Here is a 67,335-nt window from a genome sequence, read left to right on the forward strand (position 1 = left end):
GACGTGACGTGCTGGTCTCTGTGGTTGATGTGCTGGTGTCTGTGGTTGATGTGCTGGTGTCTGTTGTCGGTGTGCTGGTTGGTGAGCTGTTCTCTGTGGTTGGTGTGCTGGTCTCTGTGGTTGATGTGCTGGTCTCTGTGGTTGACGTGCTGGTCTCTGTGGTTGGTGAGCTGGTCTCTGTGGTTGATGTGCTGGTCTCTGTGGTTGGTGTGCTGGTCTCTGTGGTTGGTGTGCTGCTCTCTGTGGTTGACGTGCTGGTCTCTGTGGTTGACGTGCTGGTCTCTGTGGTTGGTGAGCTGGTCTCTGTGGTTGATGTGCTGGTCTCTGTGGTTGGTGTGCTGGTCTCTGTGGTTGACGTGCTGGTCTCTGTGGTTGATGTGCTGGTCTCTGTGGTTGGTGAGCTGGTCTCTGTGGTCAGTGTGCTGGTCTCTGTGGTTGATGTGTTGGTCTCTGTGGTTGATGTGCTGGTCTCTGTGGTCAGTGTGCTGGTCTCTGTGGTTGACGTGCTGGACTCTGTGGTCGTTGTGCTGGTCTCTGTGCTTGTTATGCTGGGCTCTGCAGTTGATGTGCTGGATGGTGTGGTTGGTGTGCTGGACTCTGTGATCATTTTGCTGGACTCTGCAGTCGTTGTGCTGGACTCTGCGGTCAATGTGCTGGTATATGTTGTCGATGTGCTGGTTGCTGAGCTGGTCTCTGTGGTTGATGAGCTGGACTCTGTGGTTGGTGAGCTGGTCTCTGTTGTCGATGTGCTGGTTTTTGTGGTTGGTCAGCTGGTCTCTGTGGTTGACGTGCTGGTCTCTGTGGTTGATGTGCTGGTGTCTGTTGTCGGTGTGCTGGGTGGTGAGCTGGTCTCAGTGGTTGATGAGCTGGTCTCTGTGGTTGACGTGCTGGTCTCTGTGGTTGACGTGCTGGTCTCTGTGGTTGATGTGCTGGTCTCTGTGGTTGATGTGCTGGTGACTGTTGTCGATGTGCTGGTTGGTGAGCTGGTCTCTGTGGTTGATGTGCTGGTCTCTGTGGTTGATGTGCTGGTCTCTGTGGTCAGTGTGCTGGTCTCTGTGGTTGATGTGCTGGTCTCTGTGGTTGATGTGCTGGTCTCTGTGGTCAGTGTGCTGGTCTCTGTGGTTGACGTGCTGGTCTCTGTGTTTGATGTGCTGGTGTCTGTTGTCGATGTGCTGGTTGGTGAGCTGGTCTCTGTGGTTGATGTGCTGGTGTCTGTTGTCGGTGTGCTGGTTGGTGAGCTGGTCTCTGTGGTTGATTTGCTGGTCTCTGTGGTTGACGTGCTGGTCTCTGTGGTTGGTGTGCTGGACTCTGTGGTCATTGTGCTGAATTCTGCAGTCGTTGTGCTGGACTCTGCGGTCAATGTGCTGGTATCTATTGTCGGTGTGCTGGTTGGTGAGCTGGACTCTGTGGTTGATGTGCTGGTCTCTGTGGTTGACGTGCTGGTCTCTGTGGTTGATGTGCTGGTGTCTGTTGTCGATGTGCTGGTTGGTGAGCTGGACTCTGTGGTTGGTGAGCTGGACTCTGTGGTCAGTGTGCTGGTCTCTGTGGTTGACGTGCTGGTCTCTGTGGTTGATGTGCTGGTCTCTGTGGTTGGTGTGCTGGTCTCTGTGGTTGACGTGCTGGTCTCTGTGGTTGGTGAGCTGGTCTCTGTGGTTGACGTGCTGGTCTCTGTGGTTGATGTGCTGGTCTCTGTGGTTGGTGAGCTGGTCTCTGTGGTTGGTGTGCTGCTCTCTGTGGTTGGTGAGCTGGTCTCTGTGGTTGATGTGCTGGTCTCTGTGGTTGGTGAGCTGGTCTCTGTGGTTGATGTGCTGGTCTCTGTGGTTGGTGTGCTGGTCTCTGTGGTTGATGTGCTGGTCTCTGTGGTTGACGTGCTGGACTCTGTGGTCATTGTGCTGGTCTCTGTGGTTGATGTGCTGGACTGTGCGGTTGGTGTGCTGGACTCTGTGGTCAGTGTGTTGGTCTCTGTTGTCAGTGTGCTGGTCTCTGTGGTTGACGTGCTGGTCTCTGTGGTTGATGTGCTGGTCTCTGTGGTTGGTGGGCTGGTCTCTGTGTTTGATGTGCTGGTCTCTGTGGTTGATGTGCTGGTCTCTGTTGTTGATGTGCTGGACTCTGTGGTCGTTGTGCTGGTCTCTGTGGTTGATGTGCTGGACTGTGCGGTTGGTGTGCTGGACTCTGTGGTCAGTGTGTTGGTCTCTGTTGTCAGTGTGCTGGTCTCTGTGGTTGACGTGCTGGTCTCTGTGGTTGATGTGCTGGTCTCTGTGGTTGACGTGCTGGTCTCTGTGGTTGGTGTGCTGGTCTCTGTTGTCGATGTGCTGGTGTCTGTTGTCGATGTGCTGGTTGGTGAGCTGTTCTCTGTGGTTGGTGTGCTGGTCTCTGTGGTTGATGTGCTGGTCTCTGTGGTTGACGTGCTGGTGTCTGTTGTCGGTGTGCTGGTTGGTGAGCTGGTCTCTGTGGTTGGTGTGCTGGTCTCTGTGGTTGATGTGCTGGTCTCTGTGGTTGACGTGCTGGTGTCTGTTGTCGGTGTGCTGGTTGGTGAGCTGGTCTCTGTGGTTGGTGTGCTGGTCTCTGTGGTTGATGTGCTGGTCTCTGTGGTTGACGTGCTGGTCTCTGTGGTTGATGTGCTGGTGTCTGTGGTTGATGTGCTGGTGTCTGTTGTCGGTGTGCTGGTTGGTGAGCTGTTCTCTGTGGTTGGTGTGCTGGTCTCTGTGGTTGATGTGCTGGTCTCTGTGGTTGACGTGCTGGTCTCTGTGGTTGGTGAGCTGGTCTCTGTGGTTGATGTGCTGGTCTCTGTGGTTGGTGTGCTGGTCTCTGTGGTTGGTGTGCTGCTCTCTGTGGTTGACGTGCTGGTCTCTGTGGTTGACGTGCTGGTCTCTGTGGTTGGTGAGCTGGTCTCTGTGGTTGATGTGCTGGTCTCTGTGGTTGGTGTGCTGGTCTCTGTGGTTGACGTGCTGGTCTCTGTGGTTGATGTGCTGGTCTCTGTGGTTGGTGAGCTGGTCTCTGTGGTCAGTGTGCTGGTCTCTGTGGTTGATGTGCTGGTCTCTGTGGTTGATGTGCTGGTCTCTGTGGTCAGTGTGCTGGTCTCTGTGGTTGACGTGCTGGACTCTGTGGTCGTTGTGCTGGTCTCTGTGCTTGTTATGCTGGACTCTGCAGTTGATGTGCTGGATGGTGTGGTTGGTGTGCTGGACTCTGTGATCATTTTGCTGGACTCTGCAGTCGTTGTGCTGGACTCTGCGGTCAATGTGCTGGTATATGTTGTCGATGTGCTGGTTGCTGAGCTGGTCTCTGTGGTTGATGAGCTGGACTCTGTGGTTGGTGAGCTGGTCTCTGTTGTCGATGTGCTGGTTTTTGTGGTTGGTCAGCTGGTCTCTGTGGTTGACGTGCTGGTCTCTGTGGTTGATGTGCTGGTGTCTGTTGTCGGTGTGCTGGGTGGTGAGCTGGTCTCACTGGTTGATGAGCTGGTCTCTGTGGTTGACGTGCTGGTCTCTGTGGTTGACGTGCTGGTCTCTGTGGTTGATGTGCTGGTCTCTGTGGTTGATGTGCTGGTGACTGTTGTCGATGTGCTGGTTGGTGAGCTGGTCTCTGTGGTTGATGTGCTGGTCTCTGTGGTTGATGTGCTGGTCTCTGTGGTCAGTGTGCTGGTCTCTGTGGTTGATGTGCTGGTCTCTGTGGTTGATGTGCTGGTCTCTGTGGTCAGTGTGCTGGTCTCTGTGGTTGACGTGCTGGTCTCTGTGTTTGATGTGCTGGTGTCTGTTGTCGATGTGCTGGTTGGTGAGCTGGTCTCTGTGGTTGATGTGCTGGTGTCTGTTGTCGGTGTGCTGGTTGGTGAGCTGGTCTCTGTGGTTGATTTGCTGGTCTCTGTGGTTGACGTGCTGGTCTCTGTGGTTGGTGTGCTGGACTCTGTGGTCATTGTGCTGAATTCTGCAGTCGTTGTGCTGGACTCTGCGGTCAATGTGCTGGTATCTATTGTCGGTGTGCTGGTTGGTGAGCTGGACTCTGTGGTTGATGTGCTGGTCTCTGTGGTTGACGTGCTGGTCTCTGTGGTTGATGTGCTGGTGTCTGTTGTCGATGTGCTGGTTGGTGAGCTGGACTCTGTGGTTGGTGAGCTGGACTCTGTGGTCAGTGTGCTGGTCTCTGTGGTTGATGTGCTGGTCTCTGTGGTTGGTGAGCTGGTCTCTGTGGTTGGTGTGCTGCTCTCTGTGGTTGGTGAGCTGGTCTCTGTGGTTGATGTGCTGGTCTCTGTGGTTGGTGTGCTGGTCTCTGTGGTTGACGTGCTGGTCTCTGTGGTTGATGTGCTGGTCTCTGTGGTTGATGTGCTGGTCTCTGTGGTTGACGTGCTGGTGTCTGTTGTCGGTGTGCTGGTTGGTGAGCTGGTCTCTGTGGTTGGTGTGCTGGTCTCTGTGGTTGATGTGCTGGTCTCTGTGGTTGACGTGCTGGTGTCTGTTGTCGGTGTGCTGGTTGGTGAGCTGGTCTCTGTGGTTGGTGTGCTGGTCTCTGTGGTTGATGTGCTGGTCTCTGTGGTTGACGTGCTGGTCTCTGTGGTTGATGTGCTGGTGTCTGTGGTTGATGTGCTGGTGTCTGTTGTCGGTGTGCTGGTTGGTGAGCTGTTCTCTGTGGTTGGTGTGCTGGTCTCTGTGGTTGATGTGCTGGTCTCTGTGGTTGACGTGCTGGTCTCTGTGGTTGGTGAGCTGGTCTCTGTGGTTGATGTGCTGGTCTCTGTGGTTGGTGTGCTGGTCTCTGTGGTTGGTGTGCTGCTCTCTGTGGTTGACGTGCTGGTCTCTGTGGTTGACGTGCTGGTCTCTGTGGTTGGTGAGCTGGTCTCTGTGGTTGATGTGCTGGTCTCTGTGGTTGGTGTGCTGGTCTCTGTGGTTGACGTGCTGGTCTCTGTGGTTGATGTGCTGGTCTCTGTGGTTGGTGAGCTGGTCTCTGTGGTCAGTGTGCTGGTCTCTGTGGTTGATGTGTTGGTCTCTGTGGTTGATGTGCTGGTCTCTGTGGTCAGTGTGCTGGTCTCTGTGGTTGACGTGCTGGACTCTGTGGTCGTTGTGCTGGTCTCTGTGCTTGTTATGCTGGGCTCTGCAGTTGATGTGCTGGATGGTGTGGTTGGTGTGCTGGACTCTGTGATCATTTTGCTGGACTCTGCAGTCGTTGTGCTGGACTCTGCGGTCAATGTGCTGGTATATGTTGTCGATGTGCTGGTTGCTGAGCTGGTCTCTGTGGTTGATGAGCTGGACTCTGTGGTTGGTGAGCTGGTCTCTGTTGTCGATGTGCTGGTTTTTGTGGTTGGTCAGCTGGTCTCTGTGGTTGACGTGCTGGTCTCTGTGGTTGATGTGCTGGTCTCTGTGGTTGATGTGCTGGTGACTGTTGTCGATGTGCTGGTTGGTGAGCTGGTCTCTGTGGTTGATGTGCTGGTCTCTGTGGTTGATGTGCTGGTGACTGTTGTCGATGTGCTGGTTGGTGAGCTGGTCTCTGTGGTTGATGTGCTGGTCTCTGTTGTCGATGTGCTGGTTGGTGAGCTGGTCTCAGTGGTTGATGAGCTGGTCTCTGTGGTTGACGTGCTGGTCTCTGTGGTTGACGTGCTGGTTTCTGTGGTTGATGTGCTGGTCTCTGTGGTTGATGTGCTGGTGACTGTTGTCGATGTGCTGGTTGATGTGCTGGTCTCTGTGGTTGATGTGCTGGTCTCTGTTGTCAGTGTGCTGGTCTCTGTGGTTGATGTGCTGGTCTCTGTGGTTGATGTGCTGGTCTCTGTGGTCAGTGTGCTGGTCTCTGTGGTTGACGTGCTGGTCTCTGTGTTTGATGTGCTGGTGTCTGTTGTCGATGTGCTGGTTGGTGAGCTGGTCTCTGTGGTTGATGTGCTGGTGTCTGTTGTCGGTGTGCTGGTTGGTGAGCTGGTCTCTGTGGTTGATTTGCTGGTCTCTGTGGTTCACGTGCTGGTCTCTGTGGTTGGTGTGCTGGACTCTGTGGTCATTGTGCTGAATTCTGAAGTCGTTGTGCTGGACTCTGCGGTCAATGTGCGGGTATCTATTGTCGGTGTGCTGGTTGGTGAGCTGGACTCTGTGGTTGATGTGCTGGTCTCTGTGGTTGACGTGCTGGTCTCTGTGGTTGATGTGCTGGTGTCTGTTGTCGATGTGCTGGTTGGTGAGCTGGACTCTGTGGTTGGTGAGCTGGACTCTGTGGTCGGTGTGCTGGTCTCTGTGGTTGATGTGCTGGTCTCTGTGGTTGATGTGCTGGTGTCAGTTGTCGGTGTGCTGGGTGGTGAGCTGGTCTCAGTGGTTGGTGAGCTGGACTCTGTGGTCAGTGTGCTGGTCTCTGTGGTTGATGTGCTGGTCTCTGTCGTTGATGTGCTGGTGTCTGTTGTCGGTGTGCTGGTTGGTGTGCTGGACTCTGTGGTTGATGTGCTGGTCTCTGTGGTTGGTGTGCTGGTCTCTGTGGTTGATGTGCTGGTCTCTGTGGTTGACGTGCTGGACTCTGTGGTCATTGTGCTGGTCTCTGTGGTTGATGTGCTGGACTGTGCGGTTGGTGTGCTGGACTCTGTGGTCAGTGTGTTGGTCTCTGTTGTCAGTGTGCTGGTCTCTGTGGTTGACGTGCTGGTCTCTGTGGTTGATGTGCTGGTCTCTGTGGTTGGTGGGCTGGTCTCTGTGTTTGATGTGCTGGTCTCTGTGGTTGATGTGCTGGTCTCTGTTGTTGATGTGCTGGACTCTGTGGTCTTTGTGCTGGTCTCTGTGGTTGATGTGCTGGACTGTGCGGTTGGTGTGCTGAACTCTGTGGTCAGTGTGTTGGTCTCTGTTGTCAGTGTGCTGGTCTCTGTGGTTGACGTGCTGGTCTCTGTGGTTGATGTGCTGGTCTCTGTGGTTGACGTGCTGGTCTCTGTGGTTGGTGTGCTGGTCTCTGTTGTCGATGTGCTGGTGTCTGTTGTCGATGTGCTGGTTGGTGAGCTGTTCTCTGTGGTTGGTGTGCTGGTCTCTGTGGTTGATGTGCTGGTCTCTGTGGTTGACGTGCTGGTGTATGTTGTCGGTGTGCTGGTTGGTGAGCTGGTCTCTGTGGTTGGTGTGCTGGTCTCTGTGGTTGATGTGCTGGTCTCTGTGGTTGACGTGCTGGTCTCTGTGGTTGATGTGCTGGTGTCTGTGGTTGATGTGCTGGTGTCTGTTGTCGGTGTGCTGGTTGGTGAGCTGTTCTCTGTGGTTGGTGAGCTGGTCTCTGTGGTTGATGTGCTGGTCTCTGTGGTTGGTGTGCTGGTCTCTGTGGTTGGTGTGCTGCTCTCTGTGGTTGACGTGCTGGTCTCTGTGGTTGACGTGCTGGTCTCTGTGGTTGGTGAGCTGGTCTCTGTGGTTGATGTGCTGGTCTCTGTGGTTGGTGTGCTGTTCTCTGTGGTTGACGTGCTGGTCTCTGTGGTTGATGTGCTGGTCTCTGTGGTTGGTGAGCTGGTCTCTGTGGTCAGTGTGCTGGTCTCTGTGGTTGATGTGCTGGTCTCTGTGGTTGATGTGCTGGTCTCTGTGGTCAGTGTGCTGGTCTCTGTGGTTGACGTGCTGGACTCTGTGGTCGTTGTGCTGGTCTCTGTGCTTGTTATGCTGGACTCTGCAGTTGATGTGCTGGATGGTGTGGTTGGTGTGCTGGACTCTGTGATCATTTTGCTGGACTCTGCAGTCGTTGTGCTGGACTCTGCGGTCAATGTGCTGGTATATGTTGTCGATGTGCTGGTTGCTGAGCTGGTCTCTGTGGTTGATGAGCTGGACTCTGTGGTTGGTGAGCTGGTCTCTGTTGTCGATGTGCTGGTTTTTGTGGTTGGTCAGCTGGTCTCTGTGGTTGACGTGCTGGTCTCTGTGGTTGATGTGCTGGTGTCTGTTGTCGGTGTGCTGGGTGGTGAGCTGGTCTCAGTGGTTGATGAGCTGGTCTCTGTGGTTGACGTGCTGGTCTCTGTGGTTGACGTGCTGGTCTCTGTGGTTGATGTGCTGGTCTCTGTGGTTGATGTGCTGGTGACTGTTGTCGATGTGCTGGTTGGTGAGCTGGTCTCTGTGGTTGATGTGCTGGTCTCTGTGGTTGATGTGCAGGTCTCTGTGGTCAGTGTGCTGGTCTCTGTGGTTGATGTGCTGGTCTCTGTGGTTGATGTGCTGGTCTCTGTGGTCAGTGTGCTGGTCTCTGTGGTTGACGTGCTGGTCTCTGTGTTTGATGTGCTGGTGTCTGTTGTCGATGTGCTGGTTGGTGAGCTGGTCTCTGTGGTTGATGTGCTGGTGTCTGTTGTCGGTGTGCTGGTTGGTGAGCTGGTCTCTGTGGTTGATTTGCTGGTCTCTGTGGTTGATGTGCTGGTCTCTGTGGTTGATGTGCTGGTCTCTGTGGTTGATGTGCTGGTCTCTGTGGTTGATGTGCTGGTCTCTGTTGTCGATGTGCTGGTTGGTGAGCTGGTCTCAGTGGTTGATGAGCTGGTCTATGTGGTTGACGTGCTGGTCTCTGTGGTTGACGTGCTGGTTTCTGTGGTTGATGTGCTGGTCTCTGTGGTTGATGTGCTGGTGACTGTTGTCGATGTGCTGGTTGATGTGCTGGTCTCTGTGGTTGATGTGCTGGTCTCTGTGGTCAGTGTGCTGGTCTCTGTGGTTGATGTGCTGGTCTCTGTGGTTGATGTGCTGGTCTCTGTGGTCAGTGTGCTGGTCTCTGTGGTTGACGTGCTGGTCTCTGTGTTTGATGTGCTGGTGTCTGTTGTCGATGTGCTGGTTGGTGAGCTGGTCTCTGTGGTTGATGTGCTGGTGTCTGTTGTCGGTGTGCTGGTTGGTGAGCTGGTCTCTGTGGTTGATTTGCTGGTCTCTGTGGTTCACGTGCTGGTCTCTGTGGTTGGTGTGCTGGACTCTGTGGTCATTGTGCTGAATTCTGAAGTCGTTGTGCTGGACTCTGCGGTCAATGTGCTGGTATCTATTGTCGGTGTGCTGGTTGGTGAGCTGGACTCTGTGGTTGATGTGCTGGTCTCTGTGGTTGACGTGCTGGTCTCTGTGGTTGATGTGCTGCTGTCTGCTGTCGATGTGCTGGTTGGTGAGCTGGACTCTGTGGTTGGTGAGCTGGACTCTGTGGTCAGTGTGCTGGTCTCTGTGGTTGATGTGCTGGTCTCTGTGGTTGATGTGCTGGTGTCTGTTGTCGGTGTGCTGGTTGGTGTGCTGGACTCTGTGGTTGATGTGCTGGTCTCTGTGGTTGGTGTGCTGGTCTCTGTGGTTGATGTGCTGGTCTCTGTGGTTGACGTGCTGGACTCTGTGGTCGTTGTGCTGGTCTCTGTGGTTGATGTGCTGGACTGTGCGGTCGGTGTGCTGGACTCTGTGGTCAGTGTGTTGGTCTCTGTTGTCAGTGTGCTGGTCTCTGTGGTTGACGTGCTGGTCTCTGTGGTTGATGTGCTGGTCTCTGTGGTTGACGTGCTGGTCTCTGTGGTTGGTGTGCTGGTCTCTGTTGTCGATGTGCTGGTGTCTGTTCTCGATGTGCTGGTTGGTGAGCTGTTCTCTGTGGTTGGTGTGCTGGTCTCTGTGGTTGATGTGCTGGTCTCTGTGGTTGACGTGCTGGTGTCTGTTGTCGGTGTGCTGGTTGGTGAGCTGGTCTCTGTGGTTGGTGTGCTGGTCTCTGTGGTTGATGTGCTGGTCTCTGTGGTTGACGTGCTGGTGTCTGTTGTCGGTGTGCTGGTTGGTGAGCTGGTCTCTGTGGTTGGTGTGCTGGTCTCTGTGGTTGATGTGCTGGTCTCTGTGGTTGACGTGCTGGTCTCTGTGGTTGATGTGCTGGTGTCTGTGGTTGATGTGCTGGTGTCTGTTGTCGGTGTGCTGGTTGATGAGCTGTTCTCTGTGGTTGGTGTGCTGGTCTCTGTGGTTGATGTGCTGGTCTCTGTGGTTGACGTGCTGGTGTCTGTTGTCGGTGTGCTGGTTGGTGAGCTGGTCTCTGTGGTTGGTGTGCGGGTCTCTGTTGTTGATGTGCTGGTCTCTGTGGTTGATATGCTGGTCTCTGTGGTTGACGTGCTGGTCTCTGTGGTTGACGTGCTGGTCTCTGTGGTTGGTGAGCTGGTCTCTGTGGTTGATGTGCTGGTCTCTGTGGTTGACGTGCTGGTCTCTGTGGTTGACGTGCTGGTCTCTGTGGTTGATGTGCTGGTCTCTGTGGTTGGTGAGCTGGTCTCTGTGGTTGATGTGCTGGTCTCTGTGGTTGGTGAGCTGGTCTCTGTGGTCAGTGTGCTGGTCTCTGTGGTTGATGTGCTGGTCTCTGTTGTCGGTGTGCTGGTTGTTGAGCTGGTCTCTGTGGTTGGTGTGCTGGTCTCTGTGGTTGACGTGCTGGTCCCTGTGGTTGATGTGCTGGTCTCTGTGGTTGATGTGCTGGACTCTGTGGTTGGTGTGCTGGTCTCTGTGGTTGATGTGCTGGTGTCTGTTGTCGGTGTGCTGGTTGATGTGCTGGTCTCTGTGGTTGATGTGCTGGTCTCTGTGGTTGATGTGCTGGTCTCTGTGGTTGATGTGCTGGTGTCTATTGTCGATGTGCTGGTTGGTGAGCTGGTCTCTGTGGTTGATGTGCTGGTCTCTGTGGTTGACGTGCTGGTCTCTGTGGTTGACGTGCTGGTCTCTGTGGTTGGTGAGCTGGTCTCTGTGGTTGGTGTGCTGGTCTCTGTGGTTGGTGTGCTGGTCTCTGTAGTTGATGTGCTGGTGTCTGTTGTCAATGTGCTGGTTGGTGAGCTGGACTCTGTGGTTGATGTGCTGGTCTCTGTGGTTGACGTGCTGGTCTCTGTGGTTGATGTGCTGGTCTCTGTGGTTGGTGAGCTGGTCTCTGTGGTTGATGTGCTGGTCTCTGTGGTTGGTGAGCTGGTCTCTGTGGTTGATGTGCTGGTCTCTGTGGTCAGTGTGCTGGACTCTGTGGTTGGTGTGCTGGTCTCTGTGGTTGATGTGCTGGTCTCTGTGGTTGGTGAGCTGGTCTCTGTGGTTGAAGTGCTGCACTCTGTGGTCGTTGTGCTGGTCTCTGTGCTTGTTATGCTGGACTCTGCAGTTGATGTGCTGGATGTTGTGGTTGGTGTGCTGGACTCTGTGATCATTGTGCTGGACTCTGCAGTCGTTGTGCTGGACTCTGCGGTCAATGTGCTGGTATATGTTGTCGATGTGCTGGTTGCTGAGCTGGTCTCTGTGGTTGATGAGCTGGTCTCTGTGGTTGGTGAGCTGGTCTCTGTTGTCGATGTGCTGGTTTTTGTGGTTGGTCAGCTGTTCTCTGTGGTTGACGTGCTGGTCTCTGTGGTTGATGTGCTGGTGTCTGTTGTCGGTGTGCTGGGTGGTGAGCTGGTCTCAGTATTTGATGAGCTGGTCTCTGTGGTTGACGTGCTGGTCTCTGTGGTTGACGTGCTGGTCTCTGTGGTTGATGTGCTGGTGACTGTTGTCGATGTGCTGGTTGGTGAGCTGGTCTCTGTGGTTGATGTGCTGGTCTCTGTGGTTGATGTGCTGGTCTCTGTGGTCAGTGTGCTGGTCTCTGTGGTTGATGTGCTGGTGTCTGTGGTTGATGTGCTGGTCTCTGTGGTCAGTGTGCTGGTCTCTGTGGATGACGTGCTGGTCTCTGTGTTTGATGTGCTGGTGTCTGTTGTCGAAGTGCTGGTTGGTGAGCTGGTCTCTGTGGTTGATGTGCTGGTGTTTGTTGTCGGTGTGCTGGTTGGTGAGCTGGTCTCTGTGGTTGATTTGCTGGTCTCTGTGGTTGACGTGCTGGTCTCTGTGGTTGGTGTGCTGGACTCTGTGGTCATTGTGCTGAATTCTGCAGTCGTTGTGCTGGACTCTGCGGTCAATGTGCTGGTATCTATTGTCGGTGTGCTGGTTGGTGAGCTGGACTCTGTGGTTGATGTGCTGGTCTCTGTGGTTGACGTGCTGGTCTCTGTGGTTGATGTGCTGGTGTCTGTTGTCGATGTGCTGGTTGGTGAGCTGGACTCTGTGGTTGGTGAGCTGGACTCTGTGGTCAGTGTGCTGGTCTCTGTGGTTGGTGTGCTGGTCTCTGTGATTGATGTGCTGGTCTCTGTGGTTGATGTGCTGGTCTCTGTTGTTGATGTGCTGGACTCTGTGGTCGTTGTGCTGGTCTCTGTGGTTGATGTGCTGGACTGTGCGGTTGGTGTGCTGGACTCTGTGGTCAGTGTGTTGGTCTCTGTTGTCAGTGTGCTGGTCTCTGTGGTTGACGTGCTGGTCTCTGTGGTTGATGTGCTGGTCTCTGTGGTTGACGTGCTGGTCTCTGTGGTTGGTGTGCTGGTCTCTGTTGTCGATGTGCTGGTGTCTGTTGTCGATGTGCTGGTTGGTGAGCTGTTCTCTGTGGTTGGTGTGCTGGTCTCTGTGGTTGATGTGCTGGTCTCTGTGGTTGACGTGCTGGTGTCTGTTGTCGGTGTGCTGGTTGGTGAGCTGCTCTCTGTGGTTGGTGTGCTGGTCTCTGTGGTTGATGTGCTGGTCTCTGTGGTTGACGTGCTGGTGTCTGTTGTCGGTGTGCTGGTTGGTGAGCTGGTCTCTGTGGTTGGTGTGCTGGTCTCTGTGGTTGATGTGCTGGTCTCTGTGGTTGACGTGCTGGTCTCTGTGGTTGATGTGCTGGTGTCTGTGGTTGATGTGCTGGTGTCTGTTGTCGGTGTGCTGGTTGGTGAGCTGTTCTCTGTGGTTGGTGTGCTGGTCTCTGTGGTTGATGTGCTGGTCTCTGTGGTTGACGTGCTGGTCTCTGTGGTTGGTGAGCTGGTCTCTGTGGTTGATGTGCTGGTCTCTGTGGTTGGTGTGCTGGTCTCTGTGGTTGACGTGCTGGTCTCTGTGGTTGATGTGCTGGTCTCTGTTGTTGGTGAGCTGGTCTCTCTGGTTGATGTGCTGGTCTCTGTGGTTGGTGAGCTGGTCTCTGTGGTCAGTGTGCTGGTCTCTGTGGTTGATGTGCTGGTCTCTGTGGTCGTTGTGCTGGTCTCTGTGCTTGTTATGCTGGGCTCTGCAGTTGATGTGCTGGATGGTGTGGTTGGTGTGCTGGACTGTGATCATTGTGCTGGACTCTGCAGTCGTTTTGCTGGACTCTGCGGTCAATGTGCTGGTATATGTTGTCGATGTGCTGGTTGCTGAGCTGGTCTCTGTAGTTGATGAGCTGGTCTCTGTGGTTGGTGAGCTGGTCTCTGTTGTCGATGTGCTGGTTTTTGTGGTTGGTCAGCTGGTCTCTGTGGTTGACGTGCTGGTCTCTGTGGTTGATGTGCTGGTGTCTGTTGTCGGTGTGCTGGGTGGTGAGCTGGTCTCAGTGGTTGATGAGCTGGTCTCTGTGGTTGACGTGCTGTTCTCTGTGGTTGACGTGCTGGTCTCTGTGGTTGATGTGCTGGTGACTGTTGTCGATGTGCTGGTTGGTGAGCTGGTCTCTGTGGTTGATGTGCTGGTCTCTGTGGTTGATGTGCTGGTCTCTGTGGTCAGTGTGCTGGTCTCTGTGGTTGATGTGCTGGTCTCTGTGGTTGATGTGCTGGTCTCTGTGGTCAGTGTGCTGGTCTCTGTGGTTGACGTGCTGGTCTCTGTGTTTGATGTGCTGGTGTCTGTTGTCGATGTGCTGGTTGGTGAGCTGGTCTCTGTGGTTGATGTGCTGGTGTTTGTTGTCGGTGTGCTGGTTGGTGAGCTGGTCTCTGTGGTTGATTTGCTGGTCTCTGTGGTTGACGTGCTGGTCTCTGTGGTTGGTGTGCTGGACTCTGTGGTCATTGTGCTGAATTCTGCAGTCGTTGTGCTGGACTCTGCGGTCAATGTGCTGGTATCTATTGTCGGTGTGCTGGTTGGTGAGCTGGACTCTGTGGTTGATGTGCTGGTCTCTGTGGTTGACGTGCTGGTCTCTGTGGTTGATGTGCTGGTGTCTGTTGTCGATGTGCTGGTTGGTGAGCTGGACTCTGTGGTTGGTGAGCTGGACTCTGTGGTCAGTGTGCTGGTCTCTGTGGTTGGTGTGCTGGTCTCTGTGGTTGATGTGCTGGTCTCTGTGGTTGATGTGCTGGTCTCTGTGGTTGACGTGCTGGTCTCTGTGGTTGATGTGCTGGTGTCTGTGGTTGATGTGCTGGTGTCTGTTGTCGGTGTGCTGGTTGGTGAGCTGTTCTCTGTGGTTGGTGTGCTGGTCTCTGTGGTTGATGTGCTGGTCTCTGTGGTTGACGTGCTGGTCTCTGTGGTTGATGTGCTGGTCTCTGTGGTTGGTGAGCTGGTCTCTGTGGTTGGTGTGCTGGTCTCTGTGGTTGATGTGCTGGTCTCTGTGGTTGACGTGCTGGTCTCTGTGGTTGATGTGCTGGTGTCTGTTGTCAATGTGCTGGTTGGTGAGCTGGACTCTGTGGTTGATGTGCTGGTCTCTGTGGTTGACGTGCTGGTCTCTGTGGTTGATGTGCTGGTCTCTGTGGTTGGTGAGCTGGTCTCTGTGGTTGATGTGCTGGTCTCTGTGGTTGGTGAGCTGGTCTCTGTGGTTGATGTGCTGGTCTCTGTGGTCAGTGTGCTGGACTCTGTGGTTGGTGTGCTGGTCTCTGTGGTTGATGTGCTGGTCTCTGTGGTTGGTGAGCTGGTCTCTGTGGTTGAAGTGCTGCACTCTGTGGTCGTTGTGCTGGTCTCTGTGCTTGTTATGCTGGACTCTGCAGTTGATGTGCTGGATGTTGTGGTTGGTGTGCTGGACTCTGTGATCATTGTGCTGGACTCTGCAGTCGTTGTGCTGGACTCTGCGGTCAATGTGCTGGTATATGTTGTCGATGTGCTGGTTGCTGAGCTGGTCTCTGTGGTTGATGAGCTGGTCTCTGTGGTTGGTGAGCTGGTCTCTGTTGTCGATGTGCTGGTTTTTGTGGTTGGTCAGCTGTTCTCTGTGGTTGACGTGCTGGTCTCTGTGGTTGATGTGCTGGTGTCTGTTGTCGGTGTGCTGGGTGGTGAGCTGGTCTCAGTATTTGATGAGCTGGTCTCTGTGGTTGACGTGCTGGTCTCTGTGGTTGACGTGCTGGTCTCTGTGGTTGATGTGCTGGTGACTGTTGTCGATGTGCTGGTTGGTGAGCTGGTCTCTGTGGTTGATGTGCTGGTCTCTGTGGTTGATGTGCTGGTCTCTGTGGTCAGTGTGCTGGTCTCTGTGGTTGATGTGCTGGTGTCTGTGGTTGATGTGCTGGTCTCTGTGGTCAGTGTGCTGGTCTCTGTGGATGACGTGCTGGTCTCTGTGTTTGATGTGCTGGTGTCTGTTGTCGAAGTGCTGGTTGGTGAGCTGGTCTCTGTGGTTGATGTGCTGGTGTTTGTTGTCGGTGTGCTGGTTGGTGAGCTGGTCTCTGTGGTTGATTTGCTGGTCTCTGTGGTTGACGTGCTGGTCTCTGTGGTTGGTGTGCTGGACTCTGTGGTCATTGTGCTGAATTCTGCAGTCGTTGTGCTGGACTCTGCGGTCAATGTGCTGGTATCTATTGTCGGTGTGCTGGTTGGTGAGCTGGACTCTGTGGTTGATGTGCTGGTCTCTGTGGTTGACGTGCTGGTCTCTGTGGTTGATGTGCTGGTGTCTGTTGTCGATGTGCTGGTTGGTGAGCTGGACTCTGTGGTTGGTGAGCTGGACTCTGTGGTCAGTGTGCTGGTCTCTGTGGTTGGTGTGCTGGTCTCTGTGATTGATGTGCTGGTCTCTGTGGTTGATGTGCTGGTCTCTGTTGTTGATGTGCTGGACTCTGTGGTCGTTGTGCTGGTCTCTGTGGTTGATGTGCTGGACTGTGCGGTTGGTGTGCTGGACTCTGTGGTCAGTGTGTTGGTCTCTGTTGTCAGTGTGCTGGTCTCTGTGGTTGACGTGCTGGTCTCTGTGGTTGATGTGCTGGTCTCTGTGGTTGACGTGCTGGTCTCTGTGGTTGGTGTGCTGGTCTCTGTTGTCGATGTGCTGGTGTCTGTTGTCGATGTGCTGGTTGGTGAGCTGTTCTCTGTGGTTGGTGTGCTGGTCTCTGTGGTTGATGTGCTGGTCTCTGTGGTTGACGTGCTGGTGTCTGTTGTCGGTGTGCTGGTTGGTGAGCTGCTCTCTGTGGTTGGTGTGCTGGTCTCTGTGGTTGATGTGCTGGTCTCTGTGGTTGACGTGCTGGTGTCTGTTGTCGGTGTGCTGGTTGGTGAGCTGGTCTCTGTGGTTGGTGTGCTGGTCTCTGTGGTTGATGTGCTGGTCTCTGTGGTTGACGTGCTGGTCTCTGTGGTTGATGTGCTGGTGTCTGTGGTTGATGTGCTGGTGTCTGTTGTCGGTGTGCTGGTTGGTGAGCTGTTCTCTGTGGTTGGTGTGCTGGTCTCTGTGGTTGATGTGCTGGTCTCTGTGGTTGACGTGCTGGTCTCTGTGGTTGGTGAGCTGGTCTCTGTGGTTGATGTGCTGGTCTCTGTGGTTGGTGTGCTGGTCTCTGTGGTTGACGTGCTGGTCTCTGTGGTTGATGTGCTGGTCTCTGTTGTTGGTGAGCTGGTCTCTCTGGTTGATGTGCTGGTCTCTGTGGTTGGTGAGCTGGTCTCTGTGGTCAGTGTGCTGGTCTCTGTGGTTGATGTGCTGGTCTCTGTGGTCGTTGTGCTGGTCTCTGTGCTTGTTATGCTGGGCTCTGCAGTTGATGTGCTGGATGGTGTGGTTGGTGTGCTGGACTGTGATCATTGTGCTGGACTCTGCAGTCGTTTTGCTGGACTCTGCGGTCAATGTGCTGGTATATGTTGTCGATGTGCTGGTTGCTGAGCTGGTCTCTGTAGTTGATGAGCTGGTCTCTGTGGTTGGTGAGCTGGTCTCTGTTGTCGATGTGCTGGTTTTTGTGGTTGGTCAGCTGGTCTCTGTGGTTGACGTGCTGGTCTCTGTGGTTGATGTGCTGGTGTCTGTTGTCGGTGTGCTGGGTGGTGAGCTGGTCTCAGTGGTTGATGAGCTGGTCTCTGTGGTTGACGTGCTGTTCTCTGTGGTTGACGTGCTGGTCTCTGTGGTTGATGTGCTGGTGACTGTTGTCGATGTGCTGGTTGGTGAGCTGGTCTCTGTGGTTGATGTGCTGGTCTCTGTGGTTGATGTGCTGGTCTCTGTGGTCAGTGTGCTGGTCTCTGTGGTTGATGTGCTGGTCTCTGTGGTTGATGTGCTGGTCTCTGTGGTCAGTGTGCTGGTCTCTGTGGTTGACGTGCTGGTCTCTGTGTTTGATGTGCTGGTGTCTGTTGTCGATGTGCTGGTTGGTGAGCTGGTCTCTGTGGTTGATGTGCTGGTGTTTGTTGTCGGTGTGCTGGTTGGTGAGCTGGTCTCTGTGGTTGATTTGCTGGTCTCTGTGGTTGACGTGCTGGTCTCTGTGGTTGGTGTGCTGGACTCTGTGGTCATTGTGCTGAATTCTGCAGTCGTTGTGCTGGACTCTGCGGTCAATGTGCTGGTATCTATTGTCGGTGTGCTGGTTGGTGAGCTGGACTCTGTGGTTGATGTGCTGGTCTCTGTGGTTGACGTGCTGGTCTCTGTGGTTGATGTGCTGGTGTCTGTTGTCGATGTGCTGGTTGGTGAGCTGGACTCTGTGGTTGGTGAGCTGGACTCTGTGGTCAGTGTGCTGGTCTCTGTGGTTGGTGTGCTGGTCTCTGTGGTTGATGTGCTGGTCTCTGTGGTTGATGTGCTGGTCTCTGTGGTTGACGTGCTGGTCTCTGTGGTTGATGTGCTGGTGTCTGTGGTTGATGTGCTGGTGTCTGTTGTCGGTGTGCTGGTTGGTGAGCTGTTCTCTGTGGTTGGTGTGCTGGTCTCTGTGGTTGATGTGCTGGTCTCTGTGGTTGACGTGCTGGTCTCTGTGGTTGGTGAGCTGGTCTCTGTGGTTGATGTGCTGGTCTCTGTGGTTGGTGTGCTGGTCTCTGTGGTTGACGTGCTGGTCTCTGTGGTTGATGTGCTGGTCTCTGTGGTTGGTGAGCTGGTCTCTGTGGTTGATGTGCTGGTCTCTGTGGTTGGTGAGCTGGTCTCTGTGGTCAGTGTGCTGGTCTCTGTGGTTGATGTGCTGGTCTCTGTGGTCGTTGTGCTGGTCTCTGTGCTTGTTATGCTGGACTCTGCAGTTGATGCGCTGGATGGTGTGGTTGGTGTGCTGGACTCTGTGATCATTGTGCTGGACTCTGCAGTCGTTGTGCTGGACTCTGCGGTCAATGTGCTGGTATATGTTGTCGATGTGCTGGTTGCTGAGCTGGTCTCTGTGGTTGATGAGCTGGTCTCTGTGGTTGGTGAGCTGGTCTCTGTTGTCGATGTGCTGGTTTTTGTGGTTGGTCAGCTGGTCTCTGTGGTTGACGTGCTGGTCTCTGTGGTTGATGTGCTGGTCTCTGTGGTTGATGTGCTGGTGTCTGTTGTCGGTGTGCTGGGTGGTGAGCTGGTCTCAGTGGTTGATGAGCTGGTCTCTGTGGCTGACGTGCTGGTCTCTGTGGTTGACGTGCTGGTCTCTGTGGTTGATGTGCTGGTCTCTGTGGTTGATGTGCTGGTGACTGTTGTCGATGTGCTGCTTGGTGAGCTGGTCTCTGTGGTTGATGTGCTGGTCTCTGTGGTTGATGTGCTGGTCTCTGTGGTCAGTGTGCTGGTCTCTGTGGTTGACGTGCTGGTCTCTGTGTTTGATGTGCTGGTGTCTGTTGTCGATGTGCTGGTTGGTGAGCTGGTCTCTGTGGTTGATTTGCTGGTCTCTGTGGTTGACGTGCTGGTCTCTGTGGTTGATGTGCTGGTGTCTGTTGTCGATGTGCTGGTTGGTGAGCTGGACTCTGTGGTTGGTGAGCTGGACTCTGTGGTCAGTGTGCTGGTCTCTGTGGTTGATGTGCTGGTCTCTGTGGTTGATGTGCTGGTGTCTGTTGTCGGTGTGCTGGTTGGTGTGCTGGACTCTGTGGTTGATGTGCTGGTCTCTGTGGTTGGTGTGCTGGTCTCTGTGGTTGACGTGCTGGTCTCTGTGGTTGATGTGCTGGTGTCTGTTGTCGATGTGCTGGTTGGTGAGCTGGTCTCTGTGGTTGATTTGCTGGTCTCTGTGGTTGACGTGCTGGTCTCTGTGGTTGATGTGCTGGTGTCTGTTGTCGATGTGCTGGTTGGTGAGCTGGACTCTGTGGTTGGTGAGCTGGACTCTGTGGTCAGTGTGCTGGTCTCTGTGGTTGATGTGCTGGTCTCTGTGGTTGATGTGCTGGTGTCTGTTGTCGGTGTGCTGGTTGGTGTGCTGGACTCTGTGGTTGATGTGCTGGTCTCTGTGGTTGGTGTGCTGGTCTCTGTGGTTGATGTGCTGGTCTCTGTGGTTGACGTGCTGGACTCTGTGGTCGTTGTGCTGGTCTCTGTGGTTGATGTGCTGCACTGTGCGGTCGGTGTGCTGGACTCTGTGGTCAGTGTGTTGGTCTCTGTTGTCAGTGTGCTGGTCTCTGTGGTTGACGTGCTGGTCTCTGTGGTTGATGTGCTGGTCTCTGTGGTTGGTGTGCTGGTCTCTGTGGTTGATGTGCTGGTCTCTGTGGTTGATGTGCTGGTCTCTGTTGTTGATGTGCTGGACTCTGTGGTCGTTGTGCTGGTCTCTGTGGTTGATGTGCTGCACTGTGCGGTTGGTGTGCTGGACTCTGTGGTCAGTGTGTTGGTCTCTGTTGTCAGTGTGCTGGTCTCTGTTGTTGACGTGCTGGTCTCTGTGGTTGATGTGCTGGTCTCTGTGGTTGGTGTGCTGGTCTCTGTGGTTGGTGTGCTGGTCTCTGTTGTCGATGTGCTGGTGTCTGTTGTCGATGTGCTGGTTGGTGCGCTGTTCTCTGTGGTTGGTGTGCTGGTCTCTGTGGTTGATGTGCTGGTCTCTGTGGTTGACGTGCTGGTGTCTGTTGTCGGTGTGCTGGTTGGTGAGCTGGTCTCTGTGGTTGGTGTGCTGGTCTCTGTGGTTGATGTGCTGGTCTCTGTGGTTGATATGCTGGTCTCTGTGGTTGACGTGCTGGTCTCTGTGGTTGACGTGCTGGTCTCTGTGGTTGGTGAGCTGGTCTCTGTGGTTGATGTGCTGGTCTCTGTGGTTGGTGTGCTGGTCTCTGTGGTTGACGTGCTGGTCTCTGTGGTTGATGTGCTGATCACTGTGGTCGGTGAGCTGGTCTCTGTGGTTGATGTGCTGTTCTCTGTGGTTGGTGAGCTGGTCTCTGTGGTCAGTGTGCTGGACTCTGTGGTTGATGTGCTGGTCTCTGTGGTTGGTGAACTGGTCTCTGTGGTCAGTGTGCTGGTCTCTGTGGTTGGTGAGCTGGTCTCTGTGGTTGATGTGCTGGTCTCTGTGGTCAGTGTGCTGGTCTCTGTGGTTGACGTGCTGGACTCTGTGGTCGTTGTGCTGGTCTCTGTGCTTGTTATGCTAGACTCTGCAGTTGATGTGCTGGATGGTGTGGTTGGTGTGCTGGACTCTGTGATCATTATGCTGGACTCTGCAGTCGTTGTGCTGGACTCTGTGGTTGATGTGCTGGTCTCTGTTGTCGATGTGCTGGTTTTTGTGGTTGGTCAGCTGGTCTCTGTGGTTGACGTGCTGGTCTCTGTGGTCGATGTGCTGGTGTCTGTTGTCGGTGTGCTGGGTGGTGAGCTGGTCTCAGTGGTTGATGAGCTGGTCTCTGTGGTTGACGTGCTGGTCTCTGTGGTTGACGTGCTGGTTTCTGTGGTTGATGTGCTGGTCTCTGTGGTTGATGTGCTGGTGACTGTTGTCGATGTGCTGGTTGGTGAGCTGGTCTCTGTGGTTGATGTGCTGGTCTCTGTGGTTGATGTGCTGGTCTCTGTGGTCAGTGTGCTGGTCTCTGTGGTTGATGTGCTGGTCTCTGTGGTTGATGTGCTGGTCTCTGTGGTCAGTGTGCTGGTCTCTGTGGTTGACGTGCTGGTCTCTGTGTTTGATGTGCTGGTGTCTGTTGTCGATGTGCTGGTTGGTGAGCTGGTCTCTGTGGTTGATTTGCTGGTCTCTGTGGTTGGTGTGCTGGTCTCTGTGGTTGATGTGCTGGTCTCTGTGGTCAGTGTGCTGGTCTCTGTGGTTGATGTGCTGGTCTCTGTGGTTGATGTGCTGGTCTCTGTGGTCAGTGTGCTGGTCTCTGTGGTTGACGTGCTGGTCTCTGTGTTTGATGTGCTGGTGTCTGTTGTCGATGTGCTGGTTGGTGAGCTGGTCTCTGTGGTTGATTTGCTGGTCTCTGTGGTTGACGTGCTGGTCTCTGTGGTTGGTGTGCTGGACTCTGTGGTCATTGTGCTGAATTCTGCAGTCGTTGTGCTGGACTCTGCGGTCAATGTGCTGGTATCTATTGTCGGTGTGCTGGTTGGTGAGCTGGACTCTGTGGTTGATGTGCTGGTCTCTGTGGTTGACGTGCTGGTCTCTGTGGTTGATGTGCTGGTGTCTGTTGTCGATGTGCTGGTTGGTGAGCTGGACTCTGTGGTTGGTGAGCTGGACTCTGTGGTCAGTGTGCTGGTCTCTGTGGTTGATGTGCTGGTCTCTGTGGTTGATGTGCTGGTGTCTGTTGTCGGTGTGCTGGTTGGTGTGCTGGACTCTGTGGTTGATGTGCTGGTCTCTGTGGTTGGTGTGCTGGTCTCTGTGGTTGATGTGCTGGTCTCTGTGGTTGACGTGCTGGACTCTGTGGTCGTTGTGCTGGTCTCTGTGGTTGATGTGCTGGACTGTGCGGTTGGTGTGCTGGACTCTGTGGTCAGTGTGTTGGTCTCTGTTGTCAGTGTGCTGGTCTCTGTGGTTGACGTGCTGGTCTCTGTGGTTGATGTGCTGGTCTCTGTGGTTGGTGTGCTGGTCTCTGTGGTTGATGTGCTGGTCTCTGTGGTTGATGTGCTGGTCTCTGTTGTTGATGTGCTGGACTCTGTGGTCGTTGTGCTGGTCTCTGTGGTTGATGTGCTGGACTGTGCGGTTGGTGTGCTGGACTCTGTGGTCAGTGTGTTGGTCTCTGTTGTCAGTGTGCTGGTCTCTGTTGTCGATGTGCTGGTTGGTGAGCTGTTCTCTGTGGTTGGTGTGCTGGTCTCTGTGGTTGATGTGCTGGTCTCTGTGGTTGACGTGCTGGTGTCTGTTGTCGGTGTGCTGGTTGGTGAGCTGGTCTCTGTGGTTGGTGTGCTGGTCTCTGTGGTTGATGTGCTGTTCTCTGTGGTTGACGTGCTGGTGTCTGTTGTCGGTGTGCTGGTTGGTGAGCTGGTCTCTGTGGTTGGTGTTCTGGTCTCTGTGGTTGATGTGCTGGTCTCTGTGGTTGACGTGCTGGTCTCTGTGGTTGATGTGCTGGTGTCTGTGGTTGATGTGCTGGTGTCTGTTGTCGGTGTGCTGGTTGGTGAGCTGTTCTCTGTGGTTGGTGTGCTGGTCTCTGTGGTTGATGTGCTGGTCTCTGTGGTTGACGTGCTGGTCTCTGTGGTTGGTGAGCTGGTCTCTGTGGTTGATGTGCTGGTCTCTGTGGTTGGTGTGCTGGTCTCTGTGGTTGGTGTGCTGGTCTCTGTTGTCGATGTGCTGGTGTCTGTTGTCGATGTGCTGGTTGGTGAGCTGTTTCCTGTGGTTGGTGTGCTGGTCTCTGTGGTTGATGTGCTGGTCTCTGTGGTTGACGTGCTGGTGTCTGTTGTCGGTGTGCTGGTTGGTGAGCTGGTCTCTGTGGTTGGTGTGCTGGTCTCTGTGGTTGATGTGCTGGTCTCTGTGGTTGACGTGCTGGTCTCTGTGGTTGATGTGCTGGTGTCTGTTGCCGGTGTGCTGGTTGGTGAGCTGGTCTCTGTGGTTGGTGTGCTGGTCTCTGTTGTCGATGTGCTGGTCTCTGTGGTCGGTGAGCTGGTCTCTGTGGTTGACGTGCTGGCCTCTGTGTTTGATGTGCTGGTGTCTGTTGTCGGTGTGCTGGTTGGTGTGCTGGTCTCTGTGGTTGATGTGCTGGTCTCTGTGGTTGACGTGCTGGTCTCTGTGGTTGATGTGCTGGTCTCTGTTGCCGGTGTGCTGGTTGGTGAGCTGGACTCTGCGGTCGATGTGCTGGTCTCTCTGGTTGATGTGCTGGTCTCTGTGGTTGATGTGCTGGTCTCTGTGGTCGGTGAGCTGGTCTCTGTGGTTGACGTGCTCGTCTCTGTGTTTGATGTGCTGGTGTCTGTTGTCGGTGTGCTGGTTGGCGTGCTGGTCTCTGTGGTTGATGTGCTGGTCTCTGTGGTTGACGTGCTGGTCTCTGTGGTTGATGTGCTGGTGTCTGTTGCCGGTGTGCTGGTTGGTGAGCTGGACTCTGCGGTCGATGTGCTGGTCTCTCTGGTTGATGTGCTGGTCTCTGTGGTTGATGTGCTGGTCTCTGTGGTTGGTGAGCTGGTCTCTGTGGTTGGTGAGCTGGTCTCTGTGGTTGATGTGCTGGTCTCTGTGGTTGACGTGCTGGTCTCTGTGGTTGGTGAGCTGGTCTCTGTGGTTGATGTGCTGGTCTCTGTGGTTGACGTGCTGGTCTCTGTGGTTGATGTGCTGGTCTCTGTGTTTGACGTGCTGGTGTCTGTTGTCGGTGTGCTGGTTGGTGAGCTGGACTCTGTGGTTGATGTGCTGGTCTCTGTGGTTGACGTGCTGGTCTCTGTGTTTGATGTGCTGGTGTTTTTTGTCGATGTGCTGGTTGGTGAGCTGGTCTCTGTGGTTGGTGAGCTGGTCTCTGTGGTTGGTGAGCTGGTCTCTGTGATTGACGTGCTGGTCTATGTGGTTGATGTGCTGGTCTCTGTGGTTGATGTGCTGGTGTCTGTTGTCGATGTGCTGGGTGGTGAGCTGGTCTCTGTGGTCGGTGTGGTTGTTTTTGTGCTGGACTCTGTCGTCGGTGTGCTAATTGGTGTGCTGGACTCCGTGGCTGACGTGCTGTACTCTGTGGTCATTGTACTCGACTCTGGGGTGGTTGTGCTGGACCCTACGGTCAATGTTCTGGTGTCTGTGGTTGGTGAGGTTGTTGTTGTGCTGGACTCTGTCATCGGTGAGCTGGACCCTGCGGTGGACCTGCTGGACTCATTTGTCGGTGTGCTGGACCCTATGGTTTGTGCACTGGACTCCGTGGTCGGTGTGCTGGACTCTGTGGTCAGTGTGCTGGACTCTGTGGTCAGTGTGCTGGACTCTGCAGTCGTTGTGCTGGACTCTGCGGTCAATATGCTGGTGTCTGTCGTCGGTGTGCTGGTTGGTGAACTGGACTCTGTGGTTGGTGAGCTGGTCTCTGCAGTTGATGTGCTGGTCTCTGTGGTTGATGTGCTGGTCTCTGTGGTTGATGTGCTGGTCTCTGTGGTTGATGTGCTGGTGTCTGTGGTTGATGTGCTGGTCTCTGTGGTTGATGTGCTGGTTTCTGTGGTTGGTGAGCTGGTCTCTGTGGTCATTGTGGTTCTTGTTGTGCGGGACTCTGTTGTTTCTGTGCTGGTTGGTGAGCTGGTCTCTGTGGTCGTTGTGCTGGTCTCTATTGTCTTTGTGCTGGATACTGTGGTCAGTGTGCTGGTGTCTGTGGTTGACGTGCTGGTGTCTGTTGTCGATGTGCTGGTTGCTGACCTGGTCTCTGTGGTTGGTGAGCTGGTCTCTGTGATTGTTATGCTGGACTCTGCAGTCATTGTGCTGGACTCTGCAGTTGGTGAGCTGGTCTCTGTGGTTGATGTGCTGGTCTCTGTGGTCGTTGTGCTGGGCTCTGTGAATGTTATGCTGGACTCTGCAGTCGTTGTGCCGGACTCTGCGGTCAATGTGCTGGTGTCTGTTGCCGGCGTGCTGGTTTGTGAGCTGGTCTCTGTGGTTGATGTGCTGATCTCTGTGGTTGATGTGCTGGTCTCTCTGGTTGATGTGCTGGACTCTGCGGTCAATGTGCTGGTGTCTGTTGTCGGTGTGCTGGTTGCTGAGCTGGACTCTGTGGTTGATGTGCTGGTCTCTGTGGTTGATGTGCTGGACTCTGTGGTTGGTGAGCTGGTCTCTGTGGTTGACGTACTGGACTGTGCGGTTGGTGGGCTGGACTCTGTGGTTGGTGAGCTGATCTCTGTGGTTGATGTGCTGGACTCTGTGGTCGGTGTGCTGGACTCTGTGGTTGATGTGCTGGACACTGTGGTTGATGTGCTGGTCTCTGTGGTTGACGTGCTGGACTCTGTGGTTGACGTGCTGGTCTCTGTGGTTGATGTGCTGGTCTCTGTGGTCAGAGTGCTGGACTCTGTGGTTGGTGAGCTGGACTCTGTGGTTGATGTGCTGGTCTCTGTGGTTGACGTGCTGGACTCTGTGGTTGACGTGCTGGTCTCTGTGGTTGACGTGCTGGTCTCTGTTGTCGGTGTGCTGGTTGGTGAGCTGGTCTCTGTGGTTGGTGTGCTGGTCTCTGTGGTTGATGTGCTAGTCTCTGTGGTTGGTGTGCTGGTCTCTGTGGTTGATGTGCTGGTGTCTATTGTCGATGTGCTGGTTGGTGAGCTGGTCTCTGTGGTTGATGTGCTGGTCTCTGTGGTTGACGTGCTGGTCTCTGTGGTTGACGTGCTGGTCTCTGTGGTTGGTGAGCTGGTCTCTGTGGTTGATGTGCTGGTCTCTGTGGTTGGTGAGCTGGTCTCTGTGGTTGACGTACTGGACTGTGCGGTTGGTGGGCTGGACTCTGTGGTTGGTGAGCTGGTCTCTGTGGTTGATGTTCTGGTGTCTCTTGTCTGTGTGCTGGTTGGTGTGCTGGTCTCTGTGGTTGACGTGCTGGTCTCTGTGGTTGACGTGCTGGACTCTGTGGTTGGTGAGCTGGACTCTGTGGTTGATGTGCTGGTCTCTGTGGTTGACGTGCTGGACTCTGTGGTTGACGTGCTGGTCTCTGTGGTTGACGTGCTGGTCTCTGTTGTCGGTGTGCTGGTTGGTGAGCTGGTCTCTGTGGTTGGTGTGCTGGTCTCTGTGGTTGACGTGCTGGTCTCTGTGGTTGTTGTGCTGGTCTCTGTGGTTGATGTGCTGGTGTCTATTGTCGATGTGCTGGTTGGTGAGCTGGTCTCTGTGGTTGATGTGCTGGTCTCTGTGGTTGACGTGCTGGTCTCTGTGGTTGATGTGCTGGTCTCTGTGGTTGGTGAGCTGGTCTCTGTGGTTGATGTGCTGGTCTCTGTGGTTGGTGAGCTGGTCTCTGTGGTTGATGTGCTGGTCTCTGTGGTCAGTGTGCTGGTCTCTGTGGTTGATGTGCTGGTCTCTGCGGTTGGTGAGCTGGTCTCTGTGGTCAGTGTGCTGGTCTCTGTGGTTGATGTGCTGGTCTCTGTGGTCGTTGTGCTGGTCTCTGTGCTTGTTATGCTGGACTCTGCAGTTGATGTGCTGGATGGTGTGGTTGGTGTGCTGGACTCTGTGATCATTGTGCTGGACTCTGCAGTCGTTGTGCTGGACTCTGCGGTCAATGTGCTGGTATATGTTGTCGATGTGCTGGTTGCTGAGCTGGTCTCTGTGGTTGATGAGCTGGTCTCTGTGGTTGGTGAGCTGGTCTCTGTTGTCGATGTGCTGGTTGCTGAGCTGGTCTCTGTGGTTGATGAGCTGGTCTCTGTGGTTGGTGAGCTGGTCTCTGTGGTTGATGAGCTGGTCTCTGTGGTTGGTGAGCTGGTCTCTGTTGTCGATGTGCTGGTTTTTGTGGTTGGTCAGCTGGTCTCTGTGGTTGACGTGCTGGTCTCTGTGGTTGATGTGCTGGTGTCTGTTGTCGGTGTGCTCGGTGGTGAGCTGGTCTCAGTGGTTGATGAGCTGGTCTCTGTGGTTGATGTGCTGGTCTCTGTGGTTGACGTGCTGGTCTCTGTGGTTGATGTGCTGGTCTCTGTGGTTGATGTGCTGGTCTCTGTGGTTGATGTGCTGGTCTCTGTGGTTGACGTGCTGGTCTCTGTGGTTGATGTGCTGGTGTCTGTTGTCGATGTGCTGGGTGGTGAGCTGGTCTCTGTGGTCAGTGTGGTTGTTGTTGTGCTGGATCCTGTCGTCGGTGTGCTGGTTGGTGAGCTGGTCTCTGTGGTTGATTTGCTGGTCTCTGTGGTTGACGTGCTGGTCTCTGTGGTTGGTGTGCTGGACTCTGTGGTCATTGTGCTGGATTCTGCAGTCGTTGTGCTGGACTCTGCGGTCAATGTGCTGGTATCTATTGTCGGTGTGCTGGTTGGTGAGCTGGACTCTGTGGTTGATGTGCTGGTCTCTGTGGTTGACGTGCTGGTCTCTGTGGTTGATGTGCTGGTGTCTGTTGTCGATGTGCTGGTTGGTGAGCTGGACTCTGTGGTTGGTGAGCTGGACTCTGTGGTCAGTGTGCTGGTCTCTGTGGTTGGTGAGCTGGTCTCTGTGGTTGATGTTCTGGTGTCTGTTGTCTGTGTGCTGGTTGGTGTGCTGGACTCTGTGGTTGATGTGCTGGTCTCTGTGGTCAGAGTGCTGGACTCTGTGGTTGGTGAGCTGGACTCTGTGGTTGACGTGCTGGTCTCTGTGGTTGGTGTGCTGGTCTCTGTGGTTGACGTGCTGGACTCTGTGGTTGACGTGCTGGTCTCTGTGGTTGACGTGCTGGTCTCTGTGGTTGATGTGCTGGTCTCTGTTGTCGGTGTGCTGGTTGGTGAGCTGGTCTCTGTGGTTGGTGTGCTGGTCTCTGTGGTTGACGTGCTGCTCTCTGTGGTTGATGTGCTGGTCTCTGTGGTTGATGTGCTGGTCTCTGTGGTTCGTGTGCTGGTCTCTGTGGTTGATGTGATGGTGTCTATTGTCGATGTGCTGGTTGGTGAGCTGGTCTCTGTGGTTGATGTGCTGGTCTCTGTGGTTGACGTGCTGGTCTCTGTGGTTGACGTGCTGGTCTCTGTGGTTGGTGAGCTGGTCTCTGTGGTTGATGTGCTGGTCTCTGTGGTTGGTGTGCTGGTCTCTGTGGTTGACGTGCTGGTCTCTGTGGTTGATGTGCTGGTCTCTGTGGTTGGTGAGCTGGTCTCTGTGGTTGATGTGCTGGTCTCTGTGGTTGGTGAGCTGGTCTCTGTGGTCAGTGTGCTGGTCTCTGTGGTTGACGTGCTGCACTCTGTGGTCGTTGTGCTGGTCTCTGTGGTTGGTGAGCTGGTCTCTGTGGTTGATGTGCTGGTCTCTGTGGTCAGTGTGCTGGTCTCTGTGGTTGACGTGCTGGACTCTGTGGTCGTTGTGCTGGTCTCTGTGCTTGTTATGCTGGACTCTGCAGTTGATGTGCTGGATGGTGTGGTTGGTGTGCTGGACTCTGTGATCATTGTGCTGGACTCTGCAGTCGTTGTGCTGGACTCTGTGGTCAATGTGCTGGTATATGTTGTCGATGTGCTGGTTGCTGAGCTGGTCTCTGTGGTTGATGAGCTGGTCTCTGTGGTTGGTGAGCTGGTCTCTGTTGTCGATGTGCTGGTTTTTGTGGTTGGTCAGCTGGTCTCTGTGGTTGACGTGCTGGTCTCTGTGGTTGATGTGCTGGTGTCTGTTGTCGGTGTGCTGGGTGGTGAGCTGGTCTCAGTGGTTGATGAGCTGGTCTCTGTGGTTGACGTGCTGGTCTCTGTGGTTGATGTGCTGGTCTCTGTGGTTGATGTGCTGGTGTCTGTTGTCGATGTGCTGGTTGGTGAGCTGGTCTCTGTGGTTGATGTGCTGGTCTCTGTGGTTGATGTGCTGGTCTCTGTGGTCAGTGTGCTGGTCTCTGTGGTTGATGTGCTGGTCTCTGTGGTTGATGTGCTGGTCTCTGTGGTCAGTGTGCTGGTCTCTGTGGTTGACGTGCTGGTCTCTGTGGTTGATGTGCTGGTGTCTGTTGTCGATGTGCTGGTTGGTGAGCTGGTCTCTGTGGTTGATTTGCTGGTGTCTGTGGTTGATTTGCTGGTCTCTGTGGTTGACGTGCTGGTCTCTGTGGTTGGTGTGCTGGACTCTGTGGTCATTGTGCTGGATTCTGCAGTCGTTGTGCTGGACTCTGCGGTCAATGTGCTGGTATCTATTGTCGGTGTGCTGGTTGGTGAGCTGGACTCTGTGGTTGATGTGCTGGTCTCTGTGGTCAGTGTGCTGGTCTCTGTGGTTGACGTGCTGGTCTCTGTGGTTGATGTGCTGGTGTCTGTTGTCGATGTGCTGGTTGGTGAGCTGGACTCTGTGGTTGGTGAGCTGGACTCTGTGGTCAGTGTGCTGGTCTCTGTGGTTGATGTGCTGGTCTCTGTGGTTGATGTGCTGGTGTCTGTTGTCGGTGTGCTGGTTGGTGTGCTGGACTCTGTGGTTGATGTGCTGGTCTCTGTGGTTGGTGTGCTGGTCTCTGTGGTTGATGTGCTGGTCTCTGTGGTTGAAGTGCTGGACTCTGTGGTCATTGTGCTGGTCTCTGTGGTTGATGTGCTGGACTGTGAGGTTGGTGTGCTGGACTCTGTGGTCAGTGTGTTGGTCTCTGTTGTCAGTGTGCTGGTCTCTGTGGTTGACGTGCTGGTCTCTGTGGTTGATGTGCTGGTCTCTGTGGTTGACGTGCTGGTCTCTGTGGTTGATGTGCTGGTCTCTGTGGTTGACGTGCTGGTCTCTGTGGTTGATGTGCTGCTCTCTGTGGTTGACGTGCTGGTCTCTGTGGTTGATGTGCTGGTGTCTGTTGCCGGTGTGCTGGTTGGTGAGCTGGTCTCTGTGGTTGGTGTGCTGGCCTCTGTGGTCGGTGTGGTTGTTGTTGTGCTGGACTCTGCAGTCGTTGTGCTGGTCTCTGTAGTTGATGTGCTGGACAGCGCAGTCGATGTGCTGGTGTCTGTCGTCGGTGTGCTAATTGGTGTGCTGGACTCCGTGGCTGACGTGCTGTACTCTGTGGTCGTTGTACTCGACTCCGGGGTGGTTGTGCTGGACCCTACGGTCAATGTGCTTGTGTCTGTGGTTGGTGAGGTTGTTGTTGTGCTGGACTCTGTCATCGGTGAGCTGGACCCTGCGGTGGACCTGCTGGACTCTTTTGTCGGTGTGCTGGACCCTATGGTTTGTGCACTGGACTCCGTGGTCGGTGTGCTGGATTCTGTGGTCAGTGTGCTGGACTCTGCAGTCGTTGTGCTGGACTCTGCGGTCAATATGCTGGTGTCTGTCGTCGGTGTGCTGGTTGGTGAACTGGACTCTGTGGTTGGTGAGCTGGACTCTGTGGTTGATGTGCTGGTCTCTGTGGTTGATATGCTGGTCTCTGTGGTTGGTGAGCTGGTCTCTGTGGTTGACGTGCTGGTCTCTGTGGTTGATGTGCTGGTCTCTGTGGTTGATGTGCTGGTCTCTGTGGTTGATGTGCTGGTTTCTGTGGTTGGTGAGCTGGTCTCTGTGGTCATTGTGGTTCTTGTTGTGCGGGACTCTGTTGTTTCTGTGCTGGTTGGTGACCTGGTCTCTGTGGTTGGTGTGCTGGACTCTGTGGTTGGTGTGCTGGTCTCTGTGGTTGATGTGCTGGTCTCTGTGGTTTATGTGCTGGTGTCTGTGGTTGTTGTGCTGGTCTCTATTGTCTTTGTGCTGGACACTGTGGTCAGTGTGCTGGTCTCTGTGGTTGACGTGCTGGTGTCTGTTGTCGATGTGCTGGTTGGTGAGCTGAACTCTGTGGTCGGTGTGCTGGTCTCTGTGGTTGATGAGCTGGTCTCTGTGGTTGACGTGCTGGTCTCTGTGGTTGATGTGCTGGTGTCTGTTGTCGATGTGCTGTGTGGTGAGCTGGTCTCTGTGGTCAGTGTGGTTGTTGTTGTGCTGGATTCTGTCGTCGGTGTGCTGGTTGGTGAGCTGGTCTCTGTGGTTGATTTGCTGGTCTCTGTGGTTGACGTGCTGGTCTCTGTGGTTGGTGAGCTGGTCTCTGTGGTTGATGTGCTGGACTCTGTGGTCATTGTGCTGGATTCTGCAGTCGTTGTGCTGGACTCTGCGGTCAATGTGCTGGTATCTATTGTCGGTGTGCTGGTTGGTGAGCTGGACTCTGTGGTTGATGTGCTGGTGTCTGTTGTCGATGTGCTGGTTGGTGTGCTGGTCTCTGTGGTTGGTGTGCTGGTCTCTGTGGTTGATGTGCTGGTCTCTGTGGTTGGTGAGCTGGTCTCTGTGGTTGATGTGCTGGTCTCTGTGGTTGATGTGCTGGACTCTGTGGTCAGTGTGCTGGTCTCTGTGGTTGATGTGCTGGTCTCCGTGGTTGACGTGCTGGTCTCTGTGGTTGATGTGCTGGTGTCTGTTGTCGGTGTGCTGATTGGTGTGCTGGACTCTGTGGTTGATGTGCTGGTCTCTGTGGTTGGTGTGCTGGTCTCTGTGGTTGATGTGCTGGTCTCTGTGGTTGATGTGCTGGTCTCTGTTGTTGATGTGCTGGACTCTGTGGTCGTTGTGCTGGTCTCTGTGGTTGATGTGCTGGACTGTGCGGTTGGTGTGCTGGACTCTGTGGTCAGAGTGTTGGTCTCTGTTGTCAGTGTGCTGGTCTCTGTGGTTGATGTGCTGGTCTCTGTGGTTGACGTGCTGGTCTCTGTGGTTGATGTGCTGGTCTCTGTGGTTGAGGTGCTGGTGTCTGTTGCCGGTGTGCTGGTTGGTGAGCTGTTCTCTGTGGTTGGTGCGCTGGTCTCTGTGGTCGGTGTGGTTGTTGTTGTGCTGGACTCTGCAGTCGTTGTGCTGGTCTCTGTAGTTGATGTGCTGGTGTCTGTCGTCGGTGTGCTGGTTGGTGTGCTAGTCTCTGTAGTTGATGTGCTGGTGTCTGTCGTCGGTGTGCTGGTTGGTGTGCTGGTCTCTGTGGTTGATGTGCTGGTGTCTGTTGCCGGTGTGCTGGTTGGTGAGCTGGTCTCTGTGGTTGATGTGCTGGTCTCTGTGGTTGATGTGCTGGTCTCTGTGGTTGACGTGCTGGTCTCTGTGGTCAGTGTGCTGGTCTCTGTGGTCAGTGTGCTGGACTCTGTGGTTGATGTGCTGGTCTCTGTGGTTGGTGTGCTGGTCTCTGTGGTTGATGTGCTGGTCTCTGTGGTTGATGTGCTGGACTCTGTGGTCGTTGTGCTGGTCTCTGTGGTTGATGTGCTGGACTGTGCGGTTGGTGTGCTGGACTCTGTGGTCAGTGTGTTGGTCTCTGTTGTCAGTGTGCTGGTCTCTGTGGTTGACGTGCTGGTCTCTGTGGTTGATGTGCTGGTCTCTGTGGTTGACGTGCTGGTCTCTGTGGTTGGTGAGCTGGTCTCTGTGGTTGATGTGCTGGTCTCTGTGGTTGGTGTGCTGGTCTCTGTGGTTGGTGTGCTGGTCTCTGTTGTCGATGTGCTGGTGTCTGTTGTCGATGTGCTGGTTGGTGAGCTGTTCTCTGTGGTTGGTGTGCTGGTCTCTGTGGTTGATGTGCTGGTCTCTGTGGTTGACGTGCTGGTGTCTGTTGTCGGTGTGCTGGTTGGTGAGCTGGTCTCTGTGGTTGGTGTGCTGGTCTCTGTGGTTGATGTGCTGGTCCCTGTGGTTGACGTGCTGGTGTCTGTTGCCGGTGTGCTGGTTGGTGAGCTGGTCTCTGTGGTTGGTGTGCTGGCCTCTGTGGTCGGTGTGGTTGTTGTTGTGCTGGACTCTGCAGTCGTTGTGCTGGTCTCTGTAGTTGATGTGCTGGACAGCGCAGTCAATGTGCTGGTGTCTCTGGTAGTTGTGCTGGTCTATATTGTCGTTGTGCTGGACACTGTGGTTAGTGTGCTGGTCTCTGTGGTCAGTGTGCTGGACTCTGCGGTTGATGTGCTGGACTCTGTGGTTGGTGAGCTGGTCTCTGTGGTTGATGTGCTGGTCTCTGTGGTTGATGTGCTGGTGTCTGTTGTCGGTGTGCTGGTTGGTGAGCTGGTCTCTGTGGTTGATGTGCTGGTCTCTGTGGGTTGATGTGCTGGCCTCTGTGGTTGATGTGCTGGTCTCTGTGGTTGAGGTGCTGGTCTCTGTGGTTGAGGTGCTGGTCTCTGTGGTTGATGTGCTGGTCTCTGTGGTTGACGTGCTGGTCTCCGTGGTTGATGTGCTGGTGTCTGTTGTCGGTGTTCTGGTTGGTGAGCTGGTCTCTGTGGTTGACGTGCTGGTCTCTGTGGTTGATGTGCTGGTCTCTGTGGTTGACGTGCTGGTGTCTGTCGTCGGTGTGCTGGTTGATGTGCTGGTCTCTGTGGTTGATGTGCTGGCCTCTGTGGTTGATGTGCTGGTGTCTGTCGTCGGTGTGCTGGTTGGTGAGCTGGTCTCTGTGGTTGATGTGCTGGTCTCTGTGGTTGAGGTGCTGGTCTCTGTGTTTGATGTGCTGGTCTCTGTGGTTGACGTGCTGGTGTCTGTCGTCGGTGTGCTGGTTGGTGTGCTGGTCTCTGTGGTTGATGTGCTGGTCTCTTTGGTTGATGTGCTGGTCTCTGTGGTTGAGGTGCTGGTCTCTGTGGTTGATGTGCTGGTCTCTGTGGTTGACGTGCTGGTCTCTGTGGTCAGTGTGCTGGTCTCTGTGGTTGATGTGCTGGTTTCTGTGGTTGGTGAGCTGGTCTCTGTGGTCATCGTGGTTCTTGTTGTGCGGGACTCTGTTGTTTCTGTGCTGGTTGGTGACCTGGTCTCTGTGGTTGGTGTGCTGGACTCTGTGGTTGGTGTGCTGGTCTCTGTGGTTGATGTGCTGGTCTCTGTGGTTTATGTGCTGGTGTCTGTGGTCGTTGTGCTGGTCTCTATTGTCTTTGTGCTGGACACTGTGGTCAGTGTGCTGGTCTCTGTGGTTGACGTGCTGGTGTCTGTTGTCGATGTGCTGGTTGGTGAGCTGAACTCTGTGGTCGGTGTGCTGGTCTCTGTGGTTGATGAGCTGGTCTCTGTGGTTGACGTGCTGGTCTCTGTGGTTGATGTGCTGGTGTCTGTTGTCGATGTGCTGGGTGGTGAGCTGGTCTCTGTGGTCAGTGTGGTTGTTGTTGTGCTGGATTCTGTCGTCGGTGTGCTGGTTGGTGAGCTGGTCTCTGTGGTTGATTTGCTGGTCTCTGTGGTTGACGTGCTGGTCTCTGTGGTTGGTGAGCTGGTCTCTGTGGTTGATGTGCTGGACTCTGTGGTCATTGTGCTGGATTCTGCAGTCGTTGTGCTGGACTCTGCGGTCAATGTGCTGGTATCTATTGTCGGTGTGCTGGTTGGTGAGCTGGACTCTGTGGTTGATGTGCTGGTGTCTGTTGTCGATGTGCTGGTTGGTGTGCTGGTCTCTGTGGTTGGTGTGCTGGTCTCTGTGGTTGATGTGCTGGTCTCTGTGGTTGGTGAGCTGGTCTCTGTGGTTGATGTGCTGGTCTCTGTGGTTGATGTGCTGGACTCTGTGGTCAGTGTGCTGGTCTCTGTGGTTGATGTGCTGGTCTCTGTGGTTGATGTGCTGGTCTCTGTGGTTGACGTGCTGGTCTCTGTGGTTGATGTGCTGGTGTCTGTTGTCGGTGTGCTGATTGGTGTGCTGGACTCTGTGGTTGATGTGCTGGTCTCTGTGGTTGGTGTGCTGGTCTCTGTGGTTGATGTGCTGGTCTCTGTGGTTGATGTGCTGGACTCTGTGGTCGTTGTGCTGGTCTCTGTGGTTGATGTGCTGGACTGTGCGGTTGGTGTGCTGGACTCTGTGGTCAGAGTGTTGGTCTCTGTTGTCAGTGTGCTGGTCTCTGTGGTTGATGTGCTGGTCTCTGTGGTTGACGTGCTGGTCTCTGTGGTTGATGTGCTGTTCTCTGTGGTTGAGGTGCTGGTGTCTGTTGCCGGTGTGCTGGTTGGTGAGCTGTTCTCTGTGGTTGGTGCGCTGGTCTCTGTGGTCGGTGTGGTTGTTGTTGTGCTGGACTCTGCAGTCGTTGTGCTGGTCTCTGTAGTTGATGTGCTGGTGTCTGTTGTCGATGTGCTGGTTGGTGAGCTGGACTCTGTGGTTGGTGAGCTGGACTCTGTGGTCGGTGTGGTTGTTGTTGTGCTGGACTCTGCAGTCGTTGTGCTGGTCTCTGTAGTTGATGTGCTGGTGTCTGTCGTCGGTGTGCTGGTTGGTGTGCTGGTCTCTGTGGTTGATGTGCTGGTGTCTGTTGCCGGTGTGCTGGTTGGTGAGCTGGTCTCTGTGGTTGATGTGCTGGTCTCTGTGGTTGACGTGCTGGTCTCTGTGGTCAGTGTGCTGGTCTCTGTGGTCAGTGTGCTGGACTCTGTGGTTGATGTGCTGGTCTCTGTGGTTGGTGTGCTGGTCTCTGTGGTTGATGTGCTGGTCTCTGTGGTTGATGTGCTGGACTCTGTGGTCGTTGTGCTGGTCTCTGTGGTTGATGTGCTGGACTGTGCGGTTGGTGTGCTGGACTCTGTGGTCAGTGTGTTGGTCTCTGTTGTCAGTGTGCTGGTCTCTGTGGTTGACGTGCTGGTCTCTGTGGTTGATGTGCTGGTCTCTGTGGTTGACGTGCTGGTCTCTGTGGTTGGTGAGCTGGTCTCTGTGGTTGATGTGCTGGTCTCTGTGGTTGGTGTGCTGGTCTCTGTGGTTGGTGTGCTGGTCTCTGTTGTCGATGTGCTGGTGTCTGTTGTCGATGAGCTGGTTGGTGAGCTGTTCTCTGTGGTTGGTGTGCTGGTCTCTGTGGTTGATGTGCTGGTCTCTGTGGTTGACGTGCTGGTGTCTGTTGTCGGTGTGCTGGTTGGTGAGCTGGTCTCTGTGGTTGGTGTGCTGGTCTCTGTGGTTGATGTGCTGGTCCCTGTGGTTGACGTGCTGGTGTCTGTTGCCGGTGTGCTGGTTGGTGAGCTGGTCTCTGTGGTTGGTGTGCTGGCCTCTGTGGTCGGTGTGGTTGTTGTTGTGCTGGACTCTGCAGTCGTTGTGCTGGTCTCTGTAGTTGATGTGCTGGACAGCGCAGTCAATGTGCTGGTGTCTCTGGTAGTTGTGCTGGTCTCTATTGTCGTTGTGCTGGACACTGTGGTTAGTGTGCTGGTCTCTGTGGTTAGTGTGCTGGACTCTGTGGTCAGTGTGCTGGACTCTGCGGTTGATGTGCTGGACTCTGTGGTTGGTGAGCTGGTCTCTGTGGTTGATGTGCTGGTCTCTGTGGTTGATGTGCTGGTGTCTGTTGTCGGTGTGCTGGTTGGTGAGCTGGTCTCTGTGGTTGATGTGCTGGTCTCTGTGGGTTGATGTGCTGGCCTCTGTGGTTGATGTGCTGGTCTCTGTGGTTGAGGTGCTGGTCTCTGTGGTTGAGGTGCTGGTCTCTGTGGTTGATGTGCTGGTCTCTGTGGCTGACGTGCTGGTCTCTGTGGTTGATGTGCTGGTGTCTGTTGTCGGTGTTCTGGTTGGTGAGCTGGTCTCTGTGGTTGACGTGCTGGTCTCTGTGGTTGATGTGCTGGTCTCTGTGGTTGACGTGCTGGTGTCTGTCGTCGGTGTGCTGGTTGATGTGCTGGTCTCTGTGGTTGATGTGCTGGCCTCTGTGGTTGATGTGCTGGTGTCTGTCGTCGGTGTGCTGGTTGGTGAGCTGGTCTCTGTGGTTGATGTGCTGGTCTCTGTGGTTGAGGTGCTGGTCTCTGTGTTTGATGTGCTGGTCTCTGTGGTTGACGTGCTGGTGTCTGTCGTCGGTGTGCTGGTTGGTGTGCTGGTCTCTGTGGTTGATGTGCTGGTCTCTGTGGTTGAGGTGCTGGTCTCTGTGGTTGACGTGCTGGTCTCTGTGGTTGAGGTGCTGGTCTCTGTGGTTGATGTGCTGGTGTCTGTTGTCGGTGTGCTGGTTGGTGAGCTGGTCTCTGTGGTTGACGTGCTGGTGTCTGTTGTCGGTGTGCTGGTTGGTGAGCTGGTCTCTGTGGTTGATGTGCTGGTCTCTGTGGTTGGTGTGCTGGTCTCTGTGGTTGAGGTGCTGGTCTCTGTGTTTGATGTGCTGGTGTCTGTTGTCGGTGTGCTGGTTGGTGTGCTGGTCTCTGTGGTTGATGTGCTGGTCTCTGTGGTTGAGGTGCTGGTCTCTGTGGTTGATGTGCTGGTCTCTGTGGTTGAGGTGCTGGTCTCTGTGGTTGATGTGCTGGTCTCTGTGGTTGACGTGCTGGTCTCTGTGGTCAGTGTGCTGGTCTCTGTGGTTGATGTGCTGGTCTCTGTGGTTGACGTGCTGGTCTCTGTGGTTGATGTGCTGGTGTCTGTTGTCTGTGTGCTGGTTGGTGAGCTGGTCTCTGTGGTTGGTGTGCTGGTCTCTGTGGTTGGTGAGCTGGTCTCTGTGGTTGATGTGCTGGTCTCTGTGGTTGATGTGCTGGTGTCTGTTGTCGGTGTGCTGGTTGGTGTGCTGGTCTCTGTTGTTGATGTGCTGGTGTCTGTTGCCGGTGTGCTGGTTGGTGAGCTGGTCTCTGTGGTTGGTGCGCTGGCCTCTGTGGTCGGTGTGGTTGTTGTTGTGCTGGACTCTGCAGTCGTTGTGCTGGTCTCTGTGGTTGATGTGCTGGACAGCGCAGTCGATGTGCTGGTGTCTGTCATCGGTGTGCTGGTTGGTGTGCTGGACTCTGCAGTCGATGTGCTGGTGTCTGTGGTCATTGTGCTGGTCTCTATTGTCATTGTGCTGGACACTGTGGTCAGTGTGCTGGACTCTGTGGTTGGTGTGCTGGTCTCTGTGATTGATGTGCTGGTCTCTGTGGTTGATGTGCTGGTGTCTGTCGTCGGTGTGCTGGTTGGTGAGCTGGTCTCTGTGGTTGATGTGCTGGACTCTGCAGTCGATGTGCTGGTGTCTGTGGTCATTGTGCTGGACACTGTGGTCAGTGTGCTGGACTCTGTGGTTGATGTGCTGGACTCTGTGGTTGGTGTGCTGGTCTCTGTGGTTGATGTGCTGGTCTCTGTGGTTGATGTGCTGGTCTCTGTGGTTGACGTGCTGGTCTCTGTGGTTGATGTGCTGGTGTCTGTTGTCGGTGTTCTGGTTGGTGAGCTGGTCTCTGTGGTTGACGTGCTGGTCTCTGTGGTTGATGTGCTGGTCTCTGTGGTTGACGTGCTGGTGTCTGTCGTCGGTGTGCTGGTTGATGTGCTGGTCTCTGTGGTTGATGTGCTGGCCTCTGTGGTTGATGTGCTGGTGTCTGTCGTCGGTGTGCTGGTTGGTGAGCTGGTCTCTGTGGTTGATGTGTTGGTCTCTGTGGTTGAGGTGCTGGTCTCTGTGTTTGATGTGCTGGTCTCTGTGGTTGACGTGCTGGTGTCTGTCGTCGGTGTGCTGGTTGGTGTGCTGGTCTCTGTGGTTGATGTGCTGGTCTCTGTGGTTGAGGTGCTGGTCTCTGTGGTTGACGTGCTGGTCTCTGTGGTTGAGGTGCTGGTCTCTGTGGTTGATGTGCTGGTGTCTGTTGTCGGTGTGCTGGTTGGTGAGCTGGTCTCTGTGGTTGACGTGCTGGTGTCTGTTGTCGGTGTGCTGGTTGGTGAGCTGGTCTCTGTGGTTGATGTGCTGGTCTCTGTGGTTGGTGTGCTGGTCTCTGTGGTTGAGGTGCTGGTCTCTGTGTTTGATGTGCTGGTGTCTGTTGTCGGTGTGCTGGTTGGTGTGCTGGTCTCTGTGGTTGATGTGCTGGTCTCTGTGGTTGAGGTGCTGGTCTCTGTGGTTGATGTGCTGGTCTCTGTGGTTGAGGTGCTGGTCTCTGTGGTTGATGTGCTGGTCTCTGTGGTTGACGTGCTGGTCTCTGTGGTCAGTGTGCTGGTCTCTGTGGTTGATGTGCTGGTCTCTGTGGTTGACGTGCTGGTCTCTGTGGTTGATGTGCTGGTGTCTGTTGTCTGTGTGCTGGTTGGTGAGCTGGTCTCTGTGGTTGGTGTGCTGGTCTCTGTGGTTGGTGAGCTGGTCTCTGTGGTTGATGTGCTGGTCTCTGTGGTTGATGTGCTGGTGTCTGTTGTCGGTGTGCTGGTTGGTGTGCTGGTCTCTGTTGTTGATGTGCTGGTGTCTGTTGCCGGTGTGCTGGTTGGTGAGCTGGTCTCTGTGGTTGGTGCGCTGGCCTCTGTGGTCGGTGTGGTTGTTGTTGTGCTGGACTCTGCAGTCGTTGTGCTGGTCTCTGTGGTTGATGTGCTGGACAGCGCAGTCGATGTGCTGGTGTCTGTCATCGGTGTGCTGGTTGGTGTGCTGGACTCTGCAGTCGATGTGCTGGTGTCTGTGGTCATTGTGCTGGTCTCTATTGTCATTGTGCTGGACACTGTGGTCAGTGTGCTGGACTCTGTGGTTGGTGTGCTGGTCTCTGTGATTGATGTGCTGGTCTCTGTGGTTGATGTGCTGGTGTCTGTCGTCGGTGTGCTGGTTGGTGAGCTGGTCTCTGTGGTTGATGTGCTGGACTCTGCAGTCGATGTGCTGGTGTCTGTGGTCATTGTGCTGGACACTGTGGTCAGTGTGCTGGACTCTGTGGTTGATGTGCTGGACTCTGTGGTTGGTGTGCTGGTCTCTGTGGTTGGTGTGCTGGTCTCTGTGGTTGGTGTGCTGGTGTCTGTTGTCGGTGTTCTGGTTGGTGAGCTGGACTCTGTGGTTGATGTGCTGGACTCTGTGGTTGATGTGCTGGTCTCTGTGGTTGATGTGCTGGACTCTGTGGTTGGTGTGCTGGTCTCTGTGGTCGACGTGCTGGACTCTGTGGTCATTGTACTGGTCTCTACTGTCGTTGTGCTGGACTCTGCAGTTATTGTGCTGGACTTTGCAGTTGATGTGCTGGTCTCTGTGTTTGACGTCCTGGACCCTGTTGTCGGTGTGCTGGTTGACGTGCTGGACTCTGCGGTCGATGTGCTGGTTGACGTGCTGGACTCTGCGGTCGATGTGCTGGTGTCTGTGGTTGGTTTGTTTGTTGCTGTGCTGGACTCTGCAGTTGTTGTGCTGGTCTCTGTGGCTGATGTGCTGGACTCTGCAGTTGTTGTGCTGGTCTCTGTGGCTGACGTGCTGGACTCTGCAGGTGATGTGCTGGTGTCTGTGGTCGGTGTGGTTGTTGTGCTGGACTCTGTCGTTGGTGTGCTATTCGACGTGCTGGACTCTGCAGTTGGTGTGGTTGATGATGTGTTGAGCTCTGCTGAAGAAGTAGGTCCTCTGGACAGATTTGTAGCCATTGAACTGCTCATCACTGTTTCTGACACATTTGATCTGAATGCTGTCTTTGCCTCTGTAATGACCCTGTTCTCTGTTTAAAACCAAAAAATTGGCATGAGTTTTGTGCACATTATCCAAATTACATTCCCATCAGTATGTATAACCTTAGTGATTTGTTGAAAATAAAGTGATTAATTGCAGCTGATCCCTTCAACTCAAAACTTAATCTCATGCCCCCCCCTGCAGAATTACTGTGGGTTCCAGCTGCACACCAGCTGCTGGAGGCCAGGAACAATGTAGGGACATTACCGAAATCTGCACAGACTCCCTTTGATCAGGCGTCACACTGAACACACACCAGCCCTCTCATTTACTGTCACATTGGTACAAAGGGCTCAAAATCGCTGAGCCGGTGAGGAGCCAAGAATCCACTTCTCCTTCATGTTTCCAAATCATGTTGGTTTGGAATTAAGATGCTGATGAGATTTACCAGCGGAAAAGATCAATGAAGGAGAGCTGAGATTTCAGTACCATTTTGTGTGACAATTGTAGCTAAACCAGCAAATTCTGGAAACATTATCTTCACTTCCATGAATTTCTCTGTCTTTTATTATCACCGACATGTGTCGTGAAATTTGTTCGATGCAATATAGAAGAAGGAAAGAAACAATAATGATAAATAAGTAAATCCAGTACTGTTATAGTGTATGTATATTGAATAGATTAAAAATTGTGCAAAAAAACAGAAATAATAAATTTAAAAAGTGAGGTAGTGTTCACAGGTTCAACGTCCATTTAGGAATCGGATGGCAGAGTGGAAGAAGCTGTTCCTGAATCATTGAGTGTGTGCCTTCAGGCTTCTGTACCTCCTACCTGATGATGACAGTGAGAAAAGGGCGTGCCCTGGGTGCTGGAAGTCCTTAATAATAGACGCTGCCTTTCTGAGACACCGCTCCCTGAAGATGCCCTGGGTACTTTGTAGGCTAGTAGCCAAGATGAAGCCAACTAAATTTACAACCCTCTGCAGCTTCTTTCAGTCCTGTGTAGTAGCCGACCTCCCCCCATACCAGACATTGATGCAGCTTGTCAGAATGCATTCCAAGATACATCTATAGAAGTTTTTGAGTGTATTTATTGACATACCAAATCTCTTCAAGCTCCTGATGAAGTATAATCGCTGTCTTGCCTCCTTTATATGTTGGGACCAGGTTAGATCCTCAGAGGTCTTGACACCCAGGAATTTGAAACTGCTCACTCTCTCAACTTCTGATCCCTATATGAGGATTGGTATGTGTTCCTTCATCTTACCCTTCCTGAAGCCCACAATCAGCTCTTTCATCTTACTGACGTTGAGTGCCAGGTTGTTGCTGCAGCACCACTCCACTAGTTGGCATATCTCACTCCTGTATGCCCTCTCATCACCACCTGAGATTCTACCAACAATGGTATCATCAGCAAATTTATAGACGGGATTTGAACTATGCCTAACCACATAGTCATGGGTATAGAGTGTAGAGCAGTGGGCTAAGCACACACCCCTGAGGTGCGCCAGTGTTGATCGTCAGCGAGGAGGATATGTTATCACCAATCTGCACAGATCGTGGTCTTCCGGTTAGGAAGTCAAGGATCCAGTTGCAGAGGGAGGTACAGATGGTTTTGTAACTTCTCAATCAGGACTGTGGGAATGATGGTGTTAAGTGCTGAGCTATAATCGATGAACAGCATCCTGACATAGGTGTTTGTATTGTCCCGGTGGAAGAGCCATCGAGACTGCGTCTGACTTTGACCTATTGTGGCGATAGGCAAATTGCAATGGCTCCAGGTCCTTGCTGAGGCAAGAGTTCAGTCTAGTCATGACCAACCTCTCAAAGCATTTCATCACAGTAGATGTGAGTGCTACCGGGCGATAGTCATTAAGGCAGTTCACATTATTCTTCTTAGGCACTTGATTTGCCTCAATACATTTCCAACAATTTGAATTGCATTTGAGGGGACCATTAGCTCAACTTCATTCCAGGAGTTGTGCTACCCTTGGAGTTGTGTACGAAGCTCGACTGCCTGTAGTTTCTGTTTGTGCCTGACCTACCCTGTACCTGCGTCAGGTGACGCACCATTTACATTTCTGCATTCTTTTGCTCTGTGTAGATGGCTGACTGAACTATATATTCAGTTTTGCCCCTACTCTTTTTATTGAACGTGGAAGGGTGGAGTTTTTTTGACTGCTGAATTGAGCTATTTGCTCTTTAGGACACATGATTCTGTGCTCCGAATTGTTGACGTTCATGCGCCTGCTGAACACCACAAGTGTGTCTGCATCTGCTGCCACCTCTGTTGGGTGGCGGGGTGGAGGTATGTCTCCACAAAGGAGGTGTGAGGTGCTCCTCCCCCCTGCTAGCCTGCAGGTCACCCTTGGGCGAGGTGTAGCACCTGCTTAGTCCCCTCACCCCGCAACACCCGGATCAGGGTCACGTGAAGCCATGGGAGCAGGTGGTGGATGGTCGTATGAGCAACTGGTGCAGATCACAAGTCCTGGTTATGTGACACTGACACCAGGCAGACAATCTGTGAATCCCATCTTTATCAAGCACATTGGTCGTCACCTTCTCAAAAGGCTTGAAATCAAGTCCGATTACCTGCTCTGGACCAAGCTGCACCATTCCATGTTAACCTGCTAGGTACTGTAAAGTGTTGTGCTACTGAGCCTCCCTCCGCAGCGTCCTCTCTCTCTTTTCAGCAAAAATTATTCCAGTCTATTTTAAGCTACAAATAAAATTACTTCTTTATTTAATTACAGTATAAACAATATTCATCAACAATTTTAGTAGTCCAACTATTCAGCACCTCATTGTTTTTCACCTTTCAATGAGATGGGTGAGCTTGGTTCAGTGATATCAGCTTCTCAATATCAGGCTGACTGTCTTTCAGAAGGAGTCTCAGATCCCCACGTTCAGTAATTTGCAGTCTGCTTCATTGCTTGAAAGAAGTTGGGCGACTGCACTAAAAATGTACTCCACTAAATATGATGTTGGAAAGTCAATAAAGAACATTTTGTCCTTAATGCACAGTGCAGGATAGCATTCAGAGATTTCTTTCTGCAAACAGACATCTTGATGTGATTATTGAACTTCAGCTTCTGCTGAAAGTCACTTTGCAGTGAGATCAGTTCTTCCTCCATCCTTCCTGTTAATTCCTCATTACAAGTGTTCAGGAATGGATTTATCACCCAATCTGGAATTTGGATGGAGAGGAGATCCTGAAATCTCTCTGGTGTGTCTTTATGCGCTAATCCAGGTGGGCACTGTGTACTTGAGGATCATCATCTGGTATTCTTTCTTTCTCGTCCAACTCAGAGTTGGAATAGGTCGCACTTAAATAGGGTTAACTTGGACAGAAATGTGGAGACAACGGATTTGACTTTGATAAGATTCACATCATTCCCTTGCAACTAAAGAATGATTTCATTAAACTTTGAGAATAATTCTGACAAATAAGCAATGCAGGCCTAATAGTCCTGAGTTGATTACTGAGTGAATTATTCAAGCACTCAAATAGTTTTACCACAGTTTCAAGTCCTTTGGAGTATGCAGGCCTCTGTTGTTGCCAGCACAATACTCTATATGGTGGTGGACTGGGGCAATAAGCTGAATAAACTGATTAGAAAGGCTGACTCTGTTATAGGAGTCAAACTGGCCACTGAGGTCTGTGGAAGAACAAAGGACCCTACGGAAAATCCGGGCAATTTGGACAATGTTTCTCACCCTCTGCATGCCACCATGGCTGAGCAGAGGAGCAATTTCAGTGATAGACTAAGACAACTACACTGCTCCAAAGAGCATGATATGAGTTTATTCCTACCGCTGGCTATTAGGCTCTATAATGAGTCTGCAAAGAAAGAAGCTGGAGAGGGTCGTAAATTTAGTTGGCTCCAGGACAGATGTACACAGGACATCTTCAAGGAGCAGTGTCTCAGAAAGGCAGCATCCATTATTAAGGACCTCCAGCACCCAGGGCATGCCCTTTTCTCACTGTTACCGTCTGGTGGGAGGTACAGGAGCCTGAAGGCACACACTCAGCGATTCAGGAACAGCTTCTTCCCCTCTGCCATCCAATTTCTAAATAGACATTGAATCCTTGGACACTACCTCACTTTTTTTAATATATAGTGTTTCTGCTTAATGCACATTTTTTAATCTATTCAATATACATCAACTGTAATTGATTTACTTATTTTTTTCTGCTAGATTATGTATTGCATTGAACTGCTGCTGCTAAGTTAACAAATTTCACATCACATGCTGGTGATAATAAACCTGATTCTGATTATGAGTCAACCGATAGCTGGGGAAGTGATGACACCCCCTCTCCTGTAGACTGTTATTAACCTCTGTTTACCACACCCTGCTATCGCAGACGCCCTGTGCGATACTGTGCAATACTACCATCGCTTCTTATCTAGACGGTGTGAATGTGCACCCATTGCTGTATAATATTACATTAATTCTTGCCATCTCAAGAGTGTGAACTTCGAAATCTTGCAAATCTTGGAATCTTCGACTTGCAGATCTTGTACATCTTATTTCACGAGAATGATTCCAGCAATGCAAGGGTTACCGTATGAGGAATGTCTGGCAGCTCGTGGGCTGTTCCCTGGAGTTCAGGAGAATGTGGGGGTGGGGGGGTGGGGTGGGATCTCATAGAAACATTCCGAATGTTAAAAGGCCTGAATAAATTAGATATGGCAAAGTTATTTCCCATGGGGGGGAGTCTAGGACAAGAGGGCACGATTTCACAGATTCACCACCCTCTAGGGAAAAGCAGTTCCTCCTCATCTCCGTCCCAAATCTACTCCCCTGAATCTTGAGGCTCAGTCACCGGAGGAGAATGGCACTTGTAAGAGAGGCTACTGTGATGCCAGAAAAAGGGTATTTATGGAAAAGCATATCCTTGCCCCAAGGACTTTGCAAAGCATCACTTAGAAGATACTGTAAAGACGTGGAAGAAGATCTTGTGGCTAGAGGAGACTAGAGTGGAACTTTTTCCCTCAACACTACGTGACGTAAATCTAACACTGTGCATCAACTTGGTAACACCATCCCTACTGTAAAGGTGAAGCTTGCTCCAACACATTATGCAAAGCTAAAAGAAACTTGTCCGAAAAGACTACTGACTGTAATAACTGCGAGAGGTGGATCAACTAAGTACAGAGCATGGGGGGGGGGGGGGGGGAAGGTAAATACTTTTAAACTGCTGATATTTCAGTTCTTGTATTTTTAGTTTTTCCCCATTTTTTTGGCTCTACTGTGGAAAAATGGAGCATGCAAATCAAATAAAAGTTCTCAGTTAAATCCATCAAAATCCCTGGTTGTAATACTCATTTATGTTAACAAAGGGTTTGGGGCTGAATAATTTTTCAGGCATTGTAAAAGTGTTCTGTAAGATCTGTACAAGTATGAGACTTCCTTTTCCTGACATATATTTCAGCTGAGCAGTTTGAGATAAAGAACACCTATTAACACAAACTGATATAAGGGTATGGAAGCAAGGATGAGAATTTTGAAATCAATTCAGGACATTGATCATAAGACCTAAGAGCAGAATTGGGCCATTCGACACATCGAGTCTGCTCCACATTTCAACACGACTGATACTGAGACCAAAGGATCATCAAAAACTTTCTATAGATGTGTGGTGGAAAATGTGCTGACTGGCTGCATTATGATCTGGTATGGGAGCACCAATGCATTTGAGCGGCCAGTCTTACAAAAGCTAGTGGATTCGGCCCAGTACATCACGGGTAAAACACTCTCAACCATTCAGCACATCTACATGAAACGTTGTCGCAGAAAAGCAGCTTCCATCATCAGAGATCCTCACTGCCCAGGCCATGCTCTCTTCTCGCTGCTGCCATCTTGTTATTTCATACTCATTAATCATTGTTAAATTTTTATATTTGCATGTGCACAGTATGTTGTTCTTTGATCCTGTTTACAGTTACTGTTCTACAGACTAGCTGAGCATGGCTGCAGGAAAAAGATTGTGGTGACTTGTGTGTACTCTGATAATAAATTTTACTTCATTCCACTCTCAGTCCTGAGGAAGGGTTTGGACCTGAAACGTAAACCTCCCACAGGTGCTGCCCAACCTGCGTTCCTCTTTGTTTTCTACTCTAGTTGTAGCTCCAGATTCCAGCAGCCACAATCTCTCGTGATTCCACAAGCTTATAAAGTACTTTTGAGGCAGGGTGGAGATACATCTCTACCAACGGAGGTGTAAAGCACTCTTTCCCTCTGGCAGCCTGAGGTCCCCTTTAGGCAAGGGTAGAACCTGCTTAGCCCCCTGATCAAGGTCACGTAAATTAATAATACCAGCAGAGGTCATGTAATTTGTTGTTATGTGGCAGCAGTGCAATGCAATACATAACAACAAAAACTGTGAAAACTGAGGAGCCACGGGAGCAGGTGGTGGATGGTCGTACAAACAGCTGGTGCACATCACAACTCACGGCAATGTGACTACTAACACCAGTCAGAGAGGGCCGAGAGTCTGAGAAGGAGTGAGTGTGTGGGGGAAGGGAGGCCGGAAGTGTGTAAGTCGGTGGGGGGGTGGGGACTGTGTGTGGGGGCGATGGTGTGGGGGGACAGGGTGTGTGAGAATGGAAGCTGTATAAGGGTAAGGGTGTGACATGGGGAGGGTGTGAGAGGGGGTGGGTGTGAAAGAGGATTGAGTGTGAAAAGGGGTTGTGCGGGGGAGGGAGAGTAATACTGGGAAGGGGGAGTGTCAGGAGGAGAGGGTGTGAAGAAGCAGATTCTGAGGAGGGAGGGTGTGAGAGGGCAGAGAGTGTGAGGGGGAGATTCGGATAGGTGAGTGTGTGAGGGTGGAGAGAGGGGTGAGTGTGAGGAGGTAGAGTGTTTGAGATGGGGAGAGTCAGAGGGTGGGAGTGTGTGACGGGTCAGTGTGAGATGGGGAGAGTGAGAGGGTGAGAGCCTGTGAGAGAGACTGGGAGGGGTGAGTGTGTGAGGGTGGGGAGACGGGCGAGTGTAAGGAGGTAGAGTGTTTGAGATGGGGAGAGTGAGACGGTGGGGGAGTGTGAGGGGTCAGTGAGATGGAGAGAGGGAGAGGGTGGGGATGTTTGAGGGGTCAGTGTGAGATGGGGAGAGTGAAACGGTGGGAGTGTGTGAGGGGTCAGTGAGATGGGGAGAGGGAGAGGGTGGGAGAGTGTGAGGGGTCAGTGAGATAGGGAGAGGGAGAGGGTGGGGAAGTGTGAGGGGTCACTGTAAGATGGGGAGAGTGAGATGGTGGGAGTGTGAGGGGTCAGTGAGATGGGGAGAGTGAGACAGTGGGAGTGTGTGAGATAGGGAGAAAGAGAGGGTGGGATTGTGTGAGGGATTAGTATGAGATGGGGAGAGAGAGGGTGGGAGTGTGTGAGGGGTCAGTGAGATGGGGAGTGTGAGACAGTGGGAGTGTGTGAGATGGGGAGAGAGAGAGGGTGGGAGTGTGAGGGGTCAGTGAGATGAGGAGAGTGAGACAGTGGGAGTGTGTGAGATAGGGAGAAAGAGAGGGTGGGATTGTGTGAGGGGTTAGTATGAGATGGGAAGAGAGAGAGGGTGGGAGTGTGTGAGGGGTCAGTGAGATGGGGAGTGTGAGACAGTGGGAGTGTGTGAGATGGGGAGAGAGAGAGGGTGGGAGTGTGAGGGGTCAGTGAGATGAGGAGAGTGAGACAGTGGGAGTGTGTGAGATAGGGAGAAAGAGAGGGTGGGATTGTGTGAGGGGTTAGTATGAGATGGGAAGAGAGAGAGGGTGGGAGTGTGTGAGGGGTCAGTGAGATGGGGAGAGTGAGACAGTGGGAGTGTGTGAGATAGGGAGACTGAGAAGGTGGGATTGTGTGAGGTGTCAGTGAGATGGGGAGAGTGAGACGGTGGGAGTGTGTGAGGGGTCAGTGAGATGACGAGAGTGAGACGGTGGGAGTGTGTGAGGGGTCAGTGAGATGGAGAGAGTGAGACGGTGGGAGTGTGTGAGGGGTCAGTGAAATGGGGAGAGTGAGACAGTGGGAGTGTGTGAGGAGTCAGTATGAGATGGGGAGAGTGAGAGGGTGGGAGTGTGTGAGGGGAGAGTGTGAGATTGGGAGAGTGAGAGGGTGGGGTTGTGTGAGGGGTCAATGTGAGATGGGGAGACTGAGAGGGTGGGAGTGTGTGAGGGGTCAGTGTAAGATGGGCAGAGTGAGAGGGTGGGAGTGTGTGAGGGGTCAGTGTGAGATGGGGAAAGTGAGAGGGTAGGAGTGTGTGAGGGGTCAGTGTGAGATGGGGAGAGAGAGAGGGTGGGGTTGTGTGAGGGGTCATTGTGAGATGACGAGAGAGAGGGTGGGAGTGTGTGAAGGATCAATGGGATGGGGAGAGTGAGATGGTGGGAGTGTGTGAGGGGTCAGAAAGATGGGGAGAGTGAGAGGGTGGGAGTGGGTGAGGGGTCAGTGAGATGGGGAGAGTGATACGGTGGGAGTGTGAGAGGGGTCAGTGAGATAGGGGGGTGAGAGGGTGGGAGTGTGTGAGGGGTCAGAGTGAGATGGGGAGAGTAAGAGGGTGGAAGTGTGTAAGGGGTCAGTGTGAGATGGGGAGAGTGAGAGGGTGGGAGGGGTCAGTGTGAGATGGGGAGAGTGAGACAGTGGGAGTGTGTGAGATAGGGAGAAAGAGAGGGTGGGATTGTGTGAGGGATTAGTATGAGATGGGGAGAGAGAGGGTGGGAGTGTGTGAGGGGTCAGTGAGATGGGGAGTGTGAGACAGTGGGAGTGTGTGAGATGGGGAGAGAGAGAGGGTGGGAGTGTGAGGGGTCAGTGAGATGAGGAGAGTGAGACAGTGGGAGTGTGTGAGATAGGGAGAAAGAGAGGGTGGGATTGTGTGAGGGGTTAGTATGAGATGGGAAGAGAGAGAGGGTGGGAGTGTGTGAGGGGTCAGTGAGATGGGGAGTGTGAGACAGTGGGAGTGTGTGAGATGGGGAGAGAGAGAGGGTGGGAGTGTGAGGGGTCAGTGAGATGAGGAGAGTGAGACAGTGGGAGTGTGTGAGATAGGGAGAAAGAGAGGGTGGGATTGTGTGAGGGGTTAGTATGAGATGGGAAGAGAGAGAGGGTGGGAGTGTGTGAGGGGTCAGTGAGATGGGGAGAGTGAGACAGTGGGAGTGTGTGAGATAGGGAGACTGAGAAGGTGGGATTGTGTGAGGTGTCAGTGAGATGGGGAGAGTGAGACGGTGGGAGTGTGTGAGGGGTCAGTGAGATGACGAGAGTGAGACGGTGGGAGTGTGTGAGGGGTCAGTGAGATGGAGAGAGTGAGACGGTGGGAGTGTGTGAGGGGTCAGTGAAATGGGGAGAGTGAGACAGTGGGAGTGTGTGAGGAGTCAGTATGAGATGGGGAGAGTGAGAGGGTGGGAGTGTGTGAGGGGAGAGTGTGAGATTGGGAGAGTGAGAGGGTGGGGTTGTGTGAGGGGTCAATGTGAGATGGGGAGACTGAGAGGGTGGGAGTGTGTGAGGGGTCAGTGTAAGATGGGCAGAGTGAGAGGGTGGGAGTGTGTGAGGGGTCAGTGTGAGATGGGGAAAGTGAGAGGGTAGGAGTGTGTGACGGGTCAGTGTGAGATGGGGAGAGAGAGAGGGTGGGGTTGTGTGAGGGGTCATTGTGAGATGACGAGAGAGAGGGTGGGAGTGTGTGAAGGATCAATGGGATGGGGAGAGTGAGATGGTGGGAGTGTGTGAGGGGTCAGAAAGATGGGGAGAGTGAGAGGGTGGGAGTGGGTGAGGGGTCAGTGAGATGGGGAGAGTGATACGGTGGGAGTGTGAGAGGGGTCAGTGAGATAGGGGGGTGAGAGGGTGGGAGTGTGTGAGGGGTCAGAGTGAGATGGGGAGAGTAAGAGGGTGGAAGTGTGTAAGGGGTCAGTGTGAGATGGGGAGAGTGAGAGGGTGGGAGGGGTCAGTGTGAGATGGGGAAAGTGAAAGGATGGGAGTATCTGAGGGTCAAAGTGAGATGGGGAGAGTGAGACGGTGGGAGGGTGTGAGGGGTCAGTGAGATGGGGAGAGTGAGAGGCCGGGAGAGTGTGAGGGGTCAGTGAGATAGGGAGAGTGAGATGGTGGGAGTCTGTGAGGAGTCAGTGAGATGGGGAGAGTGAGAGGGTGGCAGTGTGAGAGTGGTCAGTGAGATAGGCAGAGTTAGAGGGTGGGAGTATGTGCGGGGTCAGATAGATAGGGAGAATGAGAGGGTGGGAGTCTGTGAGGGGTCATGAGATGGGGAGAGTGAGACGGTGCGAGTGTGTGAGGGGACAGTGAGATGGGAGAGTGAAAGGGTGGGAGTGTGTGAGGTGTCAAAGTGAGATGGGGAGAGTGAGAGGGTGGGAGTGTGTGAGGGGAGAGTGTGAAATGGGGAGAGTGAGAGGGTGTAAGTCTGTCAGGGGTCAATGTGAGATGGGGAGAGTGAGAGGGTGGGAGTGTGAGAGGGGTCAGTGAGATGGGGGAGTAAGAGGGTGGGAGAGTTTGAGGGGTCAGTGTGAGATGGGGAGAGTGAGAGGGTGGGTGTGTGTGAGGGGTCTGTGTGAAATGGGGAGAGTGAGAGGGTGGGAGTGTTTGAGGGGTCAGTGTGAGATGGGAGGAGTGAGAAGGTGGGAGTGTGTGAGGGGCCAGTGAGATGGGGAGAGTGAGAGGGTGGGAGTGGGTGAGGGGTCAATGAGATGGGGAGAGTGATACGGTGGGAGTGTGAGAGGGGTCAGTGAGATGGGGGGGGTGAGAGGGTGGGAGTGTGTGAGGGGTCAGAGTGAGATGGGGAGAGTAAGAGGGTGGGAGTGTGTGAGGGGTCAGTGTGAGATGGGGAGAGTGAGAGGGTGGGGTTGTGTGCGGGGTCACTGTGAGATGGCAGAGTGAGAGTGTGGGAGTGTGTGAGGCGTCAGTGTGAGATGGGGAGAGTGAGAGGGTGGGAGTTTGTGAGGGGTCAGTTTGAGATGGGGAGAGTGAGAGGGTGGGAGTGTGGAAGGGACCATTGAGATGGGGAGAGAGAGAGGGTGGGAGTGTGAGAGGTGTCAGTCAGATGGGGAGAGTGAGAGGGTGGGAGTGTGTGAGGGGTCAGTGAGATGGGGAGAGTGAGAGGGTGGGAGTGGGTGAGGGGTCAGTGTGAGATGGCAGAGTGAGAGTCTGGGAGTGTGTGAGGGGTCAGTGAGATGGGGAGAGTGAGATGGTGGGAGTCTGTAAGGGGTCAGTGAGATAGGCAGAGTTAGAGGGTGGGAGTGTGTGAGGGGTCAGTGAGATGGGGAGAGTGAGAGGGTGGGAGTGTGTGAGCGGGGAGTGTGAAATGGGGAGATTGAGAGGGTGGAAATGTGTCAGGGGTAAATGTGAGATGGGGGGAGTGAGAGGGTGGGAGTGTGTGAGGGGAGAGTGTGAAATGAGGAGAATCAGAGGGTGGAAGTGTGTCAGGGGTCAATCTGAGATGGGGAGAGTGAGCGGGTGGAAGTGTGTGAGGGGTCAGTGAGATGGGGAGAGTGAAAGGGTGGGAGTGTGTGAGGGGAGAGTGTGAAATGGGGAGAGTGAGAGGGTGGAAGTGTGTCGGCTTCAATGTGAGATGGGGAGAGTGAAAGGGTGGGAGTGTGTGAGGGGTCAGAGTGAGATGGGGAGAGTGAGAAGGTAGGAGTGTGTGAGGGGTCAGTGTGAGATGGGGAGAGAGAGGGTGGGGTTGTGTGAGGGGTCACTGTGAGATGGCGAGAGAGAGAGGGTGGGAGTATCTGAGGGTCAAAGTGAGATGGGGAGAGTGAGACGGTGGGAGGGTGTGAGGGGTCAGTGAGATGGGGAGAGTGAGAGGCCGGGAGAGTGTGAGGGGTCAGTGAGATAGGGAGAGTGAGATGGTGGGAGTGTGACAGTGGTCAGTGAGATAGGCAGAGTTAGAGGGTGGGAGTGTGTGCGGGGTCAGATAGATTGGGAGAATGAGAGGGTGGGAGTCTGTGAGGTGTCATGAGATGGGGAGAGTGAGACAGTGCGAGTGTGTGAGGGGACAGTGAGATGGGAGAGTGAAAGGGTGGGAGTGTGTGAGGTGTCAGAGTGAGATGGGGAGAGTGAGAGGGTGGGAGTGTGTGTGGGGAGAGTGTGAAATGGGGAGAGTGAGATGATGGGAGTGTGAGAGGCGTCAGTGAGATGGGGAGAGTGAGAGGGTGGGAGTGTGTGAAGGGAGAGTGTGAAATAGAGAGAGTGAGAGGGTGGAAGTCTGTCAGGGGTCAATGTGAGATGGGCAGAGTGAGAGGGTGGGAGTGTTTGAGGGGTCAATGTGAGATGGGGAGAGTGAGAGGGTGGGAGTGTGTGAGGGGTCTCTGAGATGGGGAGACTGATATGGTGGGAGTGTGTGAGGGGTCAGTGAGATGGGGAGAGTGAAAGGGTGGGAGTGTGTGAGGGGAGAGTGTGAAATGGGGAGAGTGAGAGGGTGGAAGTGTGTCGGCTTCAATGTGAGATGGGGAGAGTGAAAGGGTGGGAGTGTGAGGGGTCAGAGTGAGATGGGGAGAGTAAGAGGGTGGGAGTGTGTGAGGGGTCAGTGTGAGATGGGGAGAGTGAGAGGGTAGGAGTGTGTGAGGGGTCAGTGTGAGATGGGGAGAGAGAGAGGGTGGGGTTGTGTGAGGGGTCACTGTGAGATGGCGAGAGAGAGAGGGTGGGAGTATCTGAGGGTCAAAGTGAGATGGGGAGAGTGAGACGGTGGGAGGGTGTGAGGGGTCAGTGAGATGGGGAGAGTGAGAGGGTGGGAGTGTGTGAGGAGTCAGTGAGATGGGGAGAGTGAGAGGGTGGGAGTGTGACAGTGGTCAGTGAGATAGGCAGAGTTAGAGGGTGGGAGTGTGTGCGGGGTCAGATAGATTGGGAGAATGAGAGGGTGGGAGTCTGTGAGGGGTCATGAGATGGGGAGAGTGAGACAGTGCGAGTGTGTGAGGGGACAGTGAGATGGGAGAGTGAAAGGGTGGGAGTGTGTGAGGTGTCAGAGTGAGATGGGGAGAGTGAGAGGGTGGGAGTGTGTGTGGGGAGAGTGTGAAATGGGGAGAGTGAGATGATGGGAGTGTGAGAGGCGTCAGTGAGATGGGGAGAGTGAGAGGGTGGGAGTGTGTGAAGGGAGAGTGTGAAATAGAGAGAGTGAGAGGGTGGAAGTCTGTCAGGGGTCAATGTGAGATGGGGAGAGTGAGAGGGTGGGAGTGTTTGAGGGGTCAATGTGAGATGGGGAGAGTGAGAGGGTGGGAGTGTGTGAGGGGTCTCTGAGATGGGGAGACTGATATGGTGGGAGTGTGTGAGGGGTCAGAGTGAGGTGGGGAGAGTAAGAGGGTGGGAGTGTGTGAGGGGTCAGTGTGAGATGGGGAGAGTGAGAGGGTGGGGTTGTGTGCGGGGTCACTGTGAGATGGCAGAGTGAGAGTGTGGGAGTGTGTGAGGCGTCAGTGTGAGATGGGGAGAGTGAGAGGGTGGGAGTTTGTGAGGGGTCAGTTTGAGATGGGGAGAGTGAGAGGGTGGGAGTGTGGGAGGGACCATTGAGATGGGGAGAGAGAGAGGGTGGGAGTGTGAGAGGTGTCAGTCAGATGGGGAGAGTGAGAGGGTGGGAGTGTGTGAGCGGGGAGTGTGAAATGGGGAGATTGAGAGGGTGGAAATGTGTCAGGGGTAAATGTGAGATGGGGGGAGTGAGAGGGTGGGAGTGTGTGAGGGGAGAGTGTGAAATGAGGAGAATCAGAGGGTGGAAGTGTGTCAGGGGTCAATCTGAGATGGGGAGAGTGAGCGGGTGGAAGTGTGTGAGGGGTCAGTGAGATGGGGAGAGTGAAAGGGTGGGAGTGTGTGAGGGGAGAGTGTGAAATGGGGAGAGTGAGAGGGTGGAAGTGTGTCGGCTTCAATGTGAGATGGGGAGAGTGAAAGGGTGGGAGTGTGTGAGGGGTCAGAGTGAGATGGGGAGAGTGAGAAGGTAGGAGTGTGTGAGGGGTCAGTGTGAGATGGGGAGAGAGAGGGTGGGGTTGTGTGAGGGGTCACTGTGAGATGGCGAGAGAGAGAGGGTGGGAGTATCTGAGGGTCAAAGTGAGATGGGGAGAGTGAGACGGTGGGAGGGTGTGAGGGGTCAGTGAGATGGGGAGAGTGAGAGGCCGGGAGAGTGTGAGGGGTCAGTGAGATAGGGAGAGTGAGATGGTGGGAGTGTGACAGTGGTCAGTGAGATAGGCAGAGTTAGAGGGTGGGAGTGTGTGCGGGGTCAGATAGATTGGGAGAATGAGAGGGTGGGAGTCTGTGAGGTGTCATGAGATGGGGAGAGTGAGACAGTGCGAGTGTGTGAGGGGACAGTGAGATGGGAGAGTGAAAGGGTGGGAGTGTGTGAGGTGTCAGAGTGAGATGGGGAGAGTGAGAGGGTGGGAGTGTGTGTGGGGAGAGTGTGAAATGGGGAGAGTGAGATGATGGGAGTGTGAGAGGCGTCAGTGAGATGGGGAGAGTGAGAGGGTGGGAGTGTGTGAAGGGAGAGTGTGAAATAGAGAGAGTGAGAGGGTGGAAGTCTGTCAGGGGTCAATGTGAGATGGGCAGAGTGAGAGGGTGGGAGTGTTTGAGGGGTCAATGTGAGATGGGGAGAGTGAGAGGGTGGGAGTGTGTGAGGGGTCTCTGAGATGGGGAGACTGATATGGTGGGAGTGTGTGAGGGGTCAGTGAGATGGGGAGAGTGAAAGGGTGGGAGTGTGTGAGGGGAGAGTGTGAAATGGGGAGAGTGAGAGGGTGGAAGTGTGTCGGCTTCAATGTGAGATGGGGAGAGTGAAAGGGTGGGAGTGTGTGAGGGGTCAGAGTGAGATGGGGAGAGTAAGAGGGTGGGAGTGTGTGAGGGGTCAGTGTGAGATGGGGAGAGTGAGAGGGTAGGAGTGTGTGAGGGGTCAGTGTGAGATGGGGAGAGAGAGAGGGTGGGGTTGTGTGAGGGGTCACTGTGAGATGGCGAGAGAGAGAGGGTGGGAGTATCTGAGGGTCAAAGTGAGATGGGGAGAGTGAGACGGTGGGAGGGTGTGAGGGGTCAGTGAGATGGGGAGAGTGAGAGGCCGGGACAGTGTGAGGGGTCAGTGAGATAGGGAGAGTGAGATGGTGGGAGTCTGTGAGGAGTCAGTGAGATGGGGAGAGTGAGAGGGTGGGAGTGTGACAGTGGTCAGTGAGATAGGCAGAGTTAGAGGGTGGGAGTGTGTGCGGGGTCAGATAGATTGGGAGAATGAGAGGGTGGGAGTCTGTGAGGGGTCATGAGATGGGGAGAGTGAGACAGTGCGAGTGTGTGAGGGGACAGTGAGATGGGAGAGTGAAAGGGTGGGAGTGTGTGAGGTGTCAGAGTGAGATGGGGAGAGTGAGAGGGTGGGAGTGTGTGTGGGGAGAGTGTGAAATGGGGAGAGTGAGATGATGGGAGTGTGAGAGGCGTCAGTGAGATGGGGAGAGTGAGAGGGTGGGAGTGTGTGAAGGGAGAGTGTGAAATAGAGAGAGTGAGAGGGTGGAAGTCTGTCAGGGGTCAATGTGAGATGGGGAGAGTGAGAGGGTGGGAGTGTTTGAGGGGTCAATGTGAGATGGGGAGAGTGAGAGGGTGGGAGTGTGTGAGGGGTCTCTGAGATGGGGAGACTGATATGGGGGGAGTGTGTGAGGGGTCAGAGTGAGGTGGGGAGAGTAAGAGGGTGGGAGTGTGTGAGGGGTCAGTGTGAGATGGGGAGAGTGAGAGGGTGGGGTTGTGTGCGGGGTCACTGTGAGATGGCAGAGTGAGAGTGTGGGAGTGTGTGAGGCGTCAGTGTGAGATGGGGAGAGTGAGAGGGTGGGAGTTTGTGAGGGGTCAGTTTGAGATGGGGAGAGTGAGAGGGTGGGAGTGTGGGAGGGACCATTGAGATGGGGAGAGAGAGAGGGTGGGAGTGTGAGAGGTGTCAGTCAGATGGGGAGAGTGAGAGGGTGGGAGTGTGTGAGGGGTCAGTGAGATGGGGAGAGTGAGAGGGTGGGAGTGGGTGAGGGGTCAGTGTGAGATGGCAGAGTGAGAGTCTGGGAGTGTGTGAGGGGTCAGTGAGATGGGGAGAGTGAGATGGTGGGAGTCTGTAAGGGGTCAGTGAGATAGGCAGAGTTAGAGGGTGGGAGTGTGTGAGGGGTCAGTGAGATGGGGAGAGTGAGAGGGTGGGAGTGTGTGAGCGGGGAGTGTGAAATGGGGAGATTGAGAGGGTGGAAATGTGTCAGGGGTAAATGTGAGATGGGGGGAGTGAGAGGGTGGGAGTGTATGAGGGGAGAGTGTGAAATGAGGAGAATCAGAGGGTGGAAGTGTGTCAGGGGTCAGTGAGATGGGGAGAGTGAGCGGGTGGAAGTGTGTGAGGGGTCAGTGAGATGGGGAGAGTGAGAGGGTGGGAGTGTGTGAGGGGTCAGTGAGATGGGGAGAGTGAGAGGGTGGGAGTGTGTGTGGGGAGAGTCTGAAATGGGGAGAGTGAGAGGGTGGGAGTGTGAGAGGAGTCAGTCAGATGGGCGGAGTGAGAGGGTGGGAGTGTGAGAGGAGTCAGTCAGATGGGCGGAGAGAGAGGGCGGGAGTGTGTGAGCGGCCAGTGTGAGATGGGGAGAATGAGAGGGTGGGAGTGTGTGAGGGGTCAGTGTGAGATGGGGAGAGTGAGAGCATGGGGGAGTGTGAGGGGTCACTGAGATATGGAGAGTGTGATGGTACGAATGTGTGAGGGGTCAATGTGAGATGGGGAGAGTGAGAGGGTGGGAGTGTGTGAGGGGTCATTGTGAGATGGGGAGAGTGAGAGGGTGGGAGTGTGAGAGGGGTCAGTGAGATGGGGGTGTGAGGGTGGGAGTTTTTGAGGGGTCAGTGTGAGATGGGGAGAGTGAGAGGGTGGGAGTGTGTGAGGGGTCAGTGTGAGATGGGGAGAGTGAGAGGGTGGGAGTGTGTGAGGGGTCAGTGTGAGATGGGGAGAGTGAGAGGGTGGGAGTGTGTGAGGGGTCAGTGAGATAGGGAGAGTGAGAGGGTGGGAGTGTGTGAAGGGTCAGTGGGATAGGGAGAGTGAGATGGTGGGAGTGTGTGAGGGGTCAGTGAGATGGGGAGAGTGAGAGGGTGGAAGTGTGCCAGGGGTCAGTGAGATGGGGAGAGTGAGAGAGTTGGAGTGTGTGAAGGGAGCGTGTGAAATGGAGAGAGTGAGAGGGTGGAGGTCTGTCAGGGTCAATGTGAGATGGGGAGAGTGAGAGGGTGGGAGTGTGAGAGGGGTCAGTGAGATGGGGGTGTGAGGGTGGGAGTTTTTGAGGGGTCAGCGTGAGATGGGGAGAGTCAGAGGGTGGGAGTGTGTGAGGGGTCAGTGTGAGATGGGGAGAGTGAGAGAGTGGTAGTGTGTGAGGGGTCAGTGTGAGATGGGGAGAGTGAGAGGGTGGGAGTGTGAGAGAGGTCAGTGAGATAGGGGAGAGTGAGAGGGTGGGAGTGTGTGAAGTGTCAGTGGGATGGGGAGAGGGAGATGGTGGGAGTGTGTGAGGGGTCAGTGAGATGGGGAGAGTGAGAGGGTGGAAGTGTGTCAGGGGTCAGTGAGATGGGGGGAGTGAGACGGTTGGAGTGTGTGAAGGGAGAGTGTGAAATGGAGAGAGTGAGAGGGTGGAGGTCTGTCAGGGGTCAATGTGAGATGGGGAGAGTGAGAGGGTGGGAGTGTGAGAGGGGTCAGTGAGATGGGGGAGTGAGGGTGGGAGTTTTTGAGGGGTCAGTGTGAAATGGGGAGAGTGAGAGGGTGGGAGTGTGTGAGGGGTCAGTGTGAGATGGGGAGAGTGAGAGGGTGGGGTTGTGTGAGGGGTCACTGTGAGATGGCAGGGTGACAGTGTGGGAGTGTGTGAGGGGTCAGTGTAAGCTGGGGAGATTGAGAGGGAAGGAGTGTGTGAGGGGCCAGTGAGATGGGGAGAATGAGAGGGTGGGAGTGTGTGAGGGGAGAGTGTGAAATGGGGAGAGTGAGAGGGTGGAAGTGTGTCAGGGGTCAATGTGAGATGGGGAGAGAGAGAGGGAGGGAGTGTGTCAGGGGTCAGTGAGATGGGGGGAATGAGAGGATCGGAGTGTGTGAAGGCAGAGTGTGAAATGGAGAGAGTGAGAGGGTGGAAGTCTGTCAGGGGTCAATGTGAGATGGGGAGAGTGAGAGGGTGGGAGTGTGTGAGGATCAGTGTGAGATGGGGAGAGTGAGGAAGGCGGGAGTGTGTGAGGGGGTCAGTGAGATGGGGAGAGTGAGAGTGTGGGAGTGTCTGAGGGGAGAGTGTGAAATGGGGAGAGTGAGAGTGTGGAAGTGTGTCAGGGGTCAATGTGAGATGGGGAGAGTGAGAGGGTGGAAGTGTGAGAGTGGTCAGTGAGATGGGGAGTGTGAGAGGGTGGGAGTGTGTGAGGGGAGAGTGTGAAATGGGGAGAGTGAGAGGGTGGAAGTGTGTCAGGTTTCTGTGAGATCGGGAGAGAGAGAGGGTGGGAGTGTGAGAGGGGTCTGTGAGATGGGGGAGTGAGAGGGTGGGAGTGTATGAGGGGTCAGTTAGATTGGGAGAGTGGAGAGCGTGGGGTCTGTGAGGGGTCATGAGATGGGGAGAGTGAGACGGTGGGAGTGTTTTGGGATAGGGGAGAGTGAGACGGTGGAAGTGTGTGAGAGGTCAGTGAGATGGGGAGAGTGAAAGGGTGGGAGTGTGTGAGGGGTCAGTGTGAGATGGGGAGAGTGAGAGGGTGGAAGTGTGAGAGGGGTCAGTGAGATGGGGGGAGTGAGAGGGTCGGAATGTGCGAAGGGAGAGTGTGAAATACAGGGAGTGAGAGGGTGGAAGTCTGTCAGGCATCAATGTGAGATGGGGAGAGTGAGAGGGAGGGAGTGTGAGAGTGGTCAGTGAGATGGGTGAGTGAGAGGTTGGGAGTGTTTGAGGGGTCAGTGTGAGATGGGGAGAGTGAGAGGGTCGGAGTGTGTGAGGGGTCAGTGTGAAATGGGGAGAGTGAGAGAGTGGGAGTGTGTGAAGGGTCAGTGAGATGGGGAGGTGAGAGGGTGGGAGTGTGTGAGGGGTCAGTGAGATGGGGAGTGTGAGAGGGTGGGAGTGTGTGAGGGGGGAGAGTGTGAAATGGGGAGAGTGAGAGGGTGGAAGTGTGTCAGGTTTCTGTGAGATCGGGAGAGAGAGAGGGTGGAGTGTGAGAGGGGTCTGTGAGATGGGGGAGTGAGAGGGTGGGAGTGTATGAGGGGTCAGTTAGATTGGGAGAGTGAGAGCGTGGGGGTCTGTGAGGGGTCATGAGATGGGGAGAGTGAGACGGTGGGAGTGTTTGGGATAGGGAGAGTGAGACGGTGGAAGTGTGTGAGAGGTCAGTGAGATGGGGAGAGTGAAAGGGTGGGAGTGTGTGAGGGGTCAGTGTGAGATGGGGAGAGTGAGAGGGTGAAGTGTGAGAGGGGTCAGTGAGATGGGGGGAGTGAGAGGGTCGGAATGTGCGAAGGGAGAGTGTGAAATACAGGGAGTGAGAGGGTGGAAGTCTGTCAGGCATCAATGTGAGATGGGGAGAGTGAGAGGGAGGGAGTGTGAGAGTGGTCAGTGAGATGGGTGAGTGAGAGGTTGGGAGTGTTTGAGGGGTCAGTGTGAGATGGGGAGAGTGAGAGGGTCGGAGTGTGTGAGGAGGTCAGTGTGAAATGGGGAGAGTGAGAGAGTGGGAGTGTGTGAAGGGTCAGTGAGATGGGGAGGTGAGAGGGTGGGAGTGTGTGAGGGGGTCAGTGAGATGGGGAGTGTGAGAGGGTGGGAGTGTGTGAGGGGGAGAGTGTGAAATGGGGAGAGTGAGAGGGTGGAAGTGTGTCAGGTTTCTGTGAGATCGGGAGAGAGAGAGTGTGGGAGTGTGAGAGGGGTCTGTGAGATGGGGGAGTGAGAGGGGTGGGAGTGTATGAGGGGTCAGTTAGATTGGGAGAGTGAGAGCGTGGGGGTCTGTGAGGGGTCAGTGAGATGGGGAGAGTGAGACGTTGGGAGTGTTTGGGATAGGGAGAGTGAGACGGGTGGAAGTGTGTGAGAGGTCAGTGGGATGGGGAGAGTTAGAGGGTGGGATGGTGTGAGTGGTCAGTGTTAGATGGGGAGACTGAGAGGGTGGGACTGTGTGAGGGGTGAGTAAGAATGGGGAGAGGGAGAGGGTGGGGATGTGTAATGGGTCAGTCCTGAGACGTGGAGAGTGAGATGGTGGGAGTGTGTGAGGGGTCAGTGTGTGTTGGGGAGAGTGAGAGGGTGGGAGTGTCTGAGGGGTCAGTGAGATGGGGAGAGGAAGTGGGTGGGGACTGTGTGAGGGATCAGTGTGGGATGTGGAGATGGAGATGGTGGGATTGTGTGAGAGGTCATTGGGATGGGGAGATTTAGAGGGTGGGATGGTGTGAGTGTTCAGTGTTAGATGGGGAGAGTGAGAGGGTGCGACTGTGTGAGGGGTCAGTAAGAATGGAGAGAGGGAGAGGGTGGGGATGTGTAATGGGTCAGTCTGAGACGTGGAGAGTGAGATGGTGGGAGTGTGTGATGGGTCAGTGAGATGCTGAGAGTGAGACGGTGGGAGTGTGTGAGGGGTCAGTGTGAGATGGGGAGAGTGAGAGCATGGGGGGAGTGTGAGGGGTCACTGAGATATGGAGAGTGTGATGGTACGAATGTGTGAGGGGTCATGTGAGATGGGGAGAGTGAGAGGGTGGAGTGTGTGAGGGGGTCATTGTGAGATGGGGAGAGTGAGAGGGTGGGAGTGTGAGAGGGGTCAGTGAGATGGGGGTGTGAGGGGTGGGAGTTTTTGAGGGGTCAGTGTGAGATGGGGAGAGTGAGAGGGTGGGAGTGTGTGAGGGGTCAGTGTGAGATGGGGAGAGTGAGAGGGTGGGAGTGTGTGAGGGGTCAGTGTGAGATGGGGAGAGTGAGAGGGTGGGAGTGTGTGAGGGTCAGTGAGATAGGGAGAGTGAGAGGGTGGGAGTGTGTGAAGGGTCAGTGGGATAGGGAGAGTGAGATGGTGGGAGTGTGTGAGGGGTCAGTGAGATGGGGAGAGTGAGAGGGTGGAAGTGTGCCAGGGGTCAGTGAGATGGGGAGAGTGAGAGAGTTGGAGTGTGTGAAGGGAGCGTGTGAAATGGAGAGAGTGAGAGGGTGGAGGTCTGTCAGGGGTCAATGTGAGATGGGGAGAGTGAGAGGGTGGGAGTGTGAGAGGGGTCAGTGAGATGGGGTGAGTGAGGGTGGGAGTTTTTGAGGGGTCAGCGTGAGATGGGGGAGAGTCAGAGGGTGGGAGTGTGTGAGGGTTCAGTGTGAGATGGGGAGAGTGAGAGAGTGGTAGTGTGTGAGGGGTCAGTGTGAGATGGGAGAGTGAGAGGGTGGGAGTGTGAGAGAGGTCAGTGAGATAGGGAGAGTGAGAGGGTGGGAGTGTGTGAAGTGTCAGTGGGATGGGGAGAGGGAGATGGTGGGAGTGTGTGAGGGGTCAGTGAGATGGGGAGAGTGAGAGGGTGGAAGTGTGTCAGGGGTCAGTGAGATGGGGGGAGTGAGACGGTGGAGTGTGTGAAGGAGAGTGTGAAATGGAGAGAGTGAGAGGGTGGAGGTCTGTCAGGGGTCAATGTGAGATGGGGAGAGTGAGAGGGTGGGAGTGTGAGAGGGGGTCAGTGAGATGGGGGAGTGAGGGTGGGAGTTTTTGAGGGGTCAGTGTGAAATGGGGAGAGTGAGAGGGTGGGAGTGTGTGAGGGGTCAGTGTGAGATGGGGAGAGTGAGAGGGTGGGGTTGTGTGAGGGGTCACTGTGAGATGGCAGGGTGACAGTGTGGGAGTGTGTGAGGGGTCAGTGTAAGCTGGGGAGATTGAGCGGGAAGGAGTGTGTGAGGGGGGCCAGTGAGATGGGGAGAATGAGAGGGTGGAGTGTGTGAGGGGAGAGTGTGAAATGGGGAGAGTGACGAGGGTGGAAGTGTGTCAGGGGTCAATGTGAGATGGGGAGAGAGAGAGGGAGGGAGTGTGTCAGGGGTCAGTGAGATGGGGGGAATGAGAGGATCGGAGTGTGTGAAGGCAGAGTGTGAAATGGAGAGAGTGAGAGGGTGGAAGTCTGTCAGGGGTCAATGTGAGATGGGGAGAGTGAGAGGGTGGGAGTGTGTGAGGATCAGTGTGAGATGGGGAGAGTGAGAAGGCGGGAGTGTGTGACGGGTCAGTGAGATGGGGAGAGTGAGAGTGTGGGAGTGTCTGAGGGGAGAGTGTGAAATGGGGAGAGTGAGAGTGTGGAAGTGTGTCAGGGGTCAATGTGAGATGGGGAGAGTGAGAGGGTGGAAGTGTGAGAGTGGTCAGTGAGATGGGGAGTGTGAGAGGGTGGGAGTGTGTGAGGGGAGAGTGTGAAATGGGGAGAGTGAGAGGGTGGAAGTGTGTCAGGTTTCTGTGAGATCGGGAGAGAGAGAGGGTGGGAGTGTGAGAGGGGTCTGTGAGATGGGGGAGTGAGAGGGTGGGAGTGTATGAGGGGGTCAGTTAGATTGGGAGAGTGAGAGCGTGGGGGTCTGTGAGGGGTCATGAGATTGGGGAGAGTGAGACGGTGGGAGTGTTTGGGATAGGGAGAGTGAGACGGTGGAAGTGTGTGAGAGGTCAGTGAGATGGGGAGAGTGAAAGGGTGGGAGTGTGTGAGGGGTCAGTGTGAGATGGGGAGAGTGAGAGGGTGGAAGTGTGAGAGGGGTCAGTGAGATGGGGGGAGTGAGAGGGTCGGAATGTGCGAAGGGAGAGTGTGAAATACAGGGAGTGAGAGGGTGGAAGTCTGTCAGGCATCAATGTGAGATGGGGAGAGTGAGAGGGAGGGAGTGTGAGAGTGGTCAGTGAGATGGGTGAGTGAGAGGTTGGGAGTGTTTGAGGGGTCAGTGTGAGATGGGGAGAGTGAGAGGGTCGGAGTGTGTGAGGGGTCAGTGTGAAATGGGGAGAGTGAGAGAGTGGGAGTGTGTGAAGGGTCAGTGAGATGGGGAGGTGAGAGGGTGGGAGTGTGTGAGGGGTCAGTGAGATGGGGAGTGTGAGAGGGTGGGAGTGTGTGAGGGGAGAGTCGTGAAATGGGGAGAGTGAGAGGGTGGAAGTGTGTCAGGTTTCTGTGAGATCGGGAGAGAGAGAGGGTGGGAGTGTGAGAGGGGTCTGTGAGATGGGGAGTGAGAGGGTGGGAGTGTATGAGGGGTCAGTTAGATTGGGAGAGTGAGAGCGTGGGGGTCTGTGAGGGTCATGAGATGGGGAGAGTGAGACGGTGGGAGTGTTGGGATAGGGAGAGTGAGACGGTGGAAGTGTGTGAGAGGTCAGTGAGATGGGGAGAGTGAAAGGGTGGGAGTGTGTGAGGGGTCAGTGTGAGATGGGGAGAGTGAGAGGGTGGAAGTGTGAGAGGGGTCAGTGAGATGGGGGGAGTGAGAGGGTCGGAATGTGCGAAGGGAGAGTGTGAAATACAGGGAGTGAGAGGGTGGAAGTCTGTCAGGCATCAATGTGAGATGGGGAGAGTGGAGGGAGGGAGTGTGAGAGTGGTCAGTGAGATGGGTGAGTGAGAGGTTGGGAGTGTTTGAGGGGTCAGTGTGAGATGGGGAGAGTGAGAGGGTCGGAGTGTGTGAGGGGTCAGTGTGAAATGGGGAGAGTGAGAGAGTGGGAGTGTGTGAAGGGTCAGTGAGATGGGGAGGTGAGAGGGTGGAGTGTGTGAGGGGTCAGTGAGATGGGGAGTGTGAGAGGGTGGGAGTGTGTGAGGGGAGAGTGTGAAATGGGGAGAGTGAGAGGGTGGAAGTGTGTCAGGTTTCTGTGAGATCGGGAGAGAGAGAGTGTGGGAGTGTGAGAGGGGTCTGTGAGATGGGGGAGTGAGAGGGTGGGAGTGTATGAGGGGTCAGTTAGATTGGGAGAGTGAGAGCGTGGGGGGTCTGTGAGGGGTCATGAGATGGGGAGAGTGAGACGGTGGGAGTGTTTGGGATAGGGAGAGTGAGACGGTGGAAGTGTGTGAGAGGTCAGTGGGATGGGGAGAGTTAGAGGGTGGGATGGTGTGAGTGGTCAGTGTTAGATGGGGAGACTGAGAGGGTGGGACTGTGTGAGGGGTGAGTGAAGAATGGGGAGAGGGAGAGGGTGGGGATGTGTAATGGGTCAGTCTGAGACGTGGAGAGTGAGATGGTGGGAGTGTGTGAGGGGTCAGTGTGTGTTGGGGAGAGTGAGAGGGTGGGAGTGTCTGAGGGGTCAGTGAGATGGGGAGAGGAAGTGGGTGGGACTGTGTGAGGGATCAGTGTGGGATGTGGAGATGGAGATGGTGGGATTGTGTGAGAGGTCATTGGGATGGGGAGATTTAGAGGGTGGGATGGTGTGAGTGTTCAGTGTTAGATGGGAGAGTGAGAGGGTGCGACTGTGTGAGGGGTCAGTAAGAATGGAGAGAGGGAGAGGGTGGGGATGTGTAATGGGTCAGTCTGAGACGTGGAGAGTGAGATGGTGGGAGTGTGTGATGGGTCAGTGAGATGCTGAGAGTGAGACGGTGGGAGTGTGTGAGGGGTCAGTGTGAGATGGGGAGAGTGAGAGCATGGGGGAGTGTGAGGGGTCACTGAGATATGGAGAGTGTGATGGTACGAATGTGTGAGGGGTCAATGTGAGATGGGGAGAGTGAGAGGGTGGGAGTGTGTGAGGGGTCATTGTGAGATGGGGAGAGTGAGAGGGTGGGAGTGTGAGAGGGGTCAGTGAGATGGGGGTGTGAGGGTGGGAGTTTTTGAGGGGGTCAGTGTGAGATGGGGAGAGTGAGAGGGTGGGAGTGTGTGAGGGGTCAGTGTGAGATGGGGAGAGTGAGAGGGTGGGAGTGTGTGAGGGGTCAGTGTGAGATGGGGAGAGTGAGAGGGTGGGAGTGTGTGAGGGGTCAGTGAGATAGGGAGAGTGAGAGGGTGGGAGTGTGTGAAGGGTCAGTGGGATAGGGAGAGTGAGATGGTGGGGAGTGTGTGAGGGGTCAGTGAGATGGGGAGAGTGAGAGGGTGGGAGTGTGTGAGGGGTCATTGTGAGATGGGGAGAGTGAGAGGGTGGGAGTGTGAGAGGGGTCAGTGAGATGGGGGTGTGAGGGTGGGAGTTTTTGAGGGGTCAGTGTGAGATGGGGAGAGTGAGAGGGTGGGAGTGTGTGAGGGGTCAGTGTGAGATGGGGAGAGTGAGAGGGTGGGAGTGTGTGAGGGGTCAGTGTGAGATGGGGAGAGTGAGAGGGTGGGAGTGTGTGAGGGGTCAGTGAGATAGGGAGAGTGAGAGGGTGGGAGTGTGTGAAGGGTCAGTGGGATAGGGAGAGTGAGATGGTGGGAGTGTGTGAGGGGTCAGTGAGATGGGGAGAGTGAGAGGGTGGAAGTGTGCCAGGGGTCAGTGAGATGGGGAGAGTGAGAGAGTTGGAGTGTGTGAAGGGAGCGTGTGAAATGGAGAGAGTGAGAGGGTGGAGGTCTGTCAGGGGTCAATGTGAGATGGGGAGAGTGAGAGGGTGGGAGTGTGAGAGGGGTCAGTGAGATGGGGGTGTGAGGGTGGAGTTTTTGAGGGGTCAGCGTGAGATGGGGAGAGTCAGAGGGTGGGAGTGTGTGAGGGGTCAGTGTGAGATGGGGAGAGTGAGAGGGTGGTAGTGTGTGAGGGGTCAGTGTGAGATGGGGAGAGTGAGAGGGTGGGAGTGTGAGAGAGGTCAGTGAGATAGGGAGAGTGAGAGGGTGGGAGTGTGTGAAGTGTCAGTGGGATGGGGAGAGGGAGATGGTGGGAGTGTGTGAGGGGTCAGTGAGATGGGGAGAGTGAGAGGGTGGAAGTGTGTCAGGGGTCAGTGAGATGGGGGGAGTGAGACGGTTGGAGTGTGTGAAGGGAGAGTGTGAAATGGAGAGAGTGAGAGGGTGGAGGTCTGTCAGGGGTCAATGTGAGATGGGGAGAGTGAGAGGGTGGGAGTGTGAGAGGGGTCAGTGAGATGGGGGAGTGAGGGTGGGAGTTTTTGAGGGGTCAGTGTAAAATGGGGGAGAGTGAGAGGGTGGGAGTGTGTGAGGGGTCAGTGTGAGATGGGGAGAGTGAGAGGGTGGGGTTGTGTGAGGGGTCACTGTGAGATGGCAGGGTGACAGTGTGGGAGTGTGTGAGGGGTCAGTGTAAGCTGGGGAGATTGAGAGGGAAGGAGTGTGTGAGGGGCCAGTGAGATGGGAGAATGAGAGGGTGGGAGAGTGTGAGGGGAGAGTGTGAAATGGGGAGAGTGAGAGGGTGGAAGTGTTGTCAGGGGTCAATGTGAGATGGGGAGAGAGAGAGGGAGGGAGTGTGTCAGGGGTCAGTGAGATGGGGGGAATGAGAGGATCGGAGTGTGTGAAGGCAGAGTGTGAAATGGAGAGAGTGAGAGGGTGGAAGTCTGTCAGGGGTCAATGTGAGATGGGGAGAGTGAGAGGGTGGGAGTGTGTGAGGATCAGTGTGAGATGGGGAGAGTGAGAAGGCGGGAGTGTGTGAGGGGTCAGTGAGATGGGGAGAGTGAGAGTGTGGGAGTGTCTGAGGGGAGAGTGTGAAATGGGGAGAGTGAGAGTGTGGAAGTGTGTCAGGGGTCAATGTGAGATGGGGAGAGTGAGAGGGGGGAAGTGTGAGAGTGGTCAGTGAGATGGGGAGTGTGAGAGGTGGGAGTGTGTGAGGGGAGAGTGTGAAATGGGGAGAGTGAGAGGGTGGAAGTGTGTCAGGTTTCTGTGAGATCGGAGAGAGAGAGGGTGGGAGTGTGAGAGGGGTCTGTGAGATGGGGGAGTGAGAGGGTGGGAGTGTATGAGGGGTCAGTTAGATTGGGAGAGTGAGAGCGTGGGGGTCTGTGAGGGGTCATGAGATGGGGAGAGTGAGACGGTGGGAGTGTTTGGGATAGGGAGAGTGAGACGGTGGAAGTGTGTGAGAGGTCAGTGAGATGGGGAGAGTGAAAGGGTGGGAGTGTGTGAGGGGGTCAGTGTGAGATGGGGAGAGAGTGAGAGGGTGGAAGTGTGAGAGGGGTCAGTGAGATGGGGGGAGTGAGAGGGTCGGAATGTGCGAAGGGAGAGTGTGAAATACAGGGAGTGAGAGGGTGGAAGTCTGTCAGGCATCATGTGAGATGGGGAGAGTGAGAGGGAGGGGAGTGTGAGAGTGGTCAGTGAGATGGGTGAGTGAGAGGTTGGGAGTGTTGTGAGGGGTCAGTGTGAGATGGGGAGAGTGAGAGGGTCGGAGTGTGTGAGGGGTCAGTGTGAAATGGGGAGGAGTGAGAGAGTGGGAGTGTGTGAAGGGTCAGTGAGATGGGGAGGTGAGAGGGTGGGAGTGTGTGAGGGGTCAGTGAGATGGGGAGTGTGAGAGGGTGGGAGTGTGTGAGGGGAGAGTGTGAAATGGGGAGAGTGAGAGGGTGGAAGTGTGTCAGGTTTCTGTGAGATCGGGAGAGAGAGAGGGTGGGGAGTGTGAGAGGGGTCTGTGAGATGGGGGAGTGAGAGGGTGGGAGTGTATGAGGGGTCAGTTAGATTGGGAGAGTGAGAGCGTGGGGGTCTGTGAGGGTCATGAGATGGGGAGAGTGAGACGGTGGGAGTGTTTGGGATAGGGAGAGTGAGACGGTGGAAGTGTGTGAGAGGTCAGTGAGATGGGGAGAGTGAAAGGGTGGGAGTGTGTGTGGGGTCAGTGTGAGATGGGGAGAGTGAGAGGGTGGAAGTGTGAGAGGGGTCAGTGAGATGGGGGGAGTGAGAGGGTCGGAATGTGCGAAGGGAGAGTGTGAAATACAGGGAGTGAGAGGGTGGAAGTCTGTCAGGTATCAATGTGAGATGGGGAGAGTGAGAGGGAGGGAGTGTGAGAGTGGTCAGTGAGATGGGTGAGTGAGAGGTTGGGAGTGTTTGAGGGGTCAGTGTGAGATGGGGAGAGTGAGAGGGGTCGGAGTTGTGTGAGGGGTCAGTGTGAAAATGGGGAGAGTGAGAGAGTGGGAGTGTGTGAAGGGTCAGTGAGAT

General features: G+C 54.3%; 1 protein-coding gene across 1 annotated transcript; it reads right to left on the minus strand.

The window, feature by feature from the left end:
• Nucleotides 1-10,709: 10,709 nt before the first annotated feature.
• LOC140192659 (uncharacterized) lies at nt 10,710-38,828 on the minus strand (the record flags this gene model as incomplete). Its single annotated transcript, XM_072250189.1, is given in 9 exon segments — nt 10,710-10,948; nt 11,060-11,876; nt 11,916-12,340; nt 13,530-13,580; nt 19,516-20,907; nt 28,873-28,923; nt 30,331-30,393; nt 34,370-34,417; nt 37,269-38,828. Coding segments are annotated over 9 exon segments (4,646 nt in total), but the record flags the coding sequence as incomplete, so codon positions are not given.
• Between the last annotated feature and the right edge of the window lie 28,507 nt (nt 38,829-67,335).

The sequence above is a fragment of the Mobula birostris genome, unplaced genomic scaffold, assembly GCF_030028105.1.
Source record: "Mobula birostris isolate sMobBir1 unplaced genomic scaffold, sMobBir1.hap1 scaffold_2062, whole genome shotgun sequence".
NCBI classification, from domain to species: domain Eukaryota; kingdom Metazoa; phylum Chordata; class Chondrichthyes; order Myliobatiformes; family Myliobatidae; genus Mobula; species Mobula birostris.